The sequence below is a fragment of the Neolamprologus brichardi genome, chromosome 14 (assembly GCF_056152115.1).
Source record: "Neolamprologus brichardi isolate AB-2024 chromosome 14, ASM5615211v1, whole genome shotgun sequence".
In the NCBI taxonomy this organism is placed as follows: Eukaryota; Metazoa; Chordata; class Actinopteri; order Cichliformes; family Cichlidae; genus Neolamprologus; species Neolamprologus brichardi.
In genome coordinates this window covers 34,534,816-34,603,764 of record NC_142117.1, presented here as the reverse complement: position 1 = coordinate 34,603,764, position 68,949 = coordinate 34,534,816, and the positions used below count along the sequence as shown (strand labels likewise).

Here is a 68,949-nt window from a genome sequence, read left to right as displayed (position 1 = left end):
ACACAAAGACAAGCAAAAACACTGAGAGCATAACGCTCAGCCTTGGCTCAGGTGGGGCAATTTAAAAACGAAAATGTTTTGGTGAACCGATGAAGTTCATGGATACTTGAATAATACAGTCCCTGCACACCTGCAGGGCAGCTACACACCTCTTCTCTGGACTGTGGATATGACCAGACAGCACTTGGCTGACATCTTCTTTTTAATTAGCCAAAAAAAACCCAAAATACAACTGGAAACACCTGCAGGCCATTTAAACCTCCACTCAAAGCCCAGAGCTTTATAACCCATCACCTGCACACCACTGCACACCAACCACGTAACCCCCTATAGAGCCGACCCAACCAACCAGCCCATAGCCCTGCAGATGAGCAATAGCTATGTGCATTTCCAGTGAGCCAAGCAGAGGTGGGGTTGAGGGGGGGTGGGGAGGGCTTGCTGTCAGCGCAGATCAGGCAGCCAACACTGTGTCAGCTAACATGGTCATTGTTGCATTTCAGCTCCAACACAAAGCCAGGATTTAGATACAGAGAAGCCCGGGGATCCTGAATCAAGGGCAGGGCCAGACAATAGCGGGATGAAGGCTGAGAGAGAAAGAAAGTGGAAGGTATCTGTAGGTATTTTACTTTGTAGTAATACATCTTTTTCACCTGGTCTGAAGGATTACATAGTCCTATGTCAGAAGTATCACCGAGTAAAACACATATTTTTCCTAATTTCAGCAGAAGCTTTTCATAAAACAGCAACGATCTGCTGATATGATTTCATGTTATTTGGACTGAGGGATCAGATAGAGGAGAGCAAACACGGGAGTGAGGAGCGGTGCTTCTAGAGAGTGGGACGGGGGGGTGGAGGAGGCGAGACGGGGCGAGGTGTGGCACTGGGCACGAGGTCCCACCAGAACCACAGTTATGCCCTCGTCAGCGCTTAAATGGGCCAGGAAACTGGAGCAGGCAGTGTGTAGGTGTGTGTGTGTGTCAGTGTGTGTCACGGTAAAAACATCGTCTAACAGCCTGTCTGCATGCATGGGGTGGGGGTGGGGTGCTGGGTGATATCATAGCTACCACTTCTCAGAGGTTATTACATTTTAATTTATGCCTGCTGCGGCTGCTGAAAATACCAGTTTCTGATTGGCTGGAAGTCATCCATGCACATTATACATCTTATTGCCTTAAATACAGTTCTGTTTAGCAGTTCAGCTGCCATTAGAGCATAAAAACATGATATAGCTTAAAATTTAAGTAACACCTTAAAAAACATTAATATATCAATACAAGTGAAAACTATTCTCAACAGACATTTCTGCTTGATGTTAGATGTTCTTCCAGGTGGATAAACATAACCCAACCTGACACCTTCAGAGTGAAGACGCAGTCTGACAACAAGAACATTTATTTTAGATACATTTTGCAGGACTTTCAGACAGATGTAGCTGTATGTGTTAGAAGATTGTTATTGTCCGTTTCTATTTATATCTGCCACTGTGTCTCTTTCCTGGTATGTCCCATGGACAGCAGCAGAAAGTCCCCCACACAGAACAAAACAGGCATCAGTGACAACAGATATGATTAAGTCAGTTACAGCATGAAAAGAGGTGGCTTGCATATACAGAGCAAACGTGTGCTCAATGCCCCAACTGGATGAGAAGAAGGATATCGTCTCAGTCTGCCTGGACTAACGTCATGCTGGATTATATGTCTTGGAAACACACGGAGGAAGCAGACTGTTGCTGTTCTCTCTCCCCTACATGTACACACTTCATCAGCAGCAGATAAACTAAACAGCAACTGAAAATGTTATCAGTGACAAAATGCTCACTTCCTTCCCTCAGCTTCACCTTAACCTGTGACCTGATGACCGTTCACCGCACTGACCTGACCTGAGGGTATTAATAGAGATGGGTGTGAAGGATTCAGCAGCCTTTGAACTGCATTTTGACAAAGATTGATTGTTGGATGTTCTTATGACATTTTATGAATAGGTGGATCTGCAAAAAAAAAAAAAAGAAAAAAAGAAAAAGAAGAAAGAAATGTGTTTTTGTTGGAATGTTCATCTTCTGTGTTTACAGCTAAAACGAAAACTTGGTTGGGGCTGTTCAATGCACAAAGTATAAGCGGTAGTGGGTACTTCATAACCCAAAATTAATGTAATCATTTACAACTTTTATCATATGAAAATTGATAAAAGCAAGTAGTGTACAAACAAAATGGCAACTACATGACAAAAGAGTGACACAAAAATCTCAAACAACTGTTAGACTTCATTCATCAAATGCTTACATTACTGTGATCTCGGCACATATGAATGTATCAGGTTAAAGATATGGTTATTCTATTACTAGTTTCTTCTTCTGCGTATCTTCCCTCCTAGTGGTCAACATTACAGTAAATGCTATATCAGGTGAATTCTATATATGCGACTCCTTTGTGCCTTTTATTAATTTGTTATTATGTAAAAGAAAAAATACATCTGACTAAAATTTTTATTCTAATTAGGATAATTTTGCAAGTAAAGCAAAATCTGCTGATTGTGAAGATCCAAAAATGTAAAACAGTCTAAGTAGAAAGTTTGTACGTAATTGTTTGTAACAAGGCTGATTCTAATAATGTGCAGAATTCAGTGTGAATGAAACTGAGTTACATGTAACAGGATACATTTTGACTTGCTGCCTGGCAGATCTACTAACAGCCAATAAGTCACTATCAGCTTGTCAAGCTGACATCGTTTTTGTTATTTTTACAGCGATTTACAATGGGCAACAACAATTTTGTGACCAAGCTTTTGCCAAAGTATCACCAAATACTGAACAAGAACAAAGACCAAATCACCATGCAGCCCACATCTTACGACTAAAAATCCAGAAACAGCTGTTCCTGTTTCAAACAGCATGCAGCACAGGCTTATAACTTGAAACCAACCCTTAATATTCTTAAAATTTAAGCCAAGGCACAATATTTGCATTAATCACAAACCAGTTCTGATGAACTTCAAGGTAGGTCCAAGATAAGATGAACTAAATTCATCCCAAAAGTGGGAAAAAAAATCTTATAAACAAAGACAATAAAAAAGCAGAAAAGTAAAACCACAGAAGAGGATGTTAATCCATGGTAATGAGCCTCAATTTCATTATCATAATTTAATCCAGATATTTCTTTAAACTAAAGTGAATGAAGTGGACAATTCTTTTTCCAAATGTAACTTTTTTATTTTAACCTACTCACAGCCGGAGATGGTCCTAAAGCTTAACAGATACAGTAGAGAATCATTCCTTTGATGATGAGCAAATGTAATTTAGTATAAAATACATTTTTTTGCATCAAATACAAAGTTTGCAAAATATTTCCAGGGAGCTTGTGTTTCTCCGGGCAGTAAAGCAACACATAACTGATTCATCCTGACCTGCATCGGAGGAAGGTGTCCAGGTGACTCTGAATATTCCACGCAGACACTCACACATGGTCCACAGTGGGAATCCGAAGGAGGAAACACACCGGTGGAGCAGCCCAAGCGCAGGCTGCGGGATTGGAAGAGCTGGGAGGCAGAGCTGGGGGAGGCAGGTGAATGTTGGAGTTTATCCAGGGGTCCGTTTGACTGTTTGGGCCCGAGGGAGACTGAGCTACACGCTCGGCATCGATCACAAACAGAAAGAGAGCAATTGAGAGAGGGTGGAGAGGTCTGAGGGCTGGGAGATGGATGGATGGATGGGTGGAGAGATGGATGGAATCTATGGATGGATGGTAAATGGATAGATGGTAGATGGTGAATGGAGCTACAGGAGTATAGAGGGGCCATCTTAGTGTATGGACTTATAAATGTAACGATGGCTAAAATCCCTTTTTCTTCTGCAAACCACCAAATAGATGTTGAATATGCACATATGTGTGAGTGTGTGTGCATGTGTTTGTGAAGGAAGAGTGACACCACTGAGATAAGACAGAATAGGGGCGTATTAGCACTAGTGGACAGTCAGCAGTTTGCTTCGACCCATCATAAAGCCCTGCTCCATTGTTTGTGGTGCTGGAGGCTTTAGTTGTGGCCCAGCAGGGCCTTGTTACTGGGCTTAGAGGGGCTGGACACTGGATACCAGTCAGACACAACGACACAGTCAGTTGGACAACATGACCTCTGCTTATAGCAGTTCATTACGGAGTGGTCAGGAAACTCACTTAAAAGCTAAAGGTAGTTATTGCATACTGCAGAGATATATATATATATATATATATATATATATATATTTATTAGGGGTGCAACGATACACAAAATTCACGGTTCAGTTCGGTTCGATACTTTGGTGTCACGGTTTGATATTTTTTCGATACAAAAAAAAATGTTCATGCCTTTTTAATTTGTCATTTATTAAAATTATAGTAAAGTTTTAGTAAAGTTACAGTTTTTAAATTTAATGTTGCTGAAACAACAAAGTAATAAAAAAATAAATCTGTCTGATCGAGAAATCACTCATCTTTGGAAAAGAGAGTTTATTACAGAGAAATGGCTCTTTCCAAAATAAAAGCTATACTATACGCTTCTTCTGGGCTATATTCTCAGCAGCATATTAAACATATCAGGTCCCCATAAGGAGAATCATGTGCTAACGGCTGTCTAAATGACTCGGTAAAGTTTGTAGCATGCGTGCTTGTTGTTTTGGTCTGCTTCCACTTGTCTTTGCACTAGGATGATGTCGGCGTAAATGTGCAGTCATATTCGTTGTGTTCCCACTAGTGCTGTCAGCGTTAATCTCGTTGAAATGACGTTAACGCCACAACACGGCAAATCTCCGTTAACGAGTTACCGCAGATCGTCCTGTGCGTGGGGCTGGACGGCCAACACGTTAACGAGCTAACTGCGCTAACACACTAGTTCCCACCAATGTAATTGAGCATTGCCTGGCACATCCAACATACTGGTTTACTTCTGTCCATGACAGGCTTACCTTCAGGGTCATGGAGACCAAAATAGTTCCAAACGCCAGATCTGAATGAGGGTGGGGGAGGTTCAATTTGCCATGTTGCAACGAGCTTAGCTTCTGTCTTGCTAGCTTGCACTGCGCTCAGTGAATCTGCGTTCGACTACTCCGCCTAGGCTGCACTGTCGAGTGCAGATCCACTGAGCGCTCAACACAGACAGCATCGTCAGAAGGAAAGTTGATAAAATAAACTAAAAATTTTGTATTGTTCGATACATATGCGTACCAAAACGAAAGCACTGTATGAACGGTACAATATCGATATGAGTATTGTTGCACCCCTAATAAAAAAATAAAACATAAAAAAAAAATAAAAAAAATATATATATATATATATATATATATATATATATATATATATATATATATATATATATATATATATATATATACATATACACACACACACACAGGTATATATAAAGGTAAGTGGGTGATGGGTTTATTTCTTAACTTTGTAATAGCACTCTTTTGTATATTTATATACCAATACTAGCTTTATTTTACTTAAGAGGACAGATACATAGAAGCTAATTGGGAAGATGTCCTCAGAGCGTCTTGTAATGACAAATGATACACAGGAGACGATAATAAAATCCAAATCTTAAATCAAAAGTTCATGGTGGTCGGGTGGCCAGCTGATGGACAGAGAACAAAACAGGCAGAAGGTTATTTGTGCAGAGAACATAATGAAGCAAAATAAACAAAACAAGTATGGCCCAAAAAACATTGAAACTCAAGAAACTGCTGAAATACCTCAACATCTGGTTGTAACAACCCAATCTGGTCAGTGACAGGGAAACACCGAGGGGAGAATGTTTACTGGGGAGAGGGATTAACTGATTGGGAGCAGGTGGTGCAGATGGAGGGAAAACTACCATAGCAAGGAAGGGAAATTGAAAGCAGTATGAAATAAAACAGGAACATTATTACCTTCAAAACCATTACATATATGTGTAACTACTCATAATGATGCTTAAGGTGACACAAAGAGAATTACAGAGCAGTGAATGTGTTTGGATCAGAGGTAAAAACTCACAAAGAAAATGAGTAAGATTGACTTATAGATAATTGTAAACTACTTCTGATCCTAACATAATATGTTCAAGCTCGTTCTTTAGTAAACTGTTATTATCAGAAATCAATATTTCCGAGTACTACCAGCTATAGACAAGAGTTAGTGGGATTTGGGAGGTGGGAAAAGCTACATAGGCGGAGTTTACATGTGCCATTAAAGCTGAAAAGTGGATGATAAACTTATATTCAAAATGATAAAGTCTCTTTACATGTCAGCTATATCAAAACACATCCAATGGCTTATAGTTACAGTTATTTTGAAGCATCATCTTTCACTTCAAAGTTCAACTACACATAAAAATGCCATGCACAGGATATTCAGTCAAATCTGATACAGATTGCCAAAAAGTTTGCTGACTTTGCGAGGTTTTAAAAGCTTCCCCTCTGATAGTTCCCCCACTTACTTTCTATCCAAAATTTTCTCATAAATGTTAATTCAGAACTGAGTGCCCAGTATCTCTCTCTTATAATGTCCCTGGTGCCTCCCAGGGCCAAAGATACCAAAGCGGGCCCTGCACTTGTCCAACATAGTCTCTCACTGTAATCTGGAACACAACACTGCAAACTATCCAGCTTAACCTGCACTTAGTGTCTAGTATAAACTCTGAATAACATGGAATTATCATTATTTAATTTCCTTAAAAAATAGATTAAGAAACATCCAAATGACTTCAGCAACACATCATGTACAGCTCTAACACCTTATTAGTGAATCTAAAATGAACTATAACATTAACTGAAAGTGCCAGAATGCCATTCCGCCCACTTTAACCTCTGGCTATGGATCGCAAGTCATTAGGAAACCACTAATGAACAACTATTAAGCTGTTAAGCTGCTCCTGATTCCTTCCTCACTCACTCTTTAGTAATATTAATCAAGAAAGTGACTACTAATAAGCATTCCTTTTTCTTTTCTGACTGAAAATGAGAGCAGCATCATCTCCTTCCACAGAGACCATCTCTCACTGAAGCAGTTGTTGATTCAACCTGTGAGACTCGTGATGAAATCCTTGCAAAGAACAAGAAGCTATGCTTTTGTCTGTAGTGGCTCCTCATCTGTGGAGCCCGTTAGTCCAAACATTGTTTCTAGGCCGAGTCATTACCTCTCTCCACTGTCTCTCCTGTCTCCTGCTTATTGTACAGTCCTGCCCGCCCTCTGACTAATCAGGGGAAGATCATTACTCAGTCTGAGCCTTCTCCAGCTCCCTGGCTGCAGCACTGCAAGCTCTTGCTGCTTGAGGGTATTTTATATTGATGATGTATCGTGAGCTCAAGGAGAGAAGCTATGTTTCTTCGTCATCTCAGCTTCAGACTTTGTGTTAAAGTGATCTACAATCTATCCATATGTGTGATTTTAAAGTTTGGTCTAAGTTAGGCTTTCTTGAATATACTGTGCTGGCTGAACAACACACTTTAATGCTTTTTATGCTGTACCACTGGCACCAGTGTGTGCTGCACAACTGTCAAGTACCACGAAAAATACTGTTTGAACTTATCTAGCACGAGCTCTCCCCAACCCAATTTGAAAATCACTCTTTCAACAAGACACCAGCCCCTAGTCTCCTGCTGTGGATTGATTGAGCAGCTTGAGAACATTTCTTGAATCTAAACCAGAACTCCTTTGTAGAATCTGCTGAAATGATTGACGCTCTATTTTTTCTCAGGTTTTTACCAGTATTGATCCCATAATTATTATGCATACTTTTGGCGGAGGTCATCACAGCTTTCGACCATCTGAGCGTTCTGTGTCTCATCTCGGTTTCACTTACATGCAAGGTGAATGTGTCAACCACTACACCAAGGAGATACTCAAAATACTAAGGACAGATATAAAAGGACAAATATACCAAATTTGGTCCCCATCCCAGTTTGGACACAGAGAAAGACACCTGACCTACTTTATAATACATTTTTCAAATGCACCCCCTTCAGTCACTTTTTCGTACAAAGTCTGATTTTATTCACTACCTCAAACAATTTTTTGGTTGAGTGCTTCTTTTTGAAAGGTGGTCGACTGCAATTTAAGAAAATTGTGATTTCTGCCTCACAGAGAGTATGCGATGCTTCGTCAGTTTTCAGGGTGATAAATGCAGTTTCCGTACTCATTAGAAACAACATTTGTCTGCCACATGCCTCGGTTAATCCCTACAAAGTGCAGAGCAGTTGAGAGCTGAGTCATCGAGGGTGGAGTGGTGCGCGCACACACTTTGACTTCACACAAAGCTGAGAATCCTGTGGGTTTAACCGAAAGCAACTCAGAAGGATCACACAGGTTTTCTCCTCCCGATGCCTACTCACAGCTCAGCTCTTTAATCTTAAGAATTCCACTGACAGCACTCCTTTGCTTTCCCACCATTCAGACAGAGGAATCATTTGTTTTGAGCCATGAATCCTTATTGTCTGCTGCTGTCAGAAGAGGAATAACAACACAAAGAAACCAGAGCACTGTTATTTAGTTCAGTCCAATTCCGTTGTATGTGCATAGTGTCTATTCACAAAGAAATTGCTTCAAGGTTGTTGATATTGTAAGGACACAAAGAGAAAAGTCCAACAATTTATGAACCAAACTGGGTGTTTGTGGTTGTTTTTCTGACAGATCTTATAGAATGTGCTCCAATAATAATGCTACCATACTATTTAGCATGCCAGAATGCATAAAATGCAGATTATGTATTCTGTCACATGCCAGAAATACAATTACTGCATCCAGTTGCATTTTGCAGGTATATAACTCTGCATGATTCTGTGGCATTTATGACTCCAAATGCTCCTGTATCAGCCACAAACACAGCCAGAAGGTCAAAGTACAGTATTTCCTGTTATTGCCCTCTGCAGCGCCTGCAGTGGTGCTGCAAGAGTCTTTAAGTGTTTACTTAACTGATTGCTGTTAACACCTGATAAGGTATGGAAAAAGGCAAGCTTGTGTTAGCCTGGGAAGGCTGACACTTTTTGCCACTCATAATGCTCTCCCGGCTCTTTTTTTCCTTATATAGGTCCTCTTGGTTTTAACTTAAGATAGCTAGAAATTGAAATTAAGCTTCTTCTCACAAAGAGAGTGTTCCTGATTTGAATCCACCTGATAGCTGGGTTGCATGTCCTACCTGAACCTGTATGGGTTCTCTCCATGTACTCCAGCTTCCATCCACATATCAAAGGCTAATTTGGGATTCTAAATTGGGTATGTGAATGTGTATTATTACCCTCTCTGTGTTGGATCTTGAATAGACTTGAAACCTGTCCAGGGTGTACCTGCCTGGCATAGGCTCCAGCATCCCGTGACACTAAATTATATAAAGTAGAAGAAAATGATGAAAGGATGGAATGTTAGAATGTGTATATGAATGTGTAAAAAAAAATCAAAGTCTGTATCTCACCGTAACTGGTCACAGCAGATGGCCCCGCCCCTCCCTGAGCCTGGTTCTGCCGGAGGTTTCTTCCTGTTAAAAGGGAGTTTTTCCTTCCCACTGTCGCCAAAGTGCTTGCTCATAGGGGGTCATATGATTGTTGGGTTTTCTCTGTATGTATTATTGTAGGGTGTACCTTACAATATAAAGTGCCTTGAGGTGACTGTTGTTGTGATTTGGCGCTATATAAATAAAATTGAATTGAAAATTCAATTGAACATAGAATAGATGGAGTAAAACACGGACAGGTCGCCAGTCTCTCACAGGGCTAACACAATGACATAACATCCACTCCCACACTCATGACCAACTTATAATTATCAGTTATTCTCACATGTAAGTCTTTAGACTGTGTAAGAAAGATGGGGAACTGGAGGAAACACACAGGCGCATAAAGAAGATGTAAATTCAAGCTGTGAGGTGACCACAAGAAAATTACTTGCTGACAAAACTGACACAGGCTGAACCAGAAGTGACTACATGTACATGCAGGTCAATGCTAAAAATGACCAAAAGGTGCCTTCCTATCATTTCAATGTCTTTAAAATTTTAACAGGTTTGTTTTTGATCTAAACAACATTATCCTAACACTTACGATGCAAGACGACAGCATTATTCTCAAAGCAAAATCCTGTACATACAGTTTCATAGAACTGCTAGTAAACGACCGCTATTCCCCTTCATTTGTCCTTTTCCCACCTCATCCTCGCTTTTTTCCTCATTGCTGTCCATCTATCCTTCACATTTGTTCTGTTACAGTGGAAAAAGATTTAAAATGGAAAGTTGCTGGGTAATTTTGGAGGTAATTGATTCTAAATTAGCTAAATTATTGAACTCCATCTGGTTTTCAATTTTTATTTAAGTAAAAAAGATTTTATTTTACATTGAGCTATTGCCAGCATCACCATGTGGGAACTGTGACAGATTTTCTGAAGAGGCGTTCCTCAAGAAGCCCATCTTGCAAAACATGTTTTGGCAATCCATTTCAGTGCTTCAGGAAAGTATCCTGTACGAGTTAAAGACCTTTAATGAATCACACAAGAGACGCACTGAAACGACTTGGCGTCAGCTTTCCAGACCCATTAATTGTGTGGATGCTTTAAGGCATCCACACTATTGTTTTCCTGTTTCTCTTTATTCTTTATACTTTATTGTGTGGATGCTTTAAGGCATCCACACTATTGTTTTCCTGTTTCTCTTTATTCTTTATACTTTATTATTATTATTCTAGTTGCCACTTTTTGTACTTTTTTTGGCACTTAACTACTTCCACAATTTTCAGCCGATTTTCACCGTTCAAATTTTAAACTATTCTGCTATTTCTGCTAATTCCAGCTATGACTTTTGCTATTTTTTGCTATTATACTTTTTAAAATATTAAGCTTTTTTCCTTTAATTTGTCCCATTGAAATGAATGGAAAACTTCCACAATTCTGCTAAAACTTGCTTGTTTTTGAAACTTAACTACTTCCTCATACTTTCACCTAGAACAACCATTCAAACTTTAAAATGTTCACAAATTATTGGGCTATTCATGTATTATTCAGCTTTTTCATATCTGTTACCATTTTCATCTTATCCCTCTTCAAGTTTTGAGTTTCATCTTTGTGATTTTTCACAAAATACATGGGTTGTTATGGTTGCTATGCTGTTGGTTCTAAGTGAGCAGCTGTACCTTTGGCAATTTTCTCTTCATGTCCGAACAACTTCTTGCTACTTGCTCAATTTTCACTCAACCTCCACAAATTATACATCAAAACGTAGGTATTTTTGCTGGCGTTCAGAAAATGTCACTATCATTGTTGTGGAATTTATAGAATTTTGGCAAATCTCCTCAGACCAACACAAAGTCTGAAAACTCTCCATAGAAAGTCAATGGAGAGTTTGTTGAAAATCACCGCTGGATTTCTCTAATGAGAGGCATATTCAAATCATCATATCTCCTTAACGAAGCGAAGTTAAAACATGAGGCTTGTCCCAGTATATCTTCAGACACTCCTGATGCTCACAATTCAAGAATCTTTTTCCCACCTATTACCATTTGGCCATGAATTACGTTTGTTTGAGGGTAGGAAATTCGTCCTTCGCTCAGATTTCTTCAGCTTTCAAACTCTGGAAATGAACCACTTTTTTCTCTCGTCATATCTTTTTTTTGGATTTCCACAGAGACCTGAAAATTTCCATGACTATTCACCAATGCCTGCTGTCTCTTACGGTGAAAGAATGATATCGATGCTCCAAACAGATTTAGAGTTACAAAGCGTTGTTTGAGTGCAAGTCAAGGCAGTTTTTGCTTCGCCTCTACTCAGTTATGGTGCATTACAAGTCAAATATCTTTAATAATTCATATTTTAATGATAAATTGTCAACACTTGAAGATTCCCCCATCTCTTCTGAACAAAACGGTGTAAGAATGACCGTTCTAGCCCCTACGGTTAGGAAATTATAGTCATTTGTTTGAGTTTAGTCCTCAATATGAGAAATAGACTGCAAAAATCCTGTCTCTCTGCTGCGTGTGTAAAAACGGCTGCACCTGTTTTGGCGGGAAAAAGCACACAGCCTCTCTGATTGGTGGATTCAAATTTAGCAGCTCCCAGGCTGCTTGACTGACCTAAAAACTTGCTTCTCTCTCTTTCTGTGTTGTGTTATAGTATTTCTAAATGATAGTATTTCTGCTTTTTATAGTATTTCTGCTTTTTATAGGATTTTTGCTTAATATAGTATTTCTGCTTTTTATAGCATTTGTGCTTAATATAGTATTTCTGCTTTTTATAGTATTTCTGCTAAATTATAGTATTTCTGCTTTTTATAGTATTTCTGCTTTTTGTAGTATTTGTGCTTAATATAGTATTTCTGCTTTTTATAGTATTTCTGCTTTTTATAGTATTTCTGCTTTTTATAGCATTTGTGCTTAATATAGTATTTTCTGTTAAATATAGTATTTTCTGCTAAATTATAGTATTTCTGCTTTTTATAAGATTTGTGCTTAATATAGTATTTCTGCTAAATTATAGTATTTCTGCTTTTTATAGTATTTGAGCTTAATATAGTATTTCTGCTTTTAATAGGATTTGTGCTTAATATAGTATTTCTGCTTTTTATAGTATTTGTGCTTAATATAGTATTTCTGCTTAATATAGTATTTCTGCTTTTTATAGTATTTCTACTAAATGTAGTATTTCTGCTTAATCATGCTATTTCTATATATTACTGCCAGGTCCCCAGGCAGCCAATCCTCTGTGAGGACTCAGACATTCAAATTTACAAATCAGAGCCTGCACGGCTTTCCAGCCAGCCAATCATATCTGAGGGCTGAGGCATTCAAATTTGCATATTGGGGCCTGCAAAAATCCTGTCTCTCTGCTGCGTGTGTAAAAACGGCTGCACGTGTTTTGGCGGGAAAAAGTACACAGCCTCTCTGATTGGTGGATTCAAATTTAGCAGCTCCCAGGCTGCTTGACTGACCTAAAAGCTTGCTTCTCTCTCTTTCTGTGTTGTGTTATAGTATTTCTAAATGATATTATTTCTTTTTTTTTATAATATTTCTGCTTTTTATAGTATTTCTGCTAAATTATAGTATTTCTGCTTTTTATAGTATTACTGCTTTTTGTACTATTTCTGCTTAATATAGTATTTCTGCTTTTTATAGTATTTCTGCTTTTTATTGTATTTCTGCTAAATTATAGTATTTCTGCTTTTTATAGTATTACTGCTTTTTATAGTATTTCTGCTTTTTATAGTATTTCTGCTTAATGTAGTATTTGTGCTTAATATAGTATTTCTGCTAAATTATAGTATTTCTGCTTTTTATAGTATTTGTGCTAAAACATAGTATTTCTACTAATTGTAGTATTTATGCTTAATCATACTATTTCTATATATTACTGCCAGGTCCCCAGGCAGCCAATCCTCTGTGAGGACTGAGACATTTAGCCCTGAAATTTACATATCAGGGTCTGCACGGCTTCCCAGCCAGCCAATCATATCTGAGGTGTGCCGTTTCTTCTCTCGTCATATCTCAGCAACGGTTGTACAAAGAGCAATGAAAATCGCAGTCAAAGTACACCAAAGTCCGCTGATTCACCCAGTACAAGAATTATGCTTCTAGTCCACCTAGTTTTATAACTCCAAAAAACAGCGTTTTTTGCCTCTCACCGTGATCTAATTCTGACTGCTCATCAACCTGTTTTCCAGGAGCCCGGTCTCTTTCCCAGTGGCGCAGTTGGTAATGACACGGTTCTGGAACCCAAAGGTCGTGGGTTCAATCCCACCTTGGTCAACATGTTTTTTTCCCTACAAATTAATACACTATCACAGACCAGTAATTCATAGTCATCATTTATTACAATTCTGCAAACTTTTATCATTTTACCAGCTTTTCTAATATGGACCTCACATTCTTGTTAACACTCCATGGCACAAATACTGTTCCCTTTAGGCTCTGTGTATGTGTGTGTGTATCAATATTTCTCCCATTTTAAAGTATTACTCCTCCATAATTGTATTTCTGTTAAATCAAAGTACTTTTACTACATCTTAGTACTTCTGCTCAATCATAGTATTTCTGCTAAATCATAGTATTTTTGCCAAATCATGGTTTTTGTGCCAAATCATAACATTTGTGTTATGTTATAGTATTACTACTAAGTGGAGGAATTTCTGTCATGTTACAGTATATGTGCTGATTACAGTATTTCTGCTAAATCATAATATTTCTACTATATTATATTTTTCTTTCTAAATATAGCATTTCTGCTATATAATTGTATTTCTGCTATGTTATAATATTTGTGCTAAACCAGAGTATTTGTGCTGAAACATAGTATTAATTTAAAATTACAATATTCATAGTTCATCACAGTGTCTCTGGTAAATCACAGTATTTCTGCTATGTTGTACTATTTTTCTAAATCATAGTGTTTCTGTAATGTTTAAGTATTTTTGGCTAAAAATATTCTTTCTGTTATCTTATACTATTTCTCCTAAATTCTTGTATATTTGAGAAGTTATCATGTTTCTGGTAAGTTACAATATTTCTGCCAAGTTCTGCTATGCTATTGTATTTCTGCAAAGTATTATGTTTCCTCTAAGATATTGCAGTTCTGCTAAGTTATTACTTTTTAGCAAAGTTCCTTTGCTTCTGCAAAGTTTTTACAATTTCTGCAACTTTTCAGCTTTTTCAGCTAGTTTTTGCAGACAGCTTCAGCTTTAAAGCATCCACACTGCATTTTCGCAGGAAATGCAAATTTTTCTAGTTATTATTATTCTAGTTGCCACTTTTTGTACTTTTTTTGGCACTTAACTACTTCCACAATTTTCAGCCGATTTTCACCGTTCAAATTTTAAACTATTCTGCTATTTCTGCTAATTCCAGCTATGACTTTTGCTATTTTTTGCTATTATACTTTTTAAAATATTAAGCTTTTTTCCTTTAATTTGTCCCATTGAAATGAATGGAAAACTTCCACAATTCTGCTAAAACTTGCTTGTTTTTGAAACTTAACTACTTCCTCATACTTTCACCTAGAACAACCATTCAAACTTTAAAATGTTCACAAATTATTGGGCTATTCATGTATTATTCAGCTTTTTCATATCTGTTACCATTTTCATCTTATCCCTCTTCAAGTTTTGAGTTTCATCTTTGTGATTTTTCACAAAATACATGGGTTGTTATGGTTGCTATGCTGTTGGTTCTAAGTGAGCAGCTGTACCTTTGGCAATTTTCTCTTCATGTCCGAACAACTTCTTGCTACTTGCTCAATTTTCACTCAACCTCCACAAATTATACATCAAAACGTAGGTATTTTTGCTGGCGTTCAGAAAATGTCACTATCATTGTTGTGGAATTTATAGAATTTTGGCAAATCTCCTCAGACCAACACAAAGTCTGAAAACTCTCCATAGAAAGTCAATGGAGAGTTTGTTGAAAATCACCGCTGGATTTCTCTAATGAGAGGCATATTCAAATCATCATATCTCCTTAACGAAGCGAAGTTAAAACATGAGGCTTGTCCCAGTATATCTTCAGACACTCCTGATGCTCACAATTCAAGAATCTTTTTCCCACCTATTACCATTTGGCCATGAATTACGTTTGTTTGAGGGTAGGAAATTCGTCCTTCGCTCAGATTTCTTCAGCTTTCAAACTCTGGAAATGAACCACTTTTTTCTCTCGTCATATCTTTTTTTTGGATTTCCACAGAGACCTGAAAATTTCCATGACTATTCACCAATGCCTGCTGTCTCTTACGGTGAAAGAATGATATCGATGCTCCAAACAGATTTAGAGTTACAAAGCGTTGTTTGAGTGCAAGTCAAGGCAGTTTTTGCTTCGCCTCTACTCAGTTATGGTGCATTACAAGTCAAATATCTTTAATAATTCATATTTTAATGATAAATTGTCAACACTTGAAGATTCCCCCATCTCTTCTGAACAAAACGGTGTAAGAATGACCGTTCTAGCCCCTACGGTTAGGAAATTATAGTCATTTGTTTGAGTTTAGTCCTCAATATGAGAAATAGACTGCAAAAATCCTGTCTCTCTGCTGCGTGTGTAAAAACGGCTGCACCTGTTTTGGCGGGAAAAAGCACACAGCCTCTCTGATTGGTGGATTCAAATTTAGCAGCTCCCAGGCTGCTTGACTGACCTAAAAACTTGCTTCTCTCTCTTTCTGTGTTGTGTTATAGTATTTCTAAATGATAGTATTTCTGCTTTTTATAGTATTTCTGCTTTTTATAGGATTTTTGCTTAATATAGTATTTCTGCTTTTTATAGCATTTGTGCTTAATATAGTATTTCTGCTTTTTATAGTATTTCTGCTAAATTATAGTATTTCTGCTTTTTATAGTATTTCTGCTTTTTGTAGTATTTGTGCTTAATATAGTATTTCTGCTTTTTATAGTATTTCTGCTTTTTATAGTATTTCTGCTTTTTATAGCATTTGTGCTTAATATAGTATTTTCTGTTAAATATAGTATTTTCTGCTAAATTATAGTATTTCTGCTTTTTATAAGATTTGTGCTTAATATAGTATTTCTGCTAAATTATAGTATTTCTGCTTTTTATAGTATTTGAGCTTAATATAGTATTTCTGCTTTTAATAGGATTTGTGCTTAATATAGTATTTCTGCTTTTTATAGTATTTGTGCTTAATATAGTATTTCTGCTTAATATAGTATTTCTGCTTTTTATAGTATTTCTACTAAATGTAGTATTTCTGCTTAATCATGCTATTTCTATATATTACTGCCAGGTCCCCAGGCAGCCAATCCTCTGTGAGGACTCAGACATTCAAATTTACAAATCAGAGCCTGCACGGCTTTCCAGCCAGCCAATCATATCTGAGGGCTGAGGCATTCAAATTTGCATATTGGGGCCTGCAAAAATCCTGTCTCTCTGCTGCGTGTGTAAAAACGGCTGCACGTGTTTTGGCGGGAAAAAGTACACAGCCTCTCTGATTGGTGGATTCAAATTTAGCAGCTCCCAGGCTGCTTGACTGACCTAAAAGCTTGCTTCTCTCTCTTTCTGTGTTGTGTTATAGTATTTCTAAATGATATTATTTCTTTTTTTTTATAATATTTCTGCTTTTTATAGTATTTCTGCTAAATTATAGTATTTCTGCTTTTTATAGTATTACTGCTTTTTGTACTATTTCTGCTTAATATAGTATTTCTGCTTTTTATAGTATTTCTGCTTTTTATTGTATTTCTGCTAAATTATAGTATTTCTGCTTTTTATAGTATTACTGCTTTTTATAGTATTTCTGCTTTTTATAGTATTTCTGCTTAATGTAGTATTTGTGCTTAATATAGTATTTCTGCTAAATTATAGTATTTCTGCTTTTTATAGTATTTGTGCTAAAACATAGTATTTCTACTAATTGTAGTATTTATGCTTAATCATACTATTTCTATATATTACTGCCAGGTCCCCAGGCAGCCAATCCTCTGTGAGGACTGAGACATTTAGCCCTGAAATTTACATATCAGGGTCTGCACGGCTTCCCAGCCAGCCAATCATATCTGAGGTGTGCCGTTTCTTCTCTCGTCATATCTCAGCAACGGTTGTACAAAGAGCAATGAAAATCGCAGTCAAAGTACACCAAAGTCCGCTGATTCACCCAGTACAAGAATTATGCTTCTAGTCCACCTAGTTTTATAACTCCAAAAAACAGCGTTTTTTGCCTCTCACCGTGATCTAATTCTGACTGCTCATCAACCTGTTTTCCAGGAGCCCGGTCTCTTTCCCAGTGGCGCAGTTGGTAATGACACGGTTCTGGAACCCAAAGGTCGTGGGTTCAATCCCACCTTGGTCAACATGTTTTTTTCCCTACAAATTAATACACTATCACAGACCAGTAATTCATAGTCATCATTTATTACAATTCTGCAAACTTTTATCATTTTACCAGCTTTTCTAATATGGACCTCACATTCTTGTTAACACTCCATGGCACAAATACTGTTCCCTTTAGGCTCTGTGTATGTGTGTGTGTATCAATATTTCTCCCATTTTAAAGTATTACTCCTCCATAATTGTATTTCTGTTAAATCAAAGTACTTTTACTACATCTTAGTACTTCTGCTCAATCATAGTATTTCTGCTAAATCATAGTATTTTTGCCAAATCATGGTTTTTGTGCCAAATCATAACATTTGTGTTATGTTATAGTATTACTACTAAGTGGAGGAATTTCTGTCATGTTACAGTATATGTGCTGATTACAGTATTTCTGCTAAATCATAGTATTTCTACTATATTATATTTTTCTTTCTAAATATAGCATTTCTGCTATATAATTGTATTTCTGCTATGTTATAATATTTGTGCTAAACCAGAGTATTTGTGCTGAAACATAGTATTTCTGTCAAATTATACTATTTGTGCTAAAACAAAGTATTAATTTAAAATTACAATATTCATAGTTCATCACAGTGTCTCTGGTAAATCACAGTATTTCTGCTATGTTGTACTATTTTTCTAAATCATAGTGTTTTTGTAATGTTTAAGTATTTTTGGCTAAATATATTCTTTCTGTTATCTTATACTATTTCTCCTAAATTCTTGTATATTTGAGAAGTTACCATGTTTCTGGTAAGTTACAATATTTCTGCCAAGTTCTGCTATGCTATTGTATTTCTGCCAAGTATTATGTTTCCTCTAAGATATTGCAGTTCTGCTAAGTTATTACTTTTTAGCAAAATTCCTTTGCTTATGCAAAGTTTTTACAATTTCTGCGACTTTTCAGCTTTTTCAGCTAGTTTTTGCAGACAGCTTCAGCTTTAAAGCATCCACACTGCATTTTCGCAGGAAATGCAAATTTTTCTAGTGACCAACTGAATTAGTCCAATCACACTAAAGAGATTTAAGAAATGATCTAAATCGCTTGATTACATTCAAAGCCACGCAGGGATGAGGAGAAGGGACTATATAGATAATCAGAAGGATAGTTTTCCTCATCTATGCTCCCAGTCCTGCTGTGAAACCTGACCGGCTGAAAATGAGACACCGAGATAGTAAAAGTACTTAGTTAGGGCAACTGGATTCATTTCTGCAATGATTCAGTAATGTTAGAAATGTGCAACTGATACACTACTGGATGAAAATTCATTGGTTGTCTCTTCACTTCCACTGTATAGTCAATGGTTATCGTTTAAGGTTATGCGTTTTCGGGGGGCCAACATGTTGACTGTTATTAGTGCATCACCCGTTGGTTTGAACATACTGAAACCTCAAAATAGCACGTTTAAGTACAAATGTACAAGATTTTAGATATGGTATAAGACTTAATGGTGTTCACCTGCCAGTGTGAGTCTGGGCTTAGCCTTTAATCATAATGATAGCTCCAGAGTTGGGTCTGCACTCCTGGCATGCAGCATTCAGACAAAGGAAGATCCACTCAGGTAGAGTGCAATTTCCACATCCCATGGGAGGATTTCTATACAGCAGCAAATACTTGTGGTGATTTTTCCAGTCTGTTTTATCAATAAACATGAGCATTAATAAAGACACAAATGTTCACTATGTCATATAACTGAACATAAATTTTTGCTGCTATGTTGGGATTTTGAAACTAATACGATATAAGAAACTAAACGAGATATAGGAGAAAGTATTATTTTGAACCACAGACTTTGGCTGATGTTATCGTTCTGTTGCTCATACTCAATTCTTTTTGTTACCTTGGAACCTTAAAAAAATACGACTTTCCCAGTCGGACGTTGACATGATTGCTAATTGGAAGTAGAAAACAAGTAATTAGTCACTCTGACATGACATGCATGCAGCATATCCTCCAAGACGGGCGAATGAAGGCTAGAACAAAGAAAGGAGTCAGACTCTTTCAAACGTCTGACTCCTCTTCTTCTAAGTGAGTATGTGAGCCTCTGACCCTTCAGCCTACTCTTTCAGACCATTTCCAGGTGGTGCCGGATTGTGGAATTTTCTCCCTGCACTTTCTTGCTCTAGTTAAGGTATCGACAACACCAGAGAATACAGCCACGCCTGTTGCTGACACTCCCACATGCTGGTATTGCTGTTCCCTCTTCCCATTTGTGTGTTGCCTTATTTGAAGGCTATTCAATCAGAGGCGCACATCCTATAAAATAAGCCTGTACTGTCACTGATCGTCTTCTAGAATCCCTTCTCCAGTTTAGACACGCCTGCGTACACTTTTCACTGCAGCAGTACCCCACTGCCATCATTTTTCCTCTATAACCCAAGGTAGGGGGACCTGCAGACCTCTGCAGTTAATTCAGAAAGCTGCTACGTGCCTGGTATCCAGCCATCTCAAGTTTTCCCACACCACTCCTCCTCTGCAATGCTCAGTATAGGCAGAAGGCATTTACTCACAAATGCACGCCATTTATTCTTCTCTCACACTGTATTTGCTTCTGTGGTTATTTCACAATGCCTATAAATTACACACATTTAGTTTTAATGATTTAATCAGCTTTAATCACACCTTTCTCCACAGGAATGAGCACTCAAAAATCACAATAAAGCTTTTCGAGGAAGTAATTAAAAATCTCTGCCTCTATCTCACCCTGCCCTGCACCCTCCTCAGTGACAACAGCCATCTGCACGTCTTCTTCACTACATCAGTGAGTCTCTTCTGTAATCTTCCTCTTTTCCTCTCACCTCAAAGCTCCACCTTCACCATCCTTTGCCCAGTATATCCACTATTCTTCATGTTCTTTAACTTTGTCTCCCGGTACTCAGTCCGAGTTGTCCCTCTAATGCACAGGTGCCGAACTCCAGGCCTCAAGGGCCGGCGTCCTGTAGGTTTTAGATGTGTCCTTGATCCAACACGGCTGATTTTAATGGCTAAACGACCTCCTCAGCATGTCTTGAAGTTCTCCAGAGGCCTGTTAATGAACTAATCATTTGACTCAGGTGTGTTGACCCAGGGTGAAATCTAAAACCTGCAGGCCTGGAGTTCCACCACCCTGCTCTAATGTATTCATTTCTAATCTTGTCCATTCTGGTAACTGCAAATGATAATCTGAGCATCTCCAACTCTACTTTGCCCTGAGACTCATCTCCACCCACTCTACCCATCCACCCTCTCTTCTTCACCTCTCTTGTATTACATCTGTCTCTTTGGATGATTCACCCCAGGTATTTAAAACAATCCATCCTCACTACTGTTTCTTGCACCTTCACCTTCCCTCTTGCCTCCCCCGCATTAACAGTTATTCTGTCTTGCTTCTGCTTCTATGCCTCTTCTCTCCAGTGCATACCTCCACCTCTCCAGGCTGTCTTCACCTTCTCCCCACTCTCCCTACAGATCACAACGTCATCTGCAAACATCATAGCCCACAGAGACTGACCTCATCTATCAACCTCCAAACAAGAGCTGATCTCTGATGATCCCACTCCCTCTTTGAACTCATCTGTCAGTCCTACCGCACACCTCACCACTATCTTGCTGTCTTCATACATATCCTGCACCAGCCTCACATACTTCTCTGACCGTATACTTGTTCCCTTTATAAAAACCATGGTTACAGTTTCTCTCTCCATCTCCTTTTATCTTCCATTTATTCATTTTTTAAAAATAAAATACTGAAGTACAAACCTATAACACCAAACCTTTTCCCCAGTTTTTAATTTCCCAAAGCAGCATCTTCACAGAAAACACGTAGAGCAAGATCAACGTCACCTCAAACAATCTGTGGCATAAATATTTCACATACAGATGCTGTCTTCCCACTCAGGAGCAAATACTGTTGTTTAATTGTCATTCTCAAGATAAAAACAAAATGTCACACACACACAATACTTATTATGTTAGTGTTCCCTGCGCGTCTAAGCACCTTGGCACTGAAACATCTGCACAAAGAGCAGCAAAAAGAGAAAAATAGATAAATCTGTCACAGTGCAGCTAGTAAAAGAGTAATTTGGGTGGTCCTGAGGTTGGCACAAACAGACTGAAGTGGCCCCCTGGCAGCAGAGACTTTTTCCGTAACAGCATTTAGTGGGCGGTGCAGCTTCATGCTGCAGTGATAAGTGCTCCACAGATAAAGATATAAATTTTGTAAGCCTTTGTACCTTGAAAAAGTTTCAAGGTACAAATCTAATTTTACAACCTCACAAAGGGAAGATTACGGACACAAACATCTTTTTAAATCCCATCACAGGTGCACCTGAACTCAATATTTTTGAGCAGCTCCATCAAGTGTCCACAGAAGACCTAAACCCAAGCTGCCTCTCCCACCACAGACACACTTCATGGGTCACTGAACGGGTGGAGACTGTGCGCTTTTGGATAGTTAGCCGATGGACGGAAATAACCTCCTGGGTTGGGCTCTTCTGCGTTCCATGACCACTGACGACTGCATAGTTTACACACCGGGAAGCAACATGTCGCAGATACCTAAGAGGATATGTTTCGGGTTTAGATATATTTATAAGGAACACTACTTTGCAACGCACTATTCTTGTGGGTTTGAGCAGAGACAGGTATCAGCTTGAGGTATCAGGGATACAGTTTATTGTTGGGTATTCAGACCACGGCAAGAGGAGGGGGAACATGCTGTTTCAGGTGCTGGTGACACCATCAAATGATTCCTGAAGAAGAGCAAATGTACTGATCAGAGTTTTGGCTCATCAGATCTGCTGTGTAGTTTCATAAGGCATTTGTATTTTAATGCACAGAGAGCAGCAGGACTCCTTTTTATTGGATATCCGGTAGAACAAGGACAGTTAAATCAATTCAGGATGGTTTAAGCAGAGCTCATTGGATCCTGTGACTTACAGGTGTGTTGTTCAAGTGCAACATAACATTAAAATCAGTCAGCAGATGTTGAGCTCAGCTGTGTGAGAAAACTGTTTAAGTTTAGTGTTTTGGTGCTATGAATAATCTTCAAAAAAGAAATTTGGCATAGCTGTTTTGAAACAATTTTTGAAAGGACCCACAACTGCAAATTGAGGGGCTAATATTATATAATAATATAATAATGTAAATTTTACTTCATTACAATTTCAGTTTCCAGTATATTGAAAACCCTCCAATTTAAAAATGACTGTTTTGTGGAGTTCATAAAAAGTTGTTCTTCGAAGACATGTAGTATTCACACGTCTGTATATTGTATATGTATATTAAGTTAAAAACATTGTAATTAATTTGAAAGTACAGGGATCATCTTCCCGCACACAACACTTTCACTGCTGGTGTTTGTAGTGTATTTGAGCTAACAACCACAAACCTACTCAGTAGGTATTTATCAAACAGCACGTATCAGCCTGGTCTGCAGTCAGCAGAGACTGGGTGTGTTCGAGTCTCACATTTAAACCCATAATCAGATCCACTGGAGCACAGCTGGACCCTCTTAGTCTGAAACGAGTGTTTTTGCTCTGGACTCTTCAAAACATGAAAACAAAAACAACTACAACAACATAGCATTAAATACACAGGCTGTAAAAAGCACCGATACTAGGATTTCCTTTTATTTCATAGTAAAGTTCAGTATTTCCATCATATAGGAGTAGCACTAGGTTATCCCCCTTTGGTAAACTTTGATTTCATTGGTCATGAGACTTTTTAGTTTAGACTTTTTATCAGAAACAAATTTTAAAACAGAATCCTGCAATTGAATCTCACAGATCGGACAAGGCTCAAAACTGCACCAACACTGCCCCCCAGTGTTAGAAATCTGATACTGCAGCATCACAAATGTGAACCTTCAAGCTTAACTCGTAGCATGGTTTTTATGCTTTTAAATGGCAGGTAGTGAGGCTTTGCTGTGTGCTTTAGCATTTCATTTGTACGTAGACATGTCTAGCGAGTTCCTGTTACTAAGTTTAGATTACTTAGGAACACGTGGGCTGTTTGAGCAAGCAATAAAATGTTGTGCTTCTCTTTTTTATTGCTTGCCTAAGCTAATTCATTTGGCCCCGAATCTATATGTGTTTTTACAAACTAGGGGTTTTCCAACATATTTGATGAGTTTACAACCCACGCAATTAATTCAGTTTGATATTTCTAGCACTGTAAACAATGTCTCCAATCATAATTAACACATTATAGGAGGTTTAAATTTATTTCAAATGGTCAAATTGTGATCAGTGTGTAAAAAAACTATTTTGCACTGGAGTAATTCAAATAATGACACGTGGTATGAAAGAAGTTTTTATTTCCCTTAGATGCACCGCAGACTTTAGCTTTTATTTGCTTATTTCAAAGCAGTCCAGAGAGGATTTTTAAATGATTTTCTTATTTCAGGCACAACAAACCTGGTTCAGCATCAATCATTTTAAATTCCAGAAAATTACAAAAGCACTCAAACTCCCTGAGATGAACTGGGATGAAAACTCCCACCGAGGCTGAAGCTGTGATTCACTGAATTGATCCCTTTACATGAGTCACTGCAGGAGACAGCAGAAAACATGACGTTCACCACTGACCTGACGCCAATGCTGAAACAGCGCCCCCTACAGCTATTGGGAGTACATGATAGAAACCACATGATGAAAGTTAAACATTCATGTCTGACTCCTTTGCTCCGACACTGCTGGAAAACCTTTAACAGTAGATATGGTGTGCATTTGTGTGCATGTTTTTATCCCATCATAACGTTTTCCTGGTATATACAATATATGACAGTACAAAAAGCTGCTGATCATACAAACCTTTGCAGCTATGGATGTGAGGGATTCGCTGACTAAACAAACTTTACTCCTCTCACTTCAAGAAATACTAATATGCTGAATGAATTATTTATGTTATCAATCTATAACACAGACTCACTGCAGCTACCCCTCATTACTCAAGGCTGCAGTCTTTGAGGCGCTGAAGAAAAGAAAAACACTTCTGTATGCAGGCTGCGTCACAACAAAAAGACACAACCACCGGACCCATCACTGCATGACCAGTGTCTGCACAGACACGTGGACTGTAACCTAGAAGGAAACAAGACTGCAAACCTTCACCACACTCTGAGTGTTTACTGATCTAAATATATATTTGCATTTAATCTATCAGGAAATCAGCAGCTGAGAAGATCAGGGGCACCGCTACCTTCACCCACAGATTGTTGCAGGAGGTCCTGCTCACACTGACAAATATAATGCGAGACGTGTTAACGTCGTTATCTGCAAATATCTACAAACTAATCCTGCACACCTTTGCCCATGCTGTGCATGTAGATGAACTCTAAAAATTCCTAAATACGTCCTGCAGTTGGCATATTTCACAGCTCACTGAGCTCAGCTGAATATTCCCAACTTCCATTGGCATATTTCTGTAGTGCACAACAATATGGCCTCAAATTGGCATCTCTGTACCAGTTTAAGAATAAAGAAAAGCAACTTTTTGGTGCTATTTTTGGCAATCAAACTCTTGGGGTTTGTAAGTACTTCAGTATATTATAACATTGTGATACCAGCCAAATATAGTTGAAATTTGAGCTTAACATATCCAGCCAGTATTAGCCCATTTCATGTTTTTTGTATCCATGTGAATGCTGGTGTGAAAACTTACAGACCATAAGGCAGACAAAGATGCTTGGATAAAATCTAGCTAACAGATCAGCTTCAACAGGCCTAAAATACAGAGCATATGTTGGACTCTCTTTAAAAAACTGTCTGTATTCTCTCTTTTTTCTGATGAAATAAGAGTGCGGCATTAAACCTCAGCAGTCTAGCAAACACTCTGCTAAGAGGTTGCCTGTTGCTGATTTTAAGCTCAAAGGTTTCCACATTACAGCTGATCAATTTTCATACGTTTCGCACTTCACTACTAAAATCAAAGTGCGCTGTGTCGAAGTCCGAAACAATGACTTTGTGTGTCTGTAATGCTGTTAAAAGTAACAGAAGTCTTTGAGGTTTGAGTGCTGGGTGAGAGGAGTGCTGTAGCCCGAGTTCCAGTCCCTCTCAAAGACAGCCTTCAGCTGTGATTGGACAGTTGACTCAACAGACTGTGACGCCGTCTGGTTGACAACCAATGCTGAGCCAGCCGTGTTCACAAAGTAGTCTCCTGACCAGTTAGATGTACCTGAAAACAGAAAGCCACAGATTATATTTAAGCACATTATCTTTTTTTCTGAATGACTGATTGGACAGATGATAATAAATTATGTGTGACTAATGACATGCTTAGAAAAGCAGCCATCAGCTTGGCTTTTAACACCACCAACAAGTATTCAATTTCAGTATCATGATGTATTTTCTCATCTTGATGAAAATCACATTTTTCTGTTTTTTGGGGGATTCATTGAAACTGTAAGATAGGCCATTAAAACTGGTTGAAAAAGTTCTCTATGTGTACTCTTTAAGTCATCTTAATGATTTCAAGAAAACAAATTTATTAGTAAACAAAAAAGTGTGCCTCACCTATGTATGCTATCTTGTCCGTCACCATGTACTTATTGTGGTTAACTCTTGCAAAGGGAATCTCCTTCTGCTTGGGGGTGGCAGGCACCACAAAGAGCCTCTAAATAAAGAAAACACAAAGCCATAACATAATGGTTTTACTTTAGGATAAGCGCCATAAAGCGTATAACCTCCTTTCCCAGCGGGAGATGATGCTTGACCATGAGAGCCACTCACCACCTGGATGTCGAGGTTATTCTTGGGGTTATAAACCGAGGCCAGAGACTTCAGGAAAGAAAACATGACTGGCTGTGTGCTGTTCCAGCAGCTGATCAGCAGCCGCACTTTAATCCGCTTCTCATATGCAACTCGTCTCAGCTGCGTGTCAATGTCCGCCCAGTACCTGCAGAGGGCGCCACATGCACAGTACAAGCACAATGTTAAAACTTAATGTTTCTCACTTCCTTTCGGGATGATTTGATCAGGATATCCTGGTGTTTTATTGTGCAAACACGTTCATATTAATTTTATTACTGTTGATTTGACTACAGTTGATGTAGGACGATAAAAGAAAAACAAAAACAAAGATCAACTGTTTTCCTGTAGTTACATTTCACAACTATCAACAAAACTGCACCTTTTAGGATGTGAAAACTCCATGGTGGGCAGGTAGTTCATGACAGCGATGTAGACGAAGCTCTCAGCATCCTCCATCACACTGAGGATGGACTGAAGGTCTGGAGTCCTGCCGGCCGCACATAAGGACGGAGGGGAACTCTGATCGAGCAGAAAAAAGGATTATCAGTTCATTTTAGCAACATTTTTTAAAATACAGAAAACTACAATATGCTAAGCTACAAATGCACAGTAGCGACTGGACGAACGCGCGGCTATGTGGGACTGTGGGTTGATTTAGTAGCCTCAGTGGGACTGTATTTAAAAAACATTACATTTTAAAAAGGTTTTGAATCTTGAATCCTGGAAACGTGAGCGCTGTAACAGAAACCAAAACTCTGTGCTGCACATTGTTTTCGAACAGCTCTGGAATCCCCCGGCCCTGCATCGCCCTGAAAGAGGTGTCGATATCTGCCTATTTCTGTGACTGTAACAGAAACCAAACATTCACATCTTCTTTCAGTACTGATGGCCAACTGTAGGAGTCAGAAAGTGACAAATTGTGGTTGCACGTTGCATGTATACAAGCGCAACGCTGAACTGTCCCTCTCTCTGCATGATGTGACCATCTAGAAACACCAGTTATTTCCCATTTGGTCAGAAAGCAAACCTTAAAACTGCTTAGAGGTGATTAACTGGCTCGTATGACTCAACATCAAAAGAAAATCCCGCTCACCGACAGATAGACGTTGGATGGCGTGTTGTTAAGAGGCAGCTGGAGGGGTGTGTCCTTGTTGTACGTGGTGGAGAACCTCTCTGGCCACGGTGATGGGATTGACTTGCTCTCCCCCAGAAACCAGTAGGCTTCAAAGATCTTACTGAGGTCTGCTGCCAGGCAGCTGCAGTTGTAGACCACCACACCCAGCTCCTTCACCTGGAGACCAACACGGGAACATTACTTACATTCGTTTTTTGCTGGTTTTGCATTTTTAAAACTGCAGAAAACAAAGAGGAAATAAGAAAAGTTGTTCCTTCTCTTCTGTCCCAGTTTAGATTTCTTTGGCCTACTGTTAAGCCAGTATCTTTTCTGATTAATTTATCAGAAATATGTTTCTGGGACTTTAGCGCAATCTTGTAAAAAGAGGATGCGAATGACAGCTCAGCAAAAGTCTGATTGAGAAATGTAGATGGGAGATGTGGTTTACCACACTGATGGTCCCACATTAGCATGTGTCAGCATGTGACTGAAACTTTATACCAACATAAAAACTTCCTCCTGAAAGCAGAAGAAATGGGACAGAGTCAGTGTCAGTATTCGGGCGGGACTACCGACACTGACGCCGTTTATAGATTTACAGGCCTGTTAGAGAAGCTTCAGATGATTCTTACTGGTGGAGCCCCGTAATTCATCCTGTGTGAAACAAACTGCTTTCTACTTTAAGACCCCCTCCCCACTGTTCCAGTTACAATACAATACAATACAACTTTATTTGTATAGCACATTTAAAAGACCAGTGGTACACCAAAGTGCTTTACAATAAAAACAGGAAAATTAAGACAATAAATAAAAGACTATTAACAAGGTACCACATATGTCATCAGGTTAAGGGCACTAATTATACAGCAATAAAAGGGAATATAAGAACAAAGTTACTAAGAACAGATATAGCTAAAAGATAAAGCACATAAATAAGAAATTGAACCAAATATAAAACAGGGACGCTAACTAGATGGAAAAGCTATGTTGAATAAATGAGTTTTTAAACGGGATTTAAAAGATAAAATGGAGTCTGACGCACGGATAGCGATAGGAAGGTTGTTCCACAGATTCGGTGCAACCGGGGCAAAAGCACGGTCACCCCTAGATTTAAGTCTAGATCTAGGCTGAGCCAGGAGTAATTGGGCTGAAGACCTGAGGGCTCGCCCAGGGACATATAGACTGAGAAGATCTGCAAGATAACGAGGGGCTAAATTATTTATAATTTTAAAGGTGAGCAACAATATTTTAACAACAATACAACAACAATATTTAAGTTAAGCCGTTAGTTCACAAATAGTTGTGAAGAAAGTGAAGCTAATGTAAATATAATAAAATAATAGATTTTTGAGCATTAAATATATCTATATTTCAGGGGAAATTATTAAACGTGCTGAACTTTTGATTCTTTCTTATTGTTAACGGTTGTTGGGAGTGGGTGTGTGGACTTTTTTCAGCTTTTGAAGAGAATCCAACATAAGGTCTGGGCCACCTTTCTTCTGATTGGATGCCCCCGCCCTGATGGGCAGGTGGGCAGTGCTGCTGTTCTCATATTCAGAGGTAGGTGCTTAAGCAGAGGGACGTCCACTCCCTTTAACGCCACACCAAGTCAAGAGTAGAAAGAACTGTTTAATATTAAATATACTGATAAGTTTGCTCTGTTTACCTTTAAACACACCGACTGTACTGAGCATCCACCTCTAACAGCATTTACATGACAGTGAGAGAGAGTCTGAGTGTTTGTGCACCTGTGTGAGGGACCTCCAGTCCATGTTGGCACTGCCAATGTAAACATGCTGCTTGTCCACAACCCAGAACTTGGTGTGAAGAACGCCTGTGGTGAGCTCCTTCATGTTTACGGTCCTAATATGGGCTCCTAAAAGTCACACAAAACAAACACTTATTTCCTAAAAACGAACAATTCTGAGGGCTGGAAGCATTTTGCTCACTTCATTTTAGATGATTTTAGACAGAAGGAAGTGATACTCAGTATCTCAGAATAATCCATTTAGTAAATCAGAATGTTTATCAGTCTTATGCACCAAAAAACAAAAACAAAGAAATAAAAACAAAAAATGGTGCTTATGCATAGTTGTATGTTGCAATACCAGAGTTACTGTTAATGTCGCAGCTAAATAACTCCCATCACAACCAACCAACTTAACACAAGTGTCGATAAGAGGCTCACAGACTTCATGTGATGTCCCACATACAGTGAGACATCACTATATGTGTATTAAACTAATTTCATAATAACTCAGACAGCTCAGATCAGTCTGACCGCTGCAGGTGTGACGTTCAAAAGAAGCCAAGAGTCACCTGAGTCGTTGAGCAGCCTGAGGTCGTGCCGTGGCTGTTTCTCCTGCGGCGTGTTGACAGCAATACGAACTGGTAAATTCCCCGATAGTTCAGCGAGCCTGTTCAGAACAGCCTCACCCTGTGAGCACGGCGAGAAAATCAGGGATCGGTTATCTGGTTGTTTCACAATAACTGCTTTAGATCAAGGTCAGTCGGCACAATTAAAAGCACTTTGCATCAATTAATAATCAATCATTCTTCAGCATAATTTAATGTTAGAGGAAAAGAGAAAAAGAAAACCGCAGACAACTCCAGCTGACCTGATTGGCTGTCGGCTCACGAGTGTGTGTGTCTTTGTTGGTGAGGGTCCAATAGAAGGAGGCGATGTCGACACTGCTGCGAGCCTCGTTCATCAGATTCATCCACGCCTGGAAGATGGATGGATGAGTGGTGCTGGAGTTAAACTCCAGGCCTTCGGGAATGCTCTCCACCAACACGATCCTGGAGACAGAGGAGAGTGGGAGAGTTTTTTCCTCAACGTCCAACGTCAAGAAAAATGAAATTACACGAATTCATGTCAAGCAGATAGTTTAACTAAGCTTTAAGTAAGAAAGTTTGCTGGCTTTGTCATCAAATAAGGTTTTAAAAAGCTTTTTGTTTTCCTGGATGTTGAACTCTTCTGCATACGCAGATTAAGCTGGAAGCAGGTGGTGGTTTCTAAAGTAAACTTACCTGCAGGGATCTGTGCAGGACTCCGTGTTAGGCAGACGGAGGCTGATGTTGGGAACAGGGTGGGGAGAGGAAGAGGAGGCCCTCGGTATCAGGAGGTTACAGAGCGCCATGATGACCAGCAGCACACTACCCCCAGTGGCCAGAGCTATCAAACACCTGTAATACTGAGGAGGGAGGAGAAGACGTCCTTAGAATCTGCAGCTCTTGTTCAGCGTTTATTTCTCTGTCTTTATTTTTGACATAAACTGAAAAAATCGTTGCGATTTGTTTATATTGACGAGTAAAAATTCAGGTGTATTTGTGTGTTAGTGCTCTAACTCACCACCTGTGTTCGCCTGTTGTATTCTTGTCCCCGGGACTCATCCTCCAGCTAACGCACAAACACAACCACCACACAAGGACACTGTGAGAACATTTGATCCAGACTGAGCCATAAACCTCTATCATACCAGACATCCACGCTCTCAATAACTGCTAGCACCCGCTAAAGTCACGGAAAAACCATCATTCTCTGAACACACAAAGGAAAAGAGTCCTATGTCTGCCAGCTTCCTAAACTGGCACTCATTCACCAAATGCTGTCATTAAAATAAACAAGTAACATCATTTAATTTAAGCAGTTACAGTCAATATAAACCTAAATCAAAAGCATTTCCTGAAACACAATCCTTCACTTCCTCACATGATTTAAAAATTCCCCTGACTTCCAGCATTCGGCACGTCTGCAACATTACAGGAAAAACAACGACGTGGGCAAACCCGAGCAACATGCTTGGGATATTTTTCACAACAAAACAGAACACTGACTATACTGCGGCGCCTCGTTTATCGCAGGAGTTACGTTCTAAAAATAACCCGCGACAGGTGAAATCCACAAAGTAGCCAATGTTATTTTTTACAGTTATTATAGATGCTTCAAGGCGGTAAAACCCGTCACTACACACTTTATGCACTTTTCTCAGACAGGCATGAACATTTTCACACTTTTCTCTCTTGTTTAAACACTCTCAAAGTTCAAACCTTCGTAGAAAAATAAGTCCAGTATTAGAGAATGAAACCTGCGGTCGCCTTTGACAGTGATTGTTGAGTTTATTGGGGTGAAATCGTACAAACATGCAGTACAGCACTTCAGAGTCACACTGCTAGCGATCAAAGATTTATGTAAATTTGACAAGCTGAACGCATTCTGTACTGGACAGGAGACACGGCACCAGATTGATTGACAACAGTCTACAGCCAATCAGGACGCAGAACACAATGCGCTGTTAAAAAAACAGCGAGGGCGCGAAAGGTGAACCGCGTCATAGCGAGAGACTGTACACAGCTTTATAACTGACCACTTAATTTTCTATGCACAGTGACCAGTGATTGCAAAATCATTCATCACTCTGTCTCACATCAAAGGGGCGACATTTGATTTAAAAATATGAATGAAAAGAATACAGTGAAGGTAAGTAATAAATAATTAAGCAATAAGTAACTTAAATAAATATTCAAACCGCATCAGGAAATGATTAAAAACTGGGATGTTTGTACACTGATGAAGCCCACATATTAAAGGAACTTTACCTGGTGGTACGGGATGCCGGTCTTCATGTTCACGGACGAAATGAGCTCCGTCCTGTCAGCTCACATTCACTGTGTTGCTCTGCAGCTCTGAGACCAAACAAGAGGAACAAAACACAAACGTTACTTCAAGTCATCATGTTTCAGGGGTAAACACATGACGACTCAACCAATCCCGAAGCTGCACCCAAGGAAACTTTCCTGCACGGTTTAAAAAACATTTCATTTCCAAGTTTTGGCTGTAATGATATCTGTAAACAGAACCAGCAGCAGAAGTTATTCATTTAATGCTATTTAATGGTACATGGCTTTGAGAGAGGACGGACCTGCACAGTTTCTATCTGACTTAAGAGGTTGTCATTAACTTAAAGTAGCAGTGTAGTTTTCAACAACACAGCAGCCTCAAACACAACCAAACGTGGGACACACACCTCAGCTTGTCCTCTACACACTCAACAAAGAGAAGGTTCTAGGTGTTTTCACCACCACATACACAGAATGAACTGCACCATCTCCAGCACAAAGACAGCTCCAGCTGCTGAAAAGCTGCCTGCAGGGTGACAGGGCCTCTGAGCTTACAGCTAGCAGCTAGAACAAAGGACCCCCACAAACTTACAAGTACAGAGATTAAGGATTTGTGTATTTTGTACTGAAATCTAATCTGATTAAACACAAAAACGTGATAAAGACAGAATGTGATACTTCTTTACGAGATCTGACTACATCAAAGACAGAGGAAGTGCTGTGACTTGGTAAAATTGCGATATCGCTGAGCTGGAAGTCACAAGAGTCAAAGAAGCATGTGATACTGCATTGCGAAGCAAAAGCATTTTAGCTCTGAGTCATGCACAAATATTTGGAAATCTTTCAAGTCACACTTATGAAAGTTTTTATGAAAGTAGAGCCTATTGTAGTCTATCACAGACATACTGCTATACAGGCTGTCCGACCTGCACCAAGATATTTCTCTACTACTCCCACTATAAGTGCTATTACACTACAGCACAGTGTGATGGCTGATAGCTAGTTTGTAATACACATTACTCCAAAGTCAATTAAAACGACCGCATCATTTTGAACTTTTAATATAACACACTGAAGACATTTATACACTTCAGGCCACTGGAGGTTTTCGCTCCTTATAAAGCTCAGTCACAAACAAGCTCTTTAACATACAGGACATATTTCAGGTAACCGACGCTTCCTGAAAAATGATTTCAAAGACGGGAAACACGTTTCCTGCTAGAGACACATTTCTGGTCAGAGAGGAACACGTGACTAATATTTTAGTTTCACGCAATGTTGTTGTTGTTTTTTTAAGCATATGAAGAAATTTCTTAAATTAAGAAAAAGCAGATGAATGAATGTAAATGCTTAGTTATTGCTAACACGCTAAAAGCAAAATAGCCCTGATCTCATTACTCAAATTGTAAATTTTACTAGCTTTGACATGTTAAAATCTAATAACAGAACATGTTTAAGGGCCAAATGCATCTAAGAAACACGAGAAGAACACTACGAGTTTTGCTGCTGATGTTCAGAAGTTTTTAAAATTTTACTTAAACAAACCACAGAAACAGAAACTGCTTTGCACGTTCAAGTAAATTTCATACATCTGCTCTCAGTGATACACTGTTTAGTCCTTTTCAAGTTGCTGGTTTAGAAGAAGCATAATAGCATTGAACTGGCCAAAATACCTAAAACATACAAAGAAACCTGTAGTTTACAAACAAAATGTTGTTAGTTCCATACAATGAAACTCACTAAGACCATGATAGAAACAAACAAAGAAAACCAACAACTTTTCAACCTCTTTTTTTTTTTTTGTTTTGTTTATAAAATTACCAAAAATAAGATGAAAATGCATCGACTTCTTTTAAGGTCACACAGATGCTTTGTTTTGATAATGACCAATTGCTGTTATTTGTATAGTCTCCTACAAAGTCCTCTTCTGAAGCAGGGAAGCCTCTGACCTACTACAGTTTCCCAGTTTGAAGTAAGCAGAGTACTGTACTGGGCACAAGGTGGAACAAAATATTGTGTTTTCATGTTCCTGCCATGTACACTGGCATGGTGGCAGGGTAAAGACAATGCTCTTCTGTTTCTGAGGTGACATTTTGAGCAGACTCACTCTGTGATCTTAGTGCACTTATGTCAAACTCCTGTGCTTTCTGTGGGACATGACACACTGAACAATGCTGGAACATCATTATAAGAAACTCGAGTCTGGAACACGTTGAAACTACAGGTTAGCTCTAAGTGTCATACTGTTATAGCACCATATTTAATTTTATTATTTTAACTGTACTTCATAAAGCAAACCCAAAAGCCCCTCGAACTGCATCTGTTAGCAGTGGACAAAGAAGAGTTTGTGCATCTGCGCAGAGGAACAAATGAATTAGAATTAGAGAAAACAACAAGTGAGGAAGAAGTGACTCGAGATTTTTAGCTCAAGTTGTAGCGAGTGTGTCAGTGAGGTCAAGGATTGCTAATTACCTACATGAATAAGACGAGTGTAACAATTTTCTGACGTTTGACTTAGACAACACAAGTGTGGCTAGCCAGCAGGAGGCTAAAACATGAATGTAGTTAAATGTGGGTCACTCTGGAGTTCGGCAAAGATCAAATAAATTAAAAACTACACATTAAGTAAAGCACTAATTAATTTACGATGAGGGAAAAGTCTTTGTTTAAACTCCCAAACTGCTAACACCGTAGCCTGGATCTGTGTTAGTGAGCCGACGGAGAGTCGCTGACGATGCAAAACAAAAACAGTTCGCTATAAGCTCTAAAGAACATTTAACCCACCTGCTATTATGCGTCCAGGTTAGTTACAGTCCCTCACACAGCAACGACGACGTGTGCAGTTCACGTACAGTGGCATTTACGGTTAATATTCATTGTTAGATGCACGGAAATACATAAAGGGAAACACTTTTACAGCACTTGTTTTGTTTCACTGCCGTTTTGGCTACATGAGTGAGCAGGTCATGTGATCCGTGCAATTCAACCAATTAGAGTGGCGTTTTCACGTGACGTACAATATGGGCCTTACTGTAATGTAATTCTCCCGTTTCACCACGAGATGGCGCAAATAACACAGAGAAAGCGCTTACCCGAGTGAAGGAGGCTCCACCAGGTGGTAAGAAGAATAAACACAAACGCTAACCCCCTTAAAAAAACGTACTGAAATACTGGGATGGATCCAGAGAATGGTACCTTAAAGCTTTTGACCTTCTACAGCAGAAGCCGAAGAAAGAAGCAGGCACGATTTTGTGGCCTGAGGTCTAACAGCTAATCTCCTCATATCCATCCGCCAGTTGCACTGCGGTTCTTTTTGTCTTCTGACACAGGTGATTTTTGCAGACTTTAGTTTTAACTGAAGGATCAGGTCACATGCTGTATTGCATACTTCTAGCTGAGATAAGCTATCAGTGTTTGACTTAAGCTTGTGACCCCTCAGTTTTATGCAGGAGAGAACAGATAATTGCACTTTCCACATTTTCATTTAGTTTGAGCCCTATATCTTCACAAATAGCACAGACTGGGGGTTCTTGATCCTTTTATACAGTTTTATGCAGTTTCTGTGTTTCACAATGACTGGTGCGGCACTAATCACATCTACTGATGTCAGTTGCTGATGTTTATTTGTTGTGTCACAGTTTGTGTGGGGCTATATTTAGGGCTGGCACCTCAGGGCAGAGTGTTCTGGGCCTGGATCTTCTGTTCTGTTCTCCCTGTGCCTGTATGAGCCTCCTGCAGGTGCTCAGGCTCTGAAGACATGCATGTTAGATTATTTGGTGATTCTAATCTGGCCTTAAGGCTATGGAATAAAGTGCACTGCAGTGCATACGTGTTTAAAAGTAAGCATGGAAACCTCTTTCTTCATCACCAAAAGAGGTAAATAGCAACATAAATGAAATTAACAAAAATATACCCACATCAGCTGACATAAATCCAACTAGCCAAATCTCTTGTTACTTTACATGTATGGTTTCAGTTGTAATGGTAATACTAATACATTTCTTCTTGTTTACTAGCTTTGTCCGCATATCTAATAGTGTAAAACGTGTGCATGCCTGTCTTTGTTTCTTCTTAGCTCCTATGCAGCTGTGCACAGTTTTAAGCAGGACTGACGATAAACTCCAAACAAAGCCCTGAAGGTGTTTGCACAGCCACAAAATAAAGAGGCTGGTTAACAGTTTTACACGGCAGTGTTCCCATGTCTCTCTCTGCTGTGGGCCTGATGGATCACCTGACAGAATAAAACAATGATGTGAACCCAAATACATATTTTGTATCTTTTAATTTGAAGTGCATTGATGTCACATGCCAAATGTTTTACACCACTTGGTGGCCATCTTGAAATGCCTCTGGGTACCTATTTTGGCAGGTATATTATTTAATACTCAGGTTTAGCACATGAATGGTACATTTCTTTGAGTGCCATGTTTCCAGTATATTTCTCTGCCGTGTTCCCACAATAACAAATAAATGAACACATTTGTTTGACTGTGGCTTCTGCTGCGGTTTGAGTTTTAGTGTTAACTTGTCTTCCGTCACTCACTCAAACTGCACGTGAATCCTTCGTTCCAGGGTTCTCAAACTGTAAACCACTGGCCAGTTGTTGCCCGTGGTAACATTTCCTGCAACCCACAGGCATCACAAAGACGGTTATTTGAATTCATTCACCATCATTGTGGGCATTGCTCTTAGATTCCATCTCTATTGGCCTGAAAGCAAAGTAAACCTCTTCGGCATGACATCTGGTGTTGAGACACGAGTCATAAAAATTAGATAAACCCACACAAAAATGAAAATTAACAGCATAAACCATCTGAGGAGTACGTGGTGTGTTTATTTTTCCTGTGTTTTCTGTCCTCAGTCACGCTGGCTTCCTAACTTGGCACTTGGCAAAGTTCTTCTAGAAGCAAGCCTCAGCCACCTTGAAACACCTCCGTGCTCTTAACCGAGCAGCTATTTTGCAATATTATCAAAATATTACTTTCATAACTTTGTAAAAATTGCATGCATATAATCCCAGAATCATCATTGCCTTGACTCTCTCTTTTATAATCCTACAGGGGGCATTGTAGCGTAGGTGCAGACTTTGGCCTTTCATTTTGCTCCTCACACATGAGCGCTGGTTGCAGGTGGAGGCAACAGGTTGGATAACAGTAGAGAGAAGAGGGACAGAGTGCAATTTATTTACACCAGCAGCTCACAATACAGTGACTATTAGCATCCATTAAAAACAGGGGACTGTGTTCATAAAAAGGGGAGTGGTGAATGGTCATATTTCCTTTTGTTAGCGGTGAAACCTGCTGTTTGATAAGAAAGAAAGAGGCCAGAGCGAAAAAATTCCATGATTATCACTCACACCTTTCCTCTCCTCGCCGCGGCGTTCCTACATAATTGTAGCAACGGGAATGTTTGCACTACAGAACAGCTTTACTATTGATTAGCATTTAAGTGTTCTTATTGCTGCCTTGAGGTGTGTTATGTATAAATGTGCTTTAGTGTAACCATGGTGATGGGCTCAGAAAAATCCCAGACAGTTTTATTTTTTTACAACAACAACGGGAGAGTTATGGCGAGGTTATAAAAAACTGTCCGGCTTCACTTCCGCTGTGAAGGGCTTTCCTCTTCTGGAGAACAACTTCATCTCTTTAGATCCTTGTCGTGTTACATTTATTTGTCCCACTAGTTTCTCATTTTATCTGTTTATCGGATTAATCCAAATTCTTGTTATTTTAATATTCATTAACAAAGAGATAGTAGTGATACTAGTCATGCTCAACATTGAATCATTCATAGAATTCTTGGTTAGTGCTTCATATTTTATCTTCAGGTGATGGCTACACAGCACCACATTTTCTTTTCCTTCTTCCTGATTCTCTAGAAGCGAGGCTGGCAGGACGTTGACACACTGCTGAGGTTTTTTTCTCTTGGAGTATCAGTGGTAGTGTAATACTACGCCAGGTGAGTCACTAAGCAGCTCTCCATAAAAGTTGTGGCTCTGAGCTTTATTATTAACAACACATCAGATATTTTATCATTGTAGCTCTGCTGCTTTTTACTTAAATCACTTTTATTTCCTCTAAAAAAGGTAATATTCTCTTGGAGGATCCAAAAGTAGGTCGTTGGTTTAATGCACTGCATATTCTCCCAGACAATTCAAATCTCTTTTATGTTGTATATGTCTGTATCTTGTCCGGGCCCATTCGCGCTTCTGCATGTGAGGCATGACGATGCAAAGCAGGTGATGCAAAAATAAATAAATAAAAAAAAGTATTTCAGAGTTTCTCGCTAACTTCACTTAGTCACACAAATAAAACTTGTGATTCTGTTTCTAATGTTTTCACACCTTTGTGGGACTCGTGTGAGATTATTCAAATAACCCTCCTGTTTTCCCGAGCAGTCTGCCCCAGGTCTGCTGTTACTGGCTGCGGGGGCCATAAAACCACTGACATCACCGCAGCAGGTTGATAACGGCTGGTGTTAATGTTAGTGGCGTCACCACTTTTTCAGATGGAAAAACTTGAACGCAGATTTTTCCGTTCGGCAAACGTCATAATTCCGTTTCTTCAGTCTGTTACATTTCGTTTTCTTTTTAAACCCATTTTTATTACTGCTGATAATAATCAACAAATAAGATACTTGTATCTGCATTTAATCACAAAAAAAATCTAAACTTTAGAGTTTAGATTTAGGTTTTTAAAGCTGTCCTACACCACACTATGAAAACAATCTGCAATCACTTACCCTTACACCAAAACTTCTTTGTCTTCTAAAAACAATATTAATGACTGAATAATTTGAGTCACTTACACTATGAGCAAGCACTTTGACAAAAGTGGGAAAGAACAATTCCCTTTCAACAGGAAGAAAACTTTGGCAGAGGGTGACGGGAGGAAGATGGGACAAAGACAGAGATTAATCATAACTAAGCAAACTTTACCATAAACCTCAATTAATATTTAAGTGATTATAAACAAACATAGTCATGTTTTTTTTTAAATAGATAAACTGAGAAGTCACACTTAAAAATATTCGTCTTTATGTAAACTTTACACCTCCCCCAGTTTCTAGTTTAGCTACAAGCCCAGTTAAATTGAATTAACTGTCATTTTTCATACTGAAAACAAAATAAAGACAAACATTAGCAGGGGATTTGTGGAGTAACAAACAACAAACAAACCAGTTAATTTGGCTTCTTTTGGCTTCAGTTTGAGGTCTCGCACAACAATGGCCCTTCTTTTCCTCTGAATATGAGGTCTGAGAAGGTGTGGTTGTTTTATATTCACGGAGAATTACTGACAGTACGAGTGTAACCATGTCAACAGATACGACAGAGTGCATTAAGCGTTGTTTGTGACCTTAATATTGCTACTGGCGAGCCATCAAAAATGATCCCTCCCATCGTTCTCACATCCTGTTCGCTCTGCTGCAGTCAGGGAGAACAGGAGCGTTCAGTCCAGGACAACAAGGCTGTGAATATCTGCCAAACCAAGAAAACCAGAACCTGTGACTTCTAGATGTAAACGTGCTTTTTATGACGGCTTTTATTACGCTCAAGGTTTTTATTCTGCTTTTAATGTGAGCATTTTATTTGCCACTACTTTTAAAATATGCTTTCTTTATAATCCAAATTCATTTATGACCCGTGCTTATTCTATTTATTACTGTTTATTATATGTTGCATGCATATGTGGAAATATTATTTTGTATTCGTGCTTAAAATCGCAAATAAAGTAAATGAGTGTTTTCAGGTTGTTTGTTGCCAGTCTTTCAAAGTTACCTGCAAGTGTTTCTAAATGCTTTGCATACAGTTACAGTTAGATTGGGACACAACTGTGTGTGTGTGTGTGTGTGTGTGTGTGTGCATGTGCTTAGGTGCGTGTGTGTGTGTGTTGGAGACTGTATCAGAGCAAAAGATGAGATCAGTGATAAGAAGCAGGATAAAGACAGTAATCGGGAGCAATGCCAAAATTTATCAGATTCATTCTCTGCCCATATTCCACCTGTCCAAAACGTTTCATGAAAGCTGGCCTGGTAGTTTCTGATGAAGGAAACACTTGAATAATATCACTGCGTCACTTAACTTCTTACTTTGTTATTGTCACCTGCTGCTCTCGGTGTTCAGGCGTGTTCAACTGTCAGTTTAGAGTTTACAGGTTACGTTACCGCTCTAGAGAACTACTTCTTAATGCTAACACTGGTGTTGTTTGGACGACGTGTGTCAGTTTAAACATTTTTCAGGTTCTGCCAAAAGCAGAAAATTTGAATTGACTCAAAAATCATTTGCAAAAATTACAAAAAAACTACTTCAAGTACTAAATACCAAAAAGGATTATAAGTCTCTTCAATTCTAGACGTAATTTTGTGCCCCTCAAGCTACACTCAATGAACCATGCACATAAAGTGAAATTGATTAAAAATCGAAAAGTTATTAATTGAAGTATTTAAACTTGATCTTCTTCTGCGGGTTCATAAAGATCATGTTTTTGTCCCACATAGATCACTGTGGGGGCAGGTTTATATGATAAAGGTCTTATTAAGGTAACGCTAGCGCACACCCACAGGTTACCTCATGTACACTGACTCATGGCTTCCCGCTACGCACTCTGCTTCATTAGTCATCTACCATTGATCTGTTGTTCTCTTGCGTGCTTTCTCTCTCTCTCTTGCACACGCACACACACGGACATTCAGCTTCCAGGATACGAGGAAAGCCAGTCATCTGTGCAGTTAAAGGATGTGCAGAAGGAAGCGGAATGACATCTCATGCCACTATAAACCAGTCGCCACCCAACCGTCTGTTAGAAAAGCTTCTCAGGTATCTGACCCCTACACATCTCCCGTACCCACTCTCCCCAGATCACTTGAATTCAGTTAGAAATATAAAGCTTTTAAGCCTCCTTTAGAACAACAATAAATATCCTTACTTCTCATGCTGGTGTTCTAAAAGTTAAAACTAGTCCTAAGAAACATAGAGTTACAACAGCACGCACTCTACCTGGACCACACCTAGCTCTCCCAGTGCAACGTGCCACATTAAAAAAACACTCCTTGGAGTTGCTCAATTCCTGAAACATGATAACATTTTATGAACAGACTAAAAACTATACATACTTGTGCATTATTCTCAGAAATGGCTGTTGCAATGTCAGCAAATCTTACTTCATCTGCAGATAAAGTCGCGCACAGACGCAGGTTCAGCCATGAAAAAACCCCAAAATATTTCTTGTTTTTTTATAAAAACCCTCTAATGTTTTTATTCTACACTATTTTACCTTGTATGAGCACTTTTTTCTGCCTAAGACTCGACACTTTGGTGGCTGACTTAAAAAAAAGTACACGAGGTAACAAGAAAATTGATTTTGACAGAAAGCCAGTTCGTTCTGTTCATCCTCCACCCACGTCTGTCTGAGCTGGACCTGATGACCAGGGGTGGGGGAATGTGGGGGAGATATAGGTGACAATGGTCAGAGAGTGGTGGTGGTGGTGGTGGTGGGGGTGAGTGGGGCAAGAGAACAGCCTGTTCAGTCACAGGTGAAGGCTGATAGATAACCCACATAGTGAGCTAAGGGGGGGTGGCAGTAATACTCTCAGAAATGATAAAAACATTGTCAGTACCTAGTTTGGGGCTTTTCATTCCTTAATGTTCTAGATTTCAACATGACTAAAGGTGGAGATATGTGGAGGTGTTAAGGAGCTTTAGGACATACCAATTAGCCTTAATAATCATACATCTTCCCACATTTGTGTGGGCCTCTGCTGCATGCCTGAACAACTCTGACCCACTGAGACAAGGACTCGACGAGATCTCTGAAGGCGCACCGTGGAATCAGGTGCCAAGATCCTCTACTGATTGGGTTTTTCCAGGGCATTCCATAGGTGCTCAATCAGATTGGGATTTGGGGGGATTTTTAGCATAAATTACTTTTAACTCTTTCAGGTGTTTTTCAGTCCTATCAATAAATACTGCTACTGTACTATTAAGAGGTGTATATGAGACACAGCTGGTTGTAATTTAGCCCTTTGTGCTGAAATATTTTCCAGTGAAGCCATTCCCATCACAATCCCACTGCTCCTGGTGTCTTCTTCCTCCACATTCACCTGCGTACACAGTAACAGCCGCTGCTTTATTGAAATAGCAGTTTCTCTCAGCTGCTTCTGCAGCACACCGCCTGATGAAATGAAACCGTAAACACTGAGCGGCCTCCACGTTTACTTCCCTGAGCTCCTAGGCTTGCAGTGTGAATGCAGCCTTTCATGACGTCACTTCACAAACAAACCCAGATGAAGAGATCAGCTACAATATGTTTAGTTTTGCTTCTGATATTTGGAGGTGAGCCATTCCTTTGTTTGTTCATAAATGCAGAGAGCAGTTTGCAGCAGTTTGCAGCAGTGGAAGCAGCGTTTGTACCATTTTTATTTTAAATAAAAAGATGTTGAGATATGATCTTATCTTTGTTGCTAAAGATATCAGACCTCTCAATCGCTAAATCATGCAAGTTGTCACGCACACTTAGTGGAAACATTCGTATTAGCTGCAATAATTCATGATTTGTTGTTATAAATGCGAAAGCTGCACGCAGTGGGTATGAGTCTATTGTCTGCAAATGAGAAGTGGTAAAATCTTAGAAAGGTCTGAGATAATATGAAGGAGTAGCAGGAGTAATTTGCTGTGGATTTCAAAGGTTTGATGCTTCAAAGACAGATTTTGTTATGGAATATTTTTAACACAAAAATGACCTTTATACACATTACTGTGAATGCCAACTGAACTTTTTAAGTTGACTTATGGGGCTGTTGCATGTGTTTGTGCATGCTCGTACTAGCAACAGCCCCGTTGGTAGTTCAAGTCAGATAGAGGAGGTAACTGATTACCCAGTCCAATCGAATGAGGTCTGTGTGTGGGAAGAGGAAAGGAGAAGAAGAAGAGGGAGGTGGTCCATCCAGAAGTATAGCTTTATGTCCTCATTAGCTTGACTCCTAAAGCTTCCGACCCTAAACTTTACACCCTTACCGTGAATGTGAAGGATTTCCTCTGCATTGTTGTGTTTAACGCGCTTTTGTTCAGTTAAGACACAAGAAAAACACACTCTGGGAGTCGAACCCTTTAAGCAGGTGAAGGTCCTGCAGTTTGGACAAACAGGATTTGACCGCTGAGGGTTTCAAATGACAACATTCAGCAAAGGTTTGAAATGAGGGGACGATTTGCTTTAAAGAAAATCTATTCAAAAGTGAAAAGTAACAAGAAAACTTAAATCAGACGGTTAAAAGAAGGCGAAACTTTAACCTAAGAAGCTCTTTCTTTATGGGTGCATCATTACATGCAGGGGTAATAATCCAGGGTCACTGTGAACAATGCTGGTCTGTCCTTTTTTTTGTAACCAGTGCATCTCTGTTAATAATTTGCCTCACATATATCATATTTTCAGCTACACGGTTGATCTTTTGGCGCTTAAACTGCTCGAATAAATTCCTGATGTTAATCTCACTTCGGTCTCCCTCCTGTCTCGCTGTCCAGAACAAGGAAGTAAAACTGAAGCGCTGAGGTTAAAGGTGATATGTGGTTGTCATGGCAGCCTCTTTTAGGCCAGTATCAGGGGTCTTATCAGCACTCTCTAAACGTCTCCGTCTGACAGCGATCAATGTGAATCAACTTCACATTCCAGCTCACTCAATTAAAAGCATTCTGATAATCAATGAGCACATCACGCCTTAATTAAACCGAAGACAGCGTTGTTGTTGTTTATATGTGACCACCACGACCAGGGCTGGACTGGGACAAAAAATCAGCCCTGGCATTTTTGTTACAGGTGGCCCACCATCTTATATATGTATATATTGTGCATGCACATATGTTGTTGGGTTCATTCTTAGTTGGACTGCAGCACGTGACAATAAATAAAAGCTACACTTTATTAGCAGTGGCTCATGGTCGAAGTAAATGGGCTGCTGTCAGTACTTTTAGTGCTGATGCGCAGTGACCCATTGGCGCTAAAGCGCGTCGGCCCACTGGGAAAATGCTCGGGATACCAGATTACTAACTGTGTAGATTCAACTGGCATCCACTTCCACTGCAGCAGAGGGTCAGCGCGCTCATGTGTCTCTGTTACGTCACTTACGGTATTTTAGAAGCAACAGGAATTTCCCAACTGCTAGATCAATAACCTACAGCCATAGTACAACTGCCTCTGCTACTGATACTTCTAAGGTAATCTAATGGTACTACGACTGGTACTAACATTACTACTACTCAGTGGTAAAGCTGCCGTATGCTCTGAGTAAAAGGTAGTCGTCACTTCTGTGTCTCAAGAGGGAATCGAGTGCAGAAGTAGCCAGCATGAGGACTCGAGGAGACTTCTAGAAGTTTGATTGTGCAGAAGTCTGAGAATATAAACCTGCTTCTCACTCGATTTGGTGATTTGAGTTTATGGTCTCGGTCTCTTTCATCATGAACTCTGCTTTAGGGTTGAGCACCCATGTGACTGAGAAGGTGCCACTCTATCAGTGGTGACATTGATTTTCACTCCTCACATGTCACAACTGCTCTAAAAACCAAGACAGTGGCCTCAGAATCTTTAAATGGAGAACTTCAAAGAAAGACATCATTTATATATATGTGTATATATCTATGTGTGTGTGTGTGTGCTTTATACACATTTTGTGGCTAAAACAGGTATAAGAAAACTACACTGTGAAGTATTTACATGGTTTAAAGTGTAGTTATACTTCCATACTTCACACTTTAATACTTAAACGTTTTCAATATTACAAAATTCTTATTGTAGATTTGGACGGTTCTCTTTGGTTATAAAATGAAAAGCATCGTCATACAACCAAGATCTAAAACATACATATATTATAGAAGTATCCAAAAATAGTTTTTAATGACATCCCGTGACATTATTTGTATGCAGCACGAGCACCACCAACAAAGGTTGTATACCTGCTGCTTCCGTGACTCATCGAGTAACGCCACTGGCTAGCCAATCGGTGGCATGCAGTCTCTGCAGGATCTCTTGGAACCTCGGTCCAGTAGGTACTAAAAAGTACCTGGTTCCAGGTTCTATGACCTAATGGAAAACCCTAAAAACTGGCCGAGCCGACTCGAGTAGGCACCAATGAAAAAGAGGTGAACTTTTTGTATTTTTGTGATGTTTTAAATGATTAACCAACATCTTGCAGTAAGACTATAATTAAGAATGAAGGCTGTACTATTCTAACATTTTAAAATAGTGTATTTTATTGGGGGGAGTATTGGTCGTGTATTCTTACTGTACAAATCATGTGTTATTTCAGGCATGTGCGCTTCTCACATGATAGTTGCGACTATTAGAGTTACAACCTCCGTTTTTTCCCCTCATGACGTGAACATCCTTACCTGAATTAACTGACACAAACATCAGAAAGAACAATAGTTGTGCCATTAACGTAAAGACAACAAAGCTCCAGTCTCTCTCTCCTGCTCTAATTCACTGCCCCCACCCACTAAAACTCACCCTGCCTTATCAGTGTGCGTCCTAGCCAACCCCCACCCACCCCACCTGTAGCGCCAGGCCACATCGCCACCATTGTTACTCATTAACCAGGACTTCCTTTTATCCAGGCCAGACAACCCCTAGGTCACTGCCCGACCTACGGCACTCAGGTTTCAGGTGCTGCTCGACCACAAAAATGTAATATCAGCAGCAAAATGTTAACAAATTTTAACTTTTAAGTTGTCACTTTGCTTTCCTGTCCTTCTTCTTTTTAAATACTGATTTTCAGTTTTAATTCTTGCTTTTACTGCATCGTCATAGCCAGCAGCACAGATCTGACAGAGCAGTGATGACTCATTCATCTCAATCTGGTGTTTGATATCAATGATATCAAAGAAGAGCAAGGCGTATTAGTTAAGGGCATGACAGTGTGGGAGGTGTGCATGATAAGGGCCAGAGAGAGAGAGGAGGTAGACAAATTAACCAAAACACAACACTGTTATATCGCAGTGTCTGATAAACGTCTCTATGGGCTCTTCTGTTTTATCCTCACTGTAGGTAATGTTTACACATAGTTTAGGCACAAAATGAGGACACCAAACGTCCCAAAGTCAGGAACAGTTGCTGACAGTTGTGGCTCATTATGAAGGTCACAATCAATCACCTGGTTGACTCACAGTAGGTTTGAATCTTAACAGAAGAATAATACACCTTGGCCATGAACCCACAGGTACCTGCTGGCACATGCTTCATCAGCACAGATTCATCTACCATCTATATGCACTCCAAAACATACTGGCTGAAAACACATCAAATATAAGTTTGGAAAATAACATGTTTTGGACAGAGGTTGTGGATCTTCCAAGCCTTTAATATTTGTCATTAAATGAGGTGTCATTGAAATAATTGGTTGTGGAATCTCAGCAAATCCTGTGGTTTTCATTCCCCTGCTTTTGAGATGGGAAAGCAATCGATGTCAGTGGCAGGCTATTCCACTGAGGCAACATCATGGTGCTACAGTCTAGTCTGTAAGTTGCTGCTGCAGGTTTTTTAACCCTTTAAGACCTACCATAGAACCAAGTCCGCCAGAGCTTATATTATATTTTTACATGCTGTGGAGCCATTTTTGGGAGCATTTCAAGTTGCTATACATCAATACAACCATTATAGCCCAGATTCTAATAATATGTATGCATTAAGTGCATAGTAATTACATAAATTGCAAAAAAGTGCAATAAACTACAAAAAAATTGAGAATCGTTTTTGCTTTTTTAACATATATTTCTAGTTAGAGAAATTTAAGAGGCTTATCCCTCAAAACTGTAAATACAAAAAAGTTGCACAAAATAGTTTCCCACCACAGGAAATTTATTTTGAGTGTCTTCATAGTTTTATTTTTGAAATACACCAATTTTTATACACTGCAAGAAAAACGAAAAATATATAAAAATATATAAAATAAATATTATACTGCAAATTTACAAAAACGCAGCATATGTATCAAAATAAACTATTTCCAGCAGTGCAATATGAGTCCTAAGCATCCCAGAAACGACACAGAAAGTCATAAAGTCAAACATAACTTTTAAAAACACCAGTATAGGCTCACGAGGCCCTGATGGTAAAAAAACTACATTTCCGCGAAAATGACGTCACTTCCGGTTTCGGCCAGGTAATGGCAGACATGCGAAAGTTCGCGCTGACATCTATTCCACCGTAGGAAGTGTTATGAACAGCTGATCGGATCGGCAAAGTGTGTTTCTGAAATATTATGTTTTTGTTGCCGCAAGTGCTTTTTATCCAGTTTTTGCAAAGCTATATGTGGAAGGAAACTGTGACCGAGGACAAGCTGATGGCATAAGATGTAAGTACAACTCTTCCGGTTTCATATGCAAAAAAAATTATTGCGCTAGCTTACGTGGTTGCAGTGCTACCGGGATTTAAAAATAGTTAGCAAAACAGAGGTGCAGCTCTGACCGGCTTTAAAGGGTTAAAAAGCACAAACTTTTTGTTATGTACATTTAAAAACATTTACATTTACATTTTTCTGCACTCAATGTGAGAAGAAAATCCCATTTCTACATTGCCTGGTTTCATCCCAGGGTGTCAAATACAGCTGTTTTCTCAGAAGATGCTCCAATCCCCATTGTTTTTTATGCTGTGATACACAGGCTATTATAGACAAACAATATCCCCATGTCATGTTATTCCAACATATTGCTGTCCTATCACATGCAGTACACTGTATGGAGTATGAGTCTAAAATCCACAGCTGGCAGGAAGATGCTCAAGTCTGACCATGCTGTGATCATGCTGTATCCTGCACCAAAACACAGCCTGCCGTCCTAAACCACCGCTGTCTAAGAACTGAGGACCAAGCTGACACAGCATGCACTGTGAAAGCCCACGACTACACACACTCTTGCAGGTAGTTAGCTGTGCAATGATGTGCAACGTGCTGTGAACAGCTGCCATTATGTATAAAGACATTGCCTCCATTACAGCCTGTCAGCGTGACTGTCGACTGAACTCTGTTTGATGTCAATGAGGATTCGCTTGATTCAGCTCGGTAGCCTACTACTGTATATTCAAAGCTCCCTGCGTGGACGATTCTCCTTCAAATTGCTTCCCTTTATTTGGAGAAGTTGCACACTGATGTACATGCAGGTTGACACTTTACATTTCCTTATAAAGAGAGGACAAGATATGTTTGATGTGCTCCTTTGGCATATTTTATTGCAATAGCGAGAGTTGAAACTGCTGGCGAGCACAGATCTCAGCCTCTTACTTGATAAGATTTAGTTTCAGCTCAATGCCCGAATGATAAAGAATTATGTTAAAATAAAGGAGCTGGGTGAGGGCAGAAGGCAGGGCTAACCAATCATTAATGCAGCAGGTATGCCCCTTGTTGTTATCAGCTGGCAAAGAGCCAAGCCCCAAGCTGAAAAACAACAAAATGGCTTATCAGTCGAGGTCGGCCCAGCTCTCCACTGCACAGGCCTTGAGACCTGAGAGTGAACTCTGACATGGGTCTGAACAGCTGAAATTAAAGGACACATTGTGAAATAGGCCTTTATGCAATGCCCTGATCAGCTTTTAAGATACAGTCCAGGTTTGAAGTATTTGGACAGTTACTGCAGGCTCTAAGCTTTAGCACACAGATTTCAAAATAAAGTCGTGGACTCACCATTTACATGTAAATGCTCTGATTTAATTTGACTAGATCAACAGTAGAGAAAAACTGAACAGGATACATAAATATGGCGTTATTTTTGTGCCACTATTCTGAGCGCACGTAAAAAGAAATTGCAGGTGCAAGTGTTGCATTTTGAGGAGAAATTTATTTTGAGCGAAGAAAAGCTCAATTTGAGTGAACAAAATTCATTGCTGCGTGCAAAAAATGTATTTCAGTGTTTGCTATTATCCACACACACACAACAGCAGCCCCTCTCGCGCTCGCTCGCAATGTGTTGCTCACGCTCTCAACATTTCTGCCCGTGCGCGCTCAACTCTTTCTCTACACCGTTATATTTGTGCCACAAAACCAGCCAATCACAGACTTGGATGCAAAAAAAATCTGATTGGCTGTTTTGGTGTCCAATCAGCTCAAAATGACAAAATGCAACATCCCAGAATCCATTTCATCCAAAACTCAATCGAGGCAGGGGCGGAGGAACACAGAGTGGCGGAGTTTGAAATATTACTCTTTCTGGGTCACAAAATAAACTTTTAAGATATTTTCATGCGAGAATGGTGCTGTCTAGACTTCAAATATTTGCTCGATTTATCAAGACATCACATATTTGCATAAGTGCTCTAATGTTTTCGGAGATGCCTGTTACCCACCAGCTGACCGCATAGCTGGACTGGAACTGGCCGTTGGGCATACCGGACATTTGCCCGGTGGGCCGATGGTGATTTTTCATTTTTATGTTTGTTTGTCTTTGTAACGGTATAAACAGTGAAAGGTGGTGGATTAGCCAGTTGGTCATGATCAACTCTGGGCTGGACCAATTACAATACATCCATATTGAGGGGAAAAGGAACGCGATTAGTCCTTTAGACTTCAGCTAGAATGAAAAAGACACAAAGCTGGAGTTACTCTGTCTTTACGTTGCACAGCTGCCTCTTCTCCCCTCATTCTGTCCCCTCCCTCTCCTGTTGCTACTTCAATCATGAAACTGATCAATGATCAGCTGATCGGCTCTCTTGTTTGTTTATCGCCCACTTTGCACCAGAAACAGGAAACCAGCGGATGTTGCGTAAACAACAACAGCAGCAGTTCAAGCTTGATAAGCTGTTGTTAGAATTTATTTCATATTACTTTCTAGTATCAGCTGATGTTTGCTGGAGCCACAGCTGTAAAAGCTGCTGCTCATGATATCGGTTTGGAAACATGAAGGTGATACAAATCATACATATATACCAACAAGACTGTACGTCACTGTCACAACAGCGTTTGTTTTAGTTCAAAGGAAAATATCTTAAAAGTTTATTTTGTGACCCAGAAAGAGTAATATTTCAAACTCCGCCACTCTGTGTTCCCCCGCCACTGCCTCGTTTGAGTTTTGGACGAAATGGATTCTGGGATATTGCATTTCATCATTTCGAGCTGACTGGAGACCAAAACAGCCAATCAGATTTTTTTTTCATCCAAGTCTGTGATTGGCTGGTTTTGTGGCACAAATATAACAGTGTAGAGAAAGAGTTGAGCGGCTCACAGGCAGAAATGTTGAGAGCGCGAGCAACACATTGCGAGTGAGCGCAAGTGCAAAAACTGAGCGAGAGGGGCTGCTATTGTGTGTGTGTGTATGGATAATAGCAAACATTGAAATACATTTTTTGCATGCAGCAATGAATTTTGTTCACTCAAATTTAGCTTTTCTTCGCTCAAAATAAATTTCTCCTCAAATTGCAACACTTGCACCTGCAATTTCTTTTTACGTGTGCTCAGAATAGTGGCACAAAAATAGAATAGAATAGAATAATCCTTTAATTGTCCCACAAGGGGAAATTTAACAGCATAGTTTCACTGCACTGCTTTTATACTATTTTTATCGTATTAAATAAGTCAGTTGATCACTCAGTAGGATAGCGGCAAGGTTGTGGCCAAGTTAAAATCACTTGTAAACCTGTTTTTACTGTGAGAGGAAGCTGGGCTACCTGGAGAACCCCACACAGCCACAGGGAGAACATGCAAACTCCACACAGAAAGGCCTCAGCCAGGACCCAAATCAGGAACCTTCTTGATGGAAGTCAACAGTGCTAAACCCTGCACCACCTTACTGCAACTGTTTCTGTGTCAGGCGTGTTAGTGAATGCCACAGAGGGGATTGGGAAATCAGACAGTGCTCACAGAGATATATAGTGTGTTTTTGTCTGTTTAAGGGATTTGTTAAGCCTTGATTACACTCTGTTGCGGACACGGACACGGACAGCTGGAGACACCACAGCCGAGTACTCATTCCTGTTATACTTCTTTGAAGTCCGTTGCCTGGAGCATGTGGTGGCATAGTTGGTGCATTGTAATGTAAATTCTCAAAGGAGGAGTCTGCACAGTCACAAAAAAGAGGCCAGGATGTCCGCACGGACCCTAACACTCACCGTCTAATTCACGGATGTGGAAAGTGGACCAATCAAGGCCTAAAAATGATGCATTATTTAAAAAGTTTCAGCTTTACCTTTGTGTGTCTTTATCAGGCCATGTGGAAATGTCTTTGGTTGTTTTTAGTAACAACCATCATGAATTTTTCCTACATCACAACCCCACAATTCAGACATACACATGCAGACACACAAAAACCCTCGTCTCTCACCCTTGTCGATCAAACAAGGGTGGGGTGTGGGCAGGGTCACGCCGAGGCTTCTAACTGATCCCATCAAAACCCATCAACTCTGCTTGCAGTGTGTTTGCACAGTAGTAAAAACCTGAAAGAACCCCACCCCGTTGGCCCTCCCCTCTTTCTCCTTCACAAACCCTCCCTTCTTACCCAGACCCTCTCAGGACACCCAGGTGTGACTACATACAAAAAACACACAACATATATGCCTCACACATCACTGTGTCATCATTCATTACTTGTGTTCATGTGTGTTAATTTCATGCCGACAAAAGTGAACGTGTATCCCACCAATTCGGTTCTCAATTCTTTTTTGTTTTGTGTGTTTGTGTATGTGTGTGTGTGTGTGTGTGTGTGTGTGTGTGTGTGTGTGGGCTGAGACCCTCGTCCACAGCACTGACAGATAGAGCCGGTGCTATTAGCTCAGTGCCAGGTGAGTCTGTGAGTAAACAGAGCAGACAATAGATCCAGCCCATCTCCTCCTGTCGGCCTACCTCTCTCAAAGCCAGCCATTGTTCTGCACACACTGCGTAAGTGTGTGTGCGCGTGTGAGCCATTTAACAGAGAATATATCCCACTGTATACAGGTAGACACACACAATGCACAATATATATATATATATATATATGCACAATGCATGAAATTATTCACATGCAGACATACATGTTCAGGTGCAGCTGTTAGGTGCATTAGTCTCAATTCAGCAGAAGAGGGTGTATGATTTATGATAAATGGAAACACTTTAGTATTTAATTTCTGTACACAAAAAATAAAAAAACAAACCTTTTTTTGAAGGATAATTAAGTAGCAGTCAGTGAAGAATAACACTTTTAAGGAGCACATTTATTTATAATGTTTAAAGAGTGTTCTGTAGTCCATGTGTATCATGTTTGGATGCAGATCTGCAGAACTATCTTTGAAACCCATTGTGTGGTCTTTTATTTAGCTTCTTAACCTCAGGTATTCACAACAGGAAACCTTCAGTGGCAACCGTCCTATTAAAAAATGGAAAAACAAAAACAAAAATATGTGAACATTATACATTATATCAGGATGTTGACAGTACATTCATACATGAACATTTTAAATATGGAGAATTGCTAAAATATTAGCGAGCATTTCCTCTAAGCTATCTGGAGCATCGGGACACAGCAACAGAAAAGGAAAATGTTAAGGCTGACTACAAGTAAATAAAAGACCAAACGACCGTAGCAGATCGGAATCAGTAAGGCCACGTGCTAACACGCAGCAGCGACCACGGGCAGCAGCAGGGAGGGAGATACCCCCCTATCAAGACTCATCTCACAAACACACAAAAACTGCGCATCCTACCACATCCACCCCACCTTCTGAAATGCACATGGAGAGTCAACCCATCTGATCACCAGCCAACGACAACCCAGACACGGCTCGCTTGTCCGTGTTACAAGCAGCCTGTTGGGTGCGTGTGTTGGTGTACATGAGTGTATGAGGTGTAAATAGTGAGTTTGACTGTGTGAAATCTAGAGTAGTATTAAAATTGAGAGGAGCGACACAAGCTCAAAACTGCTGGTTGGCAGCTTTTCTATGCCAATTGCCAGTTGGCTAATCGGCCAGCTTAAGCAGAGATTGGAGACTTTGGAGACTCGACAGCTTAGTAGTAAAAGAAGTTATACTTCTTTAAATTCCACTTGAAGTCCTCTGTGCTGGGTGGATGCATTGTAGTCCATTGTAATGAAAAATTTCTGTGGACATCCACGTGCCTGCCTGTTTTTTGCAACCGCAAATTTACATCACAGGGAGCCAAGCTGACTTGCGGATGCGTACGGTATAAATTTTGCTTTAGTGTTCGTGTTGGTTGTTACACAAAAGGACCTCTAAAGATAAACAGTTCCCAGTGGACCACCCAGAAATGTTCATTTATAGTCACCTTCTGTATCAAATGTTTACAGGCTTTGTTTTTCAGTCATTAGTCTGGCGGTTGGTTGGTGTAGCATTAGAGATAACTGCCACATTTTGCTCTTGTCGATTGGAGAGAAAAGTTATAGGTGGCGCTCTGCGTCGAGGAAACGTTCAGCCCCTGGTGTTGCTGCCGTTTTTATAATAGGGTGTGAAACAGATGCCACTCCCATTGCAAACAAATGCAAAAATACACAGGCCTCAGGAAAAACGCTACGGTGTGCACACCGGCTGAGAAAATCAAACCAATTACATTTCCATTTCAGGATGAACAATATAAAGCAGCACTTTGCATCAACTCCAGCTCACTGAAGTCATGTGAAACAATTCCCACAAACATATAAAGTGAATGTGTCTCCACATGCTCTCATATCACGCACATCTGCAGCGTTAAAATAACATGTTTATGTTAATTTACTCCTTCATAACTTCATAACATTTTTTTAATTAACTCCAAGAGGTCTGTGCTTTATTAATCTGTTATTCAGCACTAATCAACAGGTGTGTGTGTTGTGTGTGTGTCAGTCCATATAGTTATGGATGCAGCTTGCTATTCAAACCGGTTAGCCTCGACTGATAACTAGCCTCTCAGCTAAATGGGGAATCCAAAAACCGACGGGTGTCATGATAGCAGCGTTTGTCTTGTTTTCAGTCACAGGAGTTTCCTGATGATTGCTATTAGAAAGCAGGTTTAAAGCTCTTCCGTATTGCAGGTTTACAAGTTTTGTTCCCTGTTTCGTTTTATGTGATATAGGCCATGGAAACAATAACTCCAGTTTTATAGTTTTCACTCCCATATCCATTTCACAACAACACTCGCCGGCTCATCGGGGTGACTGCGAAGTTCTCTCAGGAAGACTGTGCCTGTGCCAATCCTAAAACAATAAAAGTGCTGCAGCTGATGAGCTTTTCTGTGGTCGTTTAAACAGAGGAGAGAACATCCCTGCCTGAGGTTAACATCCCTGCCCCTCCTTAGCTGTTCTCCCCCGCCCAGCCACCATATTGTGCAAACACACCATGTAAACAGCTGAGAGGAGCATGTGCGTGTATATGAGTGTGTCTCCTGTGCATGTGTGTGCTAGGAATAGTGAGAAGAATGACTGAGAGAGAAAATATGATGAAAAAGCACAAGATGAGAGAGAAAGAAAAGAGATCAGGAGGATTAAAAGTTACAGATAGTGAGGCCCAAACACAGAGGCCTTTGTCTCTCTTATCCCCTCCTCGTAGGTGTCTCACACTTTAACCCCATGACTTCTTCACCTTGCAAACCCCCAGTCACCCCTATCCTTCCCCCTCCTCTTCACCCTCCACACCCTACCCCATTCATCCCTCCATTTCGGCATCCCTCTACCCTGCGCTCCATCCTAGTGCAAACACTCCTGAGCACAGCAGGAACAAAGCACGGATGAATAATGGCAGTGAAATGTCACCGTTTCTTCATAGCTGCCACCTCCTCCCCTCGCTCTGCGCCAGGGCCGAGCCCAAGGTTAACCATTAACCACCCGGCGGCACAGCACCTGAACATGGAACAATGAACAGAAAGAGGGAACGAAGGAGGGAAGGTAGAAACTAGATGGAGAATGAGTAAAAGTACCAATTCTAGTGTGAGACGCAAACGTTTTCCACCATGAATGTTACAGAGTCACTCTAGATATTTGTTATTGCTGTGTGAAGCAATGTAGCACTAAAATGAAAGTAAAGCTATAAATGTTTAAGTCAGTATTTTACATTTGAGATTTTCAGATATATTTTTAGCCAACAATTTGATTATAGATGCAGTTTATTAGTTTGCCTATGAAATAAAGTCCAATATATGACAGAAAGTCTGGATTTTATTGTAACAGCGAATTAATAAACTTTTATTTATTCATTGTTTTGCATTCTCATCTCAGCTCTGCTCTCCTGTCTGTGCAGAATAATAGAGACATATTAAACTCGCAGCACTCCCTCAGCTTTACCTCTTTGCCACTCTTATGTCACTCTTGCCTCGGATGCCGACTCCACCTCTGCTCTCTACTTTATCCACTATAAATACCTCCATGTGTTCCCTTTTCTGCCTGTGTCTCTCCCTCTCTCTCTGGCCTCTAGCTAACACTGGTACCTTTGTAGGACTCGCATGTCAGATGAGACTAAAATTAAATGTGCTTTAATTGCAACACGGGCCCTGCTATGTGCAAGAGCTGAAGAGAATTTATGGAGGCAACATGGTATTTTTAGACTGTTACTGTTTAATGAGAGAAACATAAGTAATCAAGGTGACATGTCAACCAATCAAAACCCCAGAGGGCTTTAGGAAGGAGCCACAGCAGGTCTGTGTGTAGAACATGACATCGTAGCAGGTTAAATAAACAGAATCAGAGGAATGGTATTAATCCCTGCAGGGAAACTGCTTTTTAAGAGTTGATCAAGACAGTGCAAGTTGTAAATTTATACAAGAAGTACAAGAAATGTGGGTTTGAATGGTCTGGAGTCCTGTGGTAACAGAGTGGATGATGTCACACGTGGTTGCCAGGTTAGTGGAAGGAGGGATGTAAACATCAACCAGTGGAATGTGAAAACTCACTGGGTTTGTCGTAACAGAGATATTGAGAGAGACATTCGGTGGGACGTGTCACTCCAAGAATCCTGCTTGAAGAAGCTTTTTAAAACCTCGCTTTCGAACCGATGGTTCTTATGTATCGCTTATGTGCTTATGTCAAGATCAGGGTAAAATTTAATTGAGATAATGCTTCAAAATAATAGACCAAAATAAGCTAAGAGTGGCAATATTTGCTTCCAGAACAAGGGTGCCAAACATGCGGTTCAGGGCCCACAGCTAACTTGCAAGAGTGTCCAATTCACACAACTTAGTATTTAGTCAATGTACTAATAAGTCAGTATTTTACAATAAAATCCTGGTGTGGTGATGCTTACCTCACAGGAGTATTTTTAGGTAAATAGTTGGAGTCCTAAAGACATGCAAAGCTACTGTGATTTTCTTTCAGGAACTCTACACGTCAGGGTTAATGCTCTTTTGGATTCACTGTGCACAAAGTACAACTGTACTGCACATATAATGACAACAGATGCACTGAATGTGGAAAATTTGTAGAGCTTTACCTAGGGTTGGGAATAGAGAACTGGTTCCTGTAGAAACCAGTTCCCAGTAGTTCAATTCCTTGGAATCTTTGCATATCGATCCTGCTTACTTGCACTTGCACTATAATCATCGTGTGTGGGTGAGGAGGTAAATAGTGGGGCAGTCTGCAGCGTGGATGTGACATTTTATTTTTACTGCGCAAAAGGATGACAACCCAATGGTGAAGAGGAAACTGCATCGACGACAGAAACAACACAACTGCGCTATGCTGCTAACACAGCTTGAACTCTTTGCTAGCTGCACAGACAGCATGCTAACGCTAAGCTAGCCAGGAACCCAGAGTGATGTTAAAGCCGAGTGAACGCCGACCCCAGCCAAACAGCCAGACTGTGAAGTTCAACAGGTAACAAGCTGCAGCTTCTACCTATTCATGTTCCAAAAGTAGAATTGCTGTGGTGATCACTTCTTTGTGCTGGTTTCCATCTTTGCTTTGTGTTGTCAGGTTTGTGTTCATATGGAAATACCAAGAGAAAGATCATATGTGTGCCCTCAGGGATTTGTGTTGATGTGTGGGACTGTAGTCCATAAATGTTAATTATTAAAGAATACATTTCATGTCATCTTACAGCGAAATCTGTAATCACTCGTAGTGCAAAGACTAACGACTTTTTCCTGGGAGTAAATTTCTGTGTAATATGTGTAATAACAACAAAGGGACAATACCTCCAACGTGCACAAACATTTGATCACACAGCATGCAGGTAATTTGCATGAATGTAATGTCTTGCTGCTTAGTAATGGTGGTGACTCTCAAATTTGAGCCAGTGAAACCCAATGAAAATCTATAAGTGATATTGATAATTACAGCTGAATCGCTAAATTCTCATCAATTCTCATCCCTCTCTTGTGCACCTAATAAATAAAGCATTGCTATGATTATTATGCAGATATTTTCCTGGTGGTCCATGAAGTGAAATGAGCTCGAAACCCCTGCTGTAGAAGTATCTTTAATTAATTAATTTAAGATATTATATAAGGAGCAGAAATTGAGCATCAATCCTGAATCAAAGGCCTCTTTTCCACTCGATCTCCTCGGTTCAACTCGATTCGACACGATTCTTAGGGTTTTCCATTAGGTGGTAGTACCTGGTCCCAGGTGCTGCCTTATAGCATCTGCTCGGTTAAAATTCCAGGCAATCTGAGGCAAACTGATAATGTGACATCAACAGACTATAGTCGACTGGTAAGTGACCTTACTCGATGACTCATGAGAGCATCTCATTCATGCAAGTAGAATCTGCCATTTTTGAAAAAACAAAACAAAAAAGGTGGTCTCTGAATCTGATAAAAAGCTATACACCAAGCAGCCGGTATACCTCGCCCTGACATCCTCTATTGTTGTGGTGTTTGTGTCACATACTATAGCGACCCCGTGCACATTAGATGGTACCCGATATTAATGCAAAATGTTCGAAACTGAGTCGAGTCAAACTGGAAGTGGAAGTGTGCTATTACTGGTAGGGTGAGGAACTTGGTCCTGGCCACAAATCCACATTTAAAATAGTCAGTTAGTCAGTTGAGGTGGTTCAGGCATCTAACTCAGATTCTTCTTTGATGCCTTCTTTATGAGGCATACCAGTAGGCCCCAGGGCAGACCCAGGACATGCTGGAGAGATTATATCTCTTGGCTTGGGAACACCTTGGTGCGTGTGTGTGTATTTGTGTGTGTAGGTGTGTGTGTGTGTGTGTCAGAAACCAGGAAGTGCTATAGGTGGTGACTGGGAGGTCTTGGCGTCTCCTGCTTAATGTACCACTGTGACCCAGATCTGGATAAACAACAGAAAATTGATGGATAGTTAGAAATGTAAGGTCAAATTGAACATGGGTATGGGTAGAGTTTTAAAATACAAAATGTTTCCTTTTGATTGCTGATTTGAAAAAAATCCATAAAATATTTAAAATTATGAATAAGTGTTTAAATCACAGACATACAGAAATAGCTCAATCTTATGGTTGCCCTGAATCTGGAACAGTGACTCAAGAGAGGGAAAAACTTGTTCCTTTCCTGTCCTAATCTGTTTGTTTTATTATAAAATGCATTTGAATCATCTTTTCCTTAGTAATCTGAGGGCTATTGTGTTAAACATGGGATGATCTGATATCGTCGTGTTGGTGTTGTTCCCAGATCATCATGAAAATGTTGTTCCAGGTTCAACATTGCAAGTGACCAATCACATTATTGTGACGTTATTCTTTTGCGCACCAACCCATTCGTGCATTTATGAAATTCCAGTGTTGCAAGGACAATATCAATTCTGCTTAGCGTTTATTAAAGGGTTAGGGTTAGGGTCCGTTGATCTGCGGACAAAGGCGGTTTCTCGCAGCTTAAGTACAGTTTTTTGTTTTACGCCGGTTTTTCCCGAAGTCGCAAAAGTATGACATCACAACATTCTGATTGGTCACTTGCAATGTTGATCCTGGAACAACCTTTAGTATGATGATCTGGGAACAACACCAACACGACGATATCAGATCGTGCTTAAACATACTGCACAATGAGCAACCTTGTCTCCACAAAGAAAGATGGTGTTGGTCATAAACAAATCACCTCCAGTGAAAACCAACAGGTGATACCATACTACAGTACATCCATTTATATAAAAATGTACGAGGCCACTCATAAAAAACACTCCTCCATACCACCAATACTGTTTAAATTTGTTACTTTTAACAATTTAATAAAAGGTAGAAGTGCAGTACCTAAATGTTAAACTGAATCATGCACACCAGTATTAAGAGTTTAGCTCAATTCGCTGTATGTTCAGTGTCCCAGCATCGTATAATAATTCATCTTTACTGGAAGTTATGCTGTTGTGCCCGACGAGTTCATTGCGTTTACTTGCACACCAGAAAATTCAAGGCTGAAGTGTATGTATGCAAACATACAGGGCGGAGCTTAAACAGCACAGGGCTTCAGGTATGTTCTGGATGTCATGCTTTCAGCTATTTCAGCTGTTATTTAATGATGTAAAATGGTGAGGGTTACAGTAAGGGTGTCATTACTTGATAGTAAAGTGTGTGAAACGGTAATTGAACTAATATTTACTTTTCTACTCCCACTGAGCACCGTAAACCCTTTTTATATTACAACATGCATTCACCCATTCAAGTGCACATTCACTCAGCACTTTGTTCTGTGCATTTTAAGTGCTTTTGATCTGTTATGCAAACACTTTCACTGTATGATGGATGCATATGGGCAATAAATGGTTAAAAAACTTGCCCAGGGAGTTGGGGATCAAAGTGACTAAAAGAAATTGTGTTCACTGTCAATTTATGATACCAGACAAATTACGGTCAGAGAACTGTACCCACTACTAACCTGCTGAGTGCTGATCTAAGCAGCCACCATACAGAACACACACAGGAGGCAGGAATGTGCATAGACATGGAGATACAAACAAATGCATCCTTACCTCTTACTTAGCTTCCCAATAACTAATGTAAAAAGTATAAAAAGCTTCATTTGAGTTAATAAAATGTGTCTGATGATGAGTTTTGTAACTGTTTATTTATCTTCAAGTGGTACATGTAACTACTTCAAAAGCCACTGAAGTGTTCAGAGTTGGTGGACTAAAAATAACGTTCAGAACCACAGTTGCTTATTTATTCTGATCTGTAAATTTTTTTTCCCTCCGTTAAGAAATCAGAGGGCTCTTTGACTCATAGTGGTTTTATAGAGAACCACCATGGTAACCAAAGCTCTTTAAAGAACCTTCCCCTTTCTGGGTGTACGACGAGAGGGTAGGTGTGGAGGAGAGGGGTGAGACGGGCGGGGTAGCGGTGTATGGCCAGAAGAGGAGGGGCGGAGTAGAGGGAGTGGACTGAGTTGGAGGGAGCACTTGGTAAATAAGATGTCTAATTCATGGAGCGGATGTTTTCAAGGAAACAGACTGAGGATGTAGCTGCACTAACTGTACCCTCTGGGTCTCTCGCGCTCTGTTTTTACTAAGGAAATGAACTGAACTGGACCTGTTCTGTGTGCCTTTCACTGAAACCTCACCTGTACCTGCAGCAGGACACTTTCTCCATTGATACAGTTCATTTCCTTCTGTCTCCATACAAACCTCACTGGCAGAGTAACAGTGAGTCGACATCCAAAAAGATCCCTCTCATTACTCTCGCTTTACAGCCTCCAGACTCAGAACTGGAGCCAGTGCTGGTCTCGGCAAAACAGGAATATTATTAAAAAGTGAGATTTTAAATATCAGTCACCACCTCGGATGTGTTTGCATTTTAACAGTTTGTTAAGCTGCCGTGAAGGACCAGAAATGAGAAGTGAGCTAATTACATCTAAAGACGTATGAGGTGTTTTATTTGTGAGTCAAACTGAAAGAAAACAGAAAAGTCTGTAATCATCCAACAACAGAAAACACTTATTTAAAGATTTTTCAAGTTATGTAAATCTTTCAGAATCACAAAAAACCAACGTTATTTAATGAAACTCTTAGAACTCCAAGGGGAATGTAGTCTGATTATTATAAAACTTGGACATGCATCTAAAATCAAAACGTCTGTTCATTCCTGACTTATAACTAATAAATAATAGCAGACAGCACTTTACAGTAATAAGTACACGTAATGTAATCTCCATACTAAACTAAGTTTTTAATATCACGATGTCTAAAAGGAGCCAGTAATATGGGCAAACCCAGACTTGAAAACAATCCATACCACAAATAAAGAAGCTGCACATTCACATAATGGTTATTTATTCCAGTTTCAGTTTTTCTGTTTACCTGAGTATTTATTTAAACTATTAATAGGGAAAACAAGGAAAAACTTGACTCCTCTGTCTCCCCAGTGGTGAAACGAGCTTTCCTTTCCACCCGGACCAGATTCGCTGCCAGCCGCCTGTCTCCTCACTGAATCGCATCCATTCACCCACATCATCATCATCATCTTTGCTCTCATCGCTTCTCCTTTTTCAGTACACCTTTTCTCAGTAGCTGCAGTAACGTTCTTTTTAAAAAAGTATAAGAAAGTATCACAAAAGAGATACAGTTGATGATAATATCATGCGGTTGTTTTTATTTGGTATAAACTGCTTTTTTGTACTTTACAAAGAGATGCTTTAAATGATTTACAGCTATTACACTTATCCTAATCGTTAATGTATAATAATTCTATTTAACAAGATACTATCAAGTGTTGTTTTGGAAAGCAGGTATTTTCAGACTAATTTTGAGCTATAAAAATTAAAACTTGCAGTGCAACTTGGACGAGTCCCTGCAAGATTTGCTAAAAGAAACAAGTAAAAAACAGGACTCTACATTAAATATATCAGCCCCACTGAAGCAGTGAAACTGCATTTAAAAACAAGAAGCAGTGTTGATGCGTTCGGGCTGCTTTGGGTCAGTTAAGGTATGTATTTCTTTTTAAGGCCTCTGAGAACTGCTCTGACCTTTTTTCACTTCAACCAGACCCTTTTAAAACGGACTCTCGGCTTTCTATTTATCCAGCTATTTATGTCCAAACGTGGTGAAGGAGTGTGTGTTTTCGCTCTCTCCGTGTGTGTTTGTGTGTTTAGTGAGCACGTGACCGTGTGTGTCTACATATGCACATATATGTCTTTTTCTGTGTCGTATCTGTGTTGTCAGTGTGCTGCTGAGGTTTGAGTGGGTCTTCATCTTCACTTGTTTGTCTGTGTGCGTGTGTGTTTTCTCAGCGTAAACCATTAAAAGGGAAGGGAAACTGGTTGTGGAGGGAAAAGTGAATGAATGGCGGTGTTATTTATTTGGTTTGGCCGAGAGCAACTTTAGCAGTGAAAAATCACCCGCCGTATCACTAATTCCGTCCTGTCGGCTGCTGCCTGTGGGACTAATGGACCCGAGAAGGGACAGAAAGGATGCCTGTGTTTGTGTGTGTGTTTGTGTGTGTGTTTGTGTGTGTGGCAGAGTCTGTAGTTCGTGTAGCTTTTTTCACACGTGCATCGCAGCCCTGAGCTTCTCTAGAGATCACCTGATGGACATAAAACGTTTCAGCCAGCTCCGTATGAAGTGTGCTTGATGACAGGGTTGCGATTATGCGAGGACAGTGCAGGTACTAGTCTGGTGAATTTGTCGCAATGAAGCGATCATCCTTTGTCCCACCTCCTGCGTGGTTTTCCAGGTGTGAGATCTCGTGCTACGTGATAAACGTGATAAAGAACTTCTCACAAGTCCCAAAATGATGTCTGTGGTATTTTGTAGACTTCATGATTGTCTCCATGCATGTGTGAGTGTCAAATGTGTAGGCAGCAGTGTGCTTTAGAGCAAAAGAGGGAAAGTAGATGTGACTGTGATATATGTATATGATCTATTTATGGCATGTATGTGAGAGCCAAACAGAGACAGGAGTGTGAAGCAGATTTCAGCAGGCTTCTCAGACCATACCTGCTCAAGTCAGATGTATCACACTCACTTCTTACATTAGCTTAAACTTTCCCAACATTTTGATTGGCTCAAAGGTCAACATTGCTTCACTGAGATAGCTGAGAGTCCAGAGCCTTTGACCATGTATGTAAATAGTCCTGTTATTTTATATTAACATATTCACAGCTACAATATACATATGATCTGCTTGCAAAATAAGTAGATGCATTATAAGGGATTAAGGAAATCCTATGAAGTACTCTGCAGGGAGCTTTAGAGAGAGAAAACAAAAGGTTATGTTGAAACTGAAAGTTGACCAAAACAAGCCTGCTCCATTTTACACGTTTTTTTAATGCAACAACTAAATATAGTATATTTGATGGTTTTGCATCGATTTGACATATAAAAAATAATGAATGAGCTTACAATTCAATTCAGTTTTATTTATATAGTGCAGACTAGCAACAGCTGTCACCTTTAAGTGTTTTTTATTTTAAGGCAAAGACGCTACAGAGAAGAAAGAAAGACATCCACAGCATGTCTTTATCCTGTCTTCCTTCTCTCACCCCAACTCGTCGCAGCAGATGGCCCCGCCCCTCCCTGAGCCTGGTTCTGATGGAGGTTTCTTCCTGTTAAACGGGAGTTTGTCCTTCCCACTGTCGCCAAAGTGCTGCTCATAGGGGGCCATTTGATTGTTGGGTTTTTTATCTGAATGTATTATTGTAGGGTCTACCTTACAATATCTGTTGCATTTATATAGCGCTTTTTGGGGCCCTCAAAGTGCTTTACAATTCCACTATTCATTCACTCTCACATTCACTCACTGGTGGAGGCAGCCACAGTTGTAGCCACAGCTGCCCTGGGGCGCACTGACAGAAGCGAGGCTGCCATATTGCGCCATCGGACCCTCTGGCCAACACCAGTAGGCAGCAGGTGAAGTGTCTTGCCCAAGGACACAACGACCAAGACTGTCCGAGCCGGGGCTTGAACCGGCAACCTTCCAGTTACAAGACGAACTGCAAACTCTTTGAGCCACGATCGCCCATATATATAAATAAAATTGGATTGGATTGAGCTGAATTGTCCACTGGGGAAACTACTTTTATTGTATGAGTTACATATTTGTGTGGGTAAATAATCAGTATGTAAGTAGATTTCACATAGTCAGCAACCCCCGACAATTATTCACCAGCCGACTGGCGAATACACAGTTTTCCATAGTGACAGGAAGTTGTCAGTAGGTTGCAGTTAGGTCTCTATACCACTGTGACATGGGCTTTTATAGTATCAGAATACATTTAGATGCTCTGCTAGCTCTACTCTCAGCACCATCATCTGTATGACTTAAGTTAACTTGACAGTCATGTGAGATAGCTGCTTCTCAGAGTCTATGCAGGTCTATATACAGTCATGTGAAATGGAAAGAAATGAAGCGTGCCGTTGCCGGATCAATAAGAATGACCAACATCCAAAAAAGCACCAATATTGGAAATTGTGTGAATATAAAATATATTATTTTATATTTGACTGTATGAATGGGTGAAATGTCTTGTGATAAAAACAAACCCCCCCATCTCTCTGCCATTTAATTTCAGCCTTACAATGCCCGAGAGTTCAATCAATTTGCCACTCTCATAAGTCATGTAATTCTTTTAAATGGGCGACGAGTTTTAATTAACTGTCTTTACGAGCAAACAAGCCATAAGGGGTTTTGTTTGACCTGTTAGGCTCATTCAACTTCAAACAAAACCCAGATGGAGAAAAAGGAAGGCAGGTGCTCGTCAGGTGATAAATGCTTCATTTCAAAAGGCAATTTACAAACTGCTGTTGATCTTATCTGCTGGGTTTTCATGTAAAGGGCAGAGGAAGATGAGTCATGCTTACTTTAGAGTTCAGTTTTCAACACTGATCTGCTGGCACACAAAAAGTTATATTCACTTTCATAACAGGGTTTTTGGGTGATACACTTATTTGCATGATGCGTTACATGAACCAACAAACACTGATTTATTTAAACAAGAAAAAAATGCAAAGTATTAAAGTGAAATCGTGTATTGAGACCACCTTCATGTTAAAATATTTCATTTAAAATCAGGCGTATGATGTCGTATACAGTTATGGAAGGTTTTCTTCCTCTTTATTGTTGATTTTCTTTTCGTAAATATGTCATAGCTCATCCAAACTTCTTAATTTATGAACGTCGCTAGAAGACAAAAAATAAACTCTGGGATGGAAAATTTTCAGATGTACCTTCACCTTCCTTTCATCATTATTAGCATCTAGAGGAAACCAGTCAGACCAGTTATTTCCCAGTCCTGTTCTGTTTGCTTTCAGCCAGCATCTCGCTTGCTGCACCTACACTGTTAGGTGAACATTTAATGAAACCGCTGAAACGTTAATGTTGTCTCATGATCAGGAGATGTTTGTGTTTTTAAGCTGAAATTGGAAACGTCCTCATCAGAGGCTGAATGGAAAAACACAAAAGTCACTTTCATGATAAAATCTGAGTCAATTACTGTAGACATTGTTTAGCTCTAAAAAAAAATAAACACACTTATATCTTACTCAGTCACAAATGTGCAGCCTTTTTGAAAGGTGAATTACATTTTTATTTTCAGAATTAACAAATCCATTATTGGATTTTATATTTGTGACACTTCTAACGTGACTCGGTTTAGCTCTTCTCTGTTGTCTTAAGTATCTAACTAAACCCGTCCCTCTTCCTTAAATGCTGCTTTATACTGGGCTCAGACTACACACTGGTATTGTCTGTTATTTTGGTCCCTCTGTGATGTTAGTGACTGAGACTCAGACTGAATGTTGCTCCCCAATCCGTCATGCTTGTTTGCCTTCAGGAGGAGGTATGTGACCAAAGTGGTATGTGTGACAATAGCTGCCCACCAGTGCTCACAGTTCCAACCTAGCTACACTTGCAACATCATTTCTCTTTGGCTTTTGTCATTTTTACAGTTTCAAAGAACTAAAAAGTAGAAAAAATTCTGGTGACACAGTCTGTGCTGTAATTGGTCGGTATCACAGCAGTCTGTGACCTACTGAGACTCAATAAGCTCTGTCAGAGTAATATTCCTCAACACAAAAGTGTGAAGACTCCCAGATTTTACCAGTATCTGGAGAAATCTCTGCATGCAAAGGGAAATGCCAAAAATCTGTATATTGGATATAATTTATTGCCTTCTGGATGCTTGTGATCTTCACACCCTGGGATGGTGCTGCATCAAAAACAGGGTTTAAAAATGATCATTAAAATCACTGTGTGGGCTTGGGAACACTTCCAAAAATCATTGCCTGCAAACAAAGTTTCCATCCATAAATGCAGGTTAAACCTCTACCATGCAAATAAGAAGCCCTTTGAAGTGAAGCTTATTTAAAATGGACTGAAGCTAAATGGAAAACAGTTCTTAAGCCAGACAAATGTGAAAAATGTGGTTCAAGGTTACTTTATTTATACCCGTAGGTAAATTTGCTTTACAGAAAACTGATAGCATTTGGCATCCCTTCACAAAACACAAACACCTATTTAAACCTGACAGACAGGTATTTGGTGATATTTGGTAAATTGGATTCTTCATCCTAAAAAGGAATGGAACCACCCAGCTTCCTATCAGGGCTCAGTTCAGCAGCATGGCTTCAGCAGGAGAGTCTGGGCGCTGAACCGGCCTGGCTGAAGTCTCCACCTTTCACCAGCTGAAAACATTTGACACTTCGTGAAATGAAAAATAAGGCAAGTATGAGCCAGGACTGTTAATCAGCCAGAATTCTCTGTCAAACAAGAAGCCCAGGAGATTCTTGTCTTCTTGTCCTCAGGTCCTGTTCATTTACACGGGATGCTACACGGTGGTAAACATAGATATGTTGCTGCCAAAAAGAGATAATGTTTTTGTTAAAATTGTGATTTTTCTGAGATTTCTATTGTGTTTCTATTGTAAATAAATTATGGGTTTATGAGATTTGCAAATCATTTCCGTGATCGGCAACCTCAGAAGATGTCATACGTTGTCAAATCATGCCAATATCACACAGTCTGAACACAGCATGAATAGAATTCAAAGCTCCATATGAACTGAACAACAACAACAGCTTTGGGAGAAAAAACTATTGTTTTTATATAAACATATGTAAACCATATGTTTATATAAAAAAAAAATATATATGGTTATTCATGCTTTTATTTCTTCTCGCTTAGATTATTGTAACAGCCTTTTTCTTTGTTTGAGCAAAAGGAATCTTGACCGTCTCCAGTTAGTCCAGAATGCTGCTGCAAGGCTTTTAACTAAGACACGAAAAAGAGAGCACATTACACCAGTGTTACGTTCATTACACTGGCTTCCAGTACATTTTAGAATTCATTTTAAAATCTTGGTACTGACTTTTAAAGCTTTGAATTGTGATGCCCCTGCTTACATTTCTGATCTTTTAGAACCCCACGCTCCCTCTCGCAGCCTGAGATCTTTTAATCAAAGGCTGTTGGTAGTCCCACGAACTCGTTTTAAGACCAGAGGTGATAGATCTTTTAGAGCGGTGGCCCCCAGGTTGTGGAATGCTCTCCCTCCATCATTACGTTGCCTTGATTGTATTTATTCTTTTAAAAAGCAACTTAAGACTCATTTATTTAGATTGGCTTTTAATTAGATTTGTGCTGTGTGTTTTATTATTAATGTATTTTATGTATTTCTGTTTTATATTACTGTGAAGCACTTTGTGGTTTTTATCCTGTGAAAAGTGCTATATAAATAAATTGATTTGATTTGATTTGAAATGAAACAGATTTCTGTCACATCTCAAGATTCATCTATATTTCATACTTTGCACGTATCCTAATAAAAACATATCTACATATACATTAGTACATATTCATGCAAAACCATCAGTGTGTTTAACTCATTTTGAAGTGTACAAGGAAATGATGGAAGTACCCATGCTGACGTCATGTATAAACATCATTATGAGGATAACTATGCAGTATATACACTGTATGGATGCGTATTGGACTGAATCAGTTAGAAGAAGAGTTTTCACTGGGGTAAAATGGCTGCTCATTCATTCATATGTGAGTTCATATATATTGAGGTCCAATTTTTGCAGATGCCTGGTTTTAACACGGTTATAGAGATACGCTCAGCTACTGCTCAGCCAGGCCTGAATGAGTCTATAGATACAGACGCTTCTGGCCCGACGAAGGTTCAGGAGAAATTACGATGGGGTGAAATGCAACCTTTATGAAAGAAACATTGAGTGAGCTTGATTGCCTGAGATGATGGAGTTTGGGCAGAAAGCAGAGAGCGGCTCAGTGTGGACGGCAGGAGACGACAGGAGCGGCAGCTAAAAAGCAGCGGGCCGTGTTAGACGAGACAAGGTTTGCATCCGTCCACGGACACCTGCTCAGGTACATAAACATTCAAGCGTGCTAATTCTCACAAAAACAAACTCACCGCCGCTGATGTCGGGTTTTTTTGTAATTAGGAAAGAAAGAGAGAAAAAAAGGGGGGAAGCAACAGACAGAAGAGACAGGGAACGAGAGGGGAATGGGGAGAAAAAGGGATGTGCTGCAACTGTGTGTGTGACTCATGCGTGAGTACACATTGTTAGCACGGTGAAAATCCTCACAAGTTCCTGGAAGGAATTAAAATGGCTGACGTGACACCAGGATGCAAGCGTGCTCTGCATGGCTGGTCCCACCCCTCTCCTGATCCATGTCAGGGTGTATGCACATGTGTGAACGTCTGTGTATTCATCCAACTGCTTTGCAGCACTTTTCAAAGCTGCTTCCACCTGAAACAGTATTTTGGTGGGAAAAAAAACAACTTGCAGTGATGCCAACGTAGTATTCCCTACAGTCAAAAAAGTTTTTAAAAGAAGTGCAGAAATACTATTATTGTACTACTCGCTCAAAGACGGGATTTCCTATGAAAACACAGCTTTTTGGTCAAATG

At 39.7% G+C, this 68,949-nt stretch overlaps 1 protein-coding gene across 2 annotated transcripts; it reads right to left on the bottom strand.

The window, feature by feature from the left end:
• Positions 1–24,070: 24,070 nt before the first annotated feature.
• On the bottom strand, positions 24,071–35,558 carry pld3 (phospholipase D family member 3). Of its 2 annotated transcripts, none has more exons than XM_087851197.1 (12): positions 35,451–35,558; positions 32,235–32,321; positions 30,988–31,035; positions 30,666–30,829; positions 30,254–30,434; positions 29,955–30,072; positions 29,384–29,511; positions 27,615–27,812; positions 26,901–27,040; positions 26,501–26,666; positions 26,285–26,384; positions 24,071–25,946 (listed from the first exon to the last, which is right to left on the bottom strand). In XM_087851197.1, the coding sequence occupies exons 2-12, from the start codon at positions 32,259–32,261 to the stop codon at positions 25,753–25,755; spliced, it is 1,464 nt and encodes a 487-aa protein (XP_087707323.1). In that variant the 5' UTR covers positions 32,262–32,321; positions 35,451–35,558; the 3' UTR covers positions 24,071–25,752. The 2 variants fall into 2 exon arrangements, with proteins under 2 accessions (XP_087707323.1, XP_087707322.1); XM_087851196.1 differs by lacking the exon at positions 35,451–35,558 and adding an exon at positions 35,040–35,210.
• Positions 35,559–68,949: the final 33,391 nt, after the last annotated feature.

Coding starts and splice junctions, on each gene's coding strand:
- pld3 (XM_087851197.1), bottom strand. CDS start 32,261: ATGAAGACCGGCATCCCGTACCACCAG. Junction 30,073..30,253: donor GTGAGCCGACAGCCAATCAG/GTCAGCTGGAGT, acceptor CCGTGCTCACAG/GGTGAGGCTGTTCTGAACAG. Junction 26,667..26,900: donor GAGTTTTCACATCCTAAAAG/GTGCAGTTTTGT, acceptor CGCCCTCTGCAG/GTACTGGGCGGACATTGACA.